The sequence below is a fragment of the Clavelina lepadiformis genome, chromosome 3 (assembly GCF_947623445.1).
Source record: "Clavelina lepadiformis chromosome 3, kaClaLepa1.1, whole genome shotgun sequence".
Taxonomy (NCBI): Eukaryota; Metazoa; Chordata; class Ascidiacea; order Aplousobranchia; family Clavelinidae; genus Clavelina; species Clavelina lepadiformis.
The window spans coordinates 11,328,676-11,400,764 of NC_135242.1; positions in this window are offsets into that span (position 1 = coordinate 11,328,676).

Consider the following 72,089-nt stretch of genomic DNA (forward strand, 5'->3'; position numbering starts at 1 on the left):
GTGCAAATTTTTTAGTTAAGTTCTTTTAACGATAACAGACAAACCTTTCATTGGTTAACTGTTATACTTTTATTATTTACTTATTAGACTCTAATAAACATTTTGAGACCAGTTAGAACTTTTTGCAATGTGAATTGCACATTTGGCACCATATTGTTCACAAGGTACTTTTTAGGACCTATATAACTAATGTATAGTGCAAATTTTTTAGTTAAGTTCTTTTAACGATAACAGACAAAGCTTTTATTGGTTAACTGTTATACTTTTATTATTTACTTATTAGACTCTAATAAACATTTTGAGACCCGTTAAAACTTTTTGCAATGTGAATTGCACATTTGGCACCATATAGCTCACAAGGTACTTTTCAGGACCTATATAACTAATGTATAGTGCAAATTTTTTAGTTAATTCTTTTAACGATAACAGACAAACCTTTCATTGGTTAACTGTTATACTTTTATTATTTACTTATTAGACTCTAATAAACATTTTGAGACCAGTTAGAACTTTTTGCAATGTGAATTGCACATTTGGCACCATATAGTTCACAAGGTACTTTTTAGGACCTATATAACTAATGTATAGTGCAAATTTTTTAGTTAAGTTCTTTTAACGATAACAGACAAACCTTTTATTGGTTAACTGTTATTCTTTTATTATTTACTTATTAGACTCTAATAAACATTTAGAGACCCGTTAGAACTTTTTGCAATGTGAATTGCACATTTGGCACCATATAGTTCACAAAGCCATTTTTAGGACCTATATAACTAATGTATAGTGCAAATTTTTTAGTTAAGTTCTTTTAACGATAACAGACAAACCTTTCATTGGTTAACTATTATACTTTTATTATTTACTTATTAGACTCTAATAAACATTTTGAGACCCGTTAGAACTTTTTGCAATGTGAATTGCACATTTGGCACCATATAGTTTACAAGGCACTTTTTAGGACCTATATAACTAATGTATAGTGCAAATTTTTTAGTTAAGTTCTTTTAACGATAACAGACAAACCTTTCATTGGTTAACTGTTATACTTTTATTATTTACTTATTAGACTCTAATAAACATTTTGAGACCAGTTAGAACTTTTTGCAATGTGAATTGCACATTTGGCACCATATTGTTCACAAGGTACTTTTTAGGACCTATATAACTAATGTATAGTGCAAATTTTTTAGTTAAGTTCTTTTAACGATAACAGACAAAGCTTTTATTGGTTAACTGTTATACTTTTATTATTTACTTATTAGACTCTAATAAACATTTTGAGACCCGTTAAAACTTTTTGCAATGTGAATTGCACATTTGGCACCATATAGCTCACAAGGTACTTTTCAGGACCTATATAACTAATGTATAGTGCAAATTTTTTAGTTAATTCTTTTAACGATAACAGACAAACCTTTCATTGGTTAACTGTTATACTTTTATTATTTACTTATTAGACTCTAATAAACATTTTGAGACCAGTTAGAACTTTTTGCAATGTGAATTGCACATTTGGCACCATATAGTTCACAAGGTACTTTTTAGGACCTATATAACTAATGTATAGTGCAAATTTTTTAGTTAAGTTCTTTTAACGATAACAGACAAACCTTTTATTGGTTAACTGTTATTCTTTTATTATTTACTTATTAGACTCTAATAAACATTTAGAGACCCGTTAGAACTTTTTGCAATGTGAATTGCACATTTGGCACCATATAGTTCACAAAGCCATTTTTAGGACCTATATAACTAATGTATAGTGCAAATTTTTTAGTTAAGTTCTTTTAACGATAACAGACAAACCTTTCATTGGTTAACTATTATACTTTTATTATTTACTTATTAGACTCTAATAAACATTTTGAGACCCGTTAGAACTTTTTGCAATGTGAATTGCACATTTGGCACCATATAGTTTACAAGGCACTTTTTAGGACCTATATAACTAATGTATAGTGCAAATTTTTTAGTTAAGTTCTTTTAACGATAACAGACAAACCTTTCATTGGTTAACTGTTATACTTTTATTATTTACTTATTAGACTCTAATAAACATTTTGAGACCAGTTAGAACTTTTTGCAATGTGAATTGCACATTTGGCACCATATTGTTCACAAGGTACTTTTTAGGACCTATATAACTAATGTATAGTGCAAATTTTTTAGTTAAGTTCTTTTAACGATAACAGACAAACCTTTCATTGGTTAACTGTTATACTTTTATTATTTACTTATTAGACTCTAATAAACATTTTGAGACCAGTTAGAAGTTTTTGCTATGTGAATTGCACATTTGGCACCATATTGTTCACAAGGTACTTTTTAGGACCTATATAACTAATGTATAGTGCAAATTTTTTAGTTAATTCTTTTAACGATAACAGACAAACCTTTCATTGGTTAACTGTTATACTTTTATTATTTACTTATTAGACTCTAATAAACATTTTGAGACCAGTTAGAACTTTTTGCAATGTGAATTGCACATTTGGCACCATATAGTTCACAAGGTACTTTTTAGGACCTATATAACTAATGTATAGTGCAAATTTTTTAGTTAAGTTCTTTTAACGATAACAGACAAAGCTTTTATTGGTTAACTGTTATACTTTTATTATTTACTTATTAGACTCTAATAAACATTTAGAGACCCGTTAGAACTTTTTGCAATGTGAATTGCACATTTGGCACCATATAGTTCACAAAGCCATTTTTAGGACCTATATAACTAATGTATAGTGCAAATTTTTTAGTTAAGTTCTTTTAACGATAACAGACAAACCTTTCATTGGTTAACTGTTATACTTTTATTATTTACTTATTAGACTCTAATAAACATTTTGAGACCCGTTAGAACTTTTTGCAATGTGAATTGCACATTTGGCACCATATAGTTCACAAGGCACTTTTTAGGACCTATATAACTAATGTATAGTGCAAATTTTTTAGTTAAGTTCTTTTAACGATAACAGACAAACCTTTCATTGGTTAACTGTTATACTTTTATTATTTACTTATTAGACTCTAATAAACATTTTGAGACCAGTTAGAACTTTTTGCAATGTGAATTGCACATTTGGCACCATATTGTTCACAAGGTACTTTTTAGGACCTATATAACTAATGTATAGTGCAAATTTTTTAGTTAAGTTCTTTTAACAATAACAGACAAACCTTTCATTGGTTAACTGTTATACTTTTATTATTTACTTATTAGACTCTAATAAACATTTTGAGACCCGTTAGAACTTTTTGCAATGTGAATTGCACATTTGGCACCATATAGTTCACAAAGCACTTTTTAGGACCTATATAACTAATGTATAGTGCAAATTTTTTAGTTAAGTTCTTTTAACGATAACAGACAAACCTTTTATTGGTTAACTGTTATACTTTTATTATTTACTTATTAGACTCTAATAAACATTTTGAGACCCGTTAGAAGTTTTTGCAATGTGAATTGCACATTTGGCACCATATTGTTCACAAGGTACTTTTTAGGACCTATATAACTAATGTAAAGTGCAAATTTTTTAGTTAAGTTCTTTTAACGATAACAGACAAACCTTTTATTGGTTAACTGTTATACTTTTATTATTTACTTATTAGACTCTAATAAACATTTTGAGACCATTTAGAACTTTTTGCAATGTGAATTGCACATTTGGCACCATATAGTTCACAAGGTACTTTTTAGGACCTATATAACTAATGTATAGTGCAAATGTTTTAGTTAAGTTCTTTTAACGATAACAGACAAAGCTTTTATTGGTTAACTGTTATACTTTTATTATTTACTTATTAGACTCTAATAAACATTTTGAGACCCGTTAGAACTTTTTGCAATGTGAATTGCACATTTGGCACCATATAGTTCACAAGGTACTTCTCAGGACCTATATAACTAATGTATAGTGCAAATTTTTTAGTTAAGTTCTTTTAACGATAACAGACAAACCTTTTATTGGTTAACTGTTATACTTTTATTATTTACTTATTAGACTCTAATAAACATTTTGAGACCCGTTAGAACTTTTTGCAATGTGAATTGCACATTTGGCACCATATTGTTCACAAAATACTTTTTAGGACCTATATAACTAATGTATAGTGCAAATTTTTTAGTTAAGTTCTTTTAACGATAACAGACAAACCTTTCATTGGTTAACTGTTATACTTTTATTATTTACTTATTAGACTCTAATAAACATTTTGAGACCAGTTAGAACTTTTTGCAATGTGAATTGCACATTTGGCACCATATTGTTCACAAGGTACTTTTTAGGACCTATATAACTAATGTATAGTGCAAATTTTTTAGTTAAGTTCTTTTAACGATAACAGACAAACCTTTCATTGGTTAACTGTTATACTTTTATTATTTACTTATTAGACTCTAATAAACATTTTGAGACCATTTAGAAGTTTTTGCAGTGTGAATTGCACATTTGGCACCATATTGTTCACAAGGTACTTTTTAGGACCTATATAACTAATGTATAGTGCAAATTTTTTAGTTAAGTTCTTTTAACGATAACAGACAAACCTTTCATTGGTAAACTGTTATACTTTTATTATTTACTTATTAGACTCTAATAAACATTTTGAGACCCGTTAGAACTTTTTGCAATGTGAATTGCACATTTGGCACCATATAGTTCACAAGGTACTTTTCAGGACCTATATAACTAATGTATAGTGCAAATTTTTTAGTTAAGTTCTTTTAACGATAACAGACAAACCTTTCATTGGTTAACTGTTATACTTTTATTATTTACTTATTAGACTCTAATAAACATTTTGAGACCAGTTAGAACTTTTTGCAATGTGAATTGCACATTTGGCACCATATTTTTCACAAAATACTTTTTAGGACCTATATAACTAATGTATAGTGCAAATTTTTTAGTTACGTTCTTTTAACGATAACAGACAAACCTTTCATTGGTTAACTGTTATACTTTTATTATTTACTTATTAGACTCTAATAAACATTTTGAGACCAGTTAGAACTTTTTGCAATGTGAATTGCACATTTGGCACCATGATATTCACAAGGTACATTTTGGGATCTATATAACTAATGTATAGTGCAAATTTTTTAGTTAAGTTCTTTTAACGATAACAAACAAACCTTTTATTGGTTAACTGTTATACTTTTATTATTTACTTATTAGACTCTAATAAACATTTAGAGACCCGTTAGAACTTTTTGCAATGTGAATTGCACATTTGGCACCATATAGTTCACAAAGCACTTTTTAGGACCTATATAACTAATGTATTTTGCAAATTTTTTAGTTAAGTTCTTTTAACGATAACAGACAAACCTTTCATTGGTTAACTGTTATACTTTTATTATTTACTTATTAGACTCTAATAAACATTTTAAGACCCGTTAGAACTTTTTGCAATGTGAATTGCACATTTGGCACCATATAGTTCACAAGGCACTTTTTAGGACATATATAACTAATGTATAGTGCAAATTTTTTAGTTAAGTTCTTTTAACGATAACAGACAAACCTTTCATTGGTTAACTGTTATACTTTTATTATTTACTTATTAGACTCTAATAAACATTTTGAGACCAGTTAAAACTTTTTGCAATGTGAATTGCACATTTGGCACCATATTGTTCACAAGGTACTTTTTAGGACCTATATAACTAATGTATAGTGCAAATTTTTTAGTTAAGTTCTTTTAACGATAACAGACAAACCTTTCATTGGTTAACTGTTATACTTTTATTATTTACTTATTAGACTCTAATAAACATTTTGAGACCAGTTAGAAGTTTTTGCTATGTGAATTGCACATTTGGCACCATATTGTTCACAAGGTACTTTTTAGGACCTATATAACTAATGTATAGTGCAAATTTTTTAGTTAATTCTTTTAACGATAACAGACAAACCTTTCATTGGTTAACTGTTATACTTTTATTATTTACTTATTAGACTCTAATAAACATTTTGAGACCAGTTAGAACTTTTTGCAATGTGAATTGCACATTTGGCACCATATAGTTCACAAGGTACTTTTTAGGACCTATATAACTAATGTATAGTGCAAATTTTTTAGTTAAGTTCTTTTAACGATAACAGACAAAGCTTTTATTGGTTAACTGTTATACTTTTATTATTTACTTATTAGACTCTAATAAACATTTTGAGACCAGTTAGAACTTTTTGCAATGTGAATTGCACATTTGGCACCATATTGTTCACAAGGTACTTTTTAGGACCTATATAACTAATGTATAGTGCAAATTTTTTAGTTAAGTTCTTTTAACAATAACAGACAAACCTTTCATTGGTTAACTGTTATACTTTTATTATTTACTTATTAGACTCTAATAAACATTTTGAGACCCGTTAGAACTTTTTGCAATGTGAATTGCACATTTGGCACCATATAGTTCACAAAGCACTTTTTAGGACCTATATAACTAATGTATAGTGCAAATTTTTTAGTTAAGTTCTTTTAACGATAACAGACAAACCTTTTATTGGTTAACTGTTATACTTTTATTATTTACTTATTAGACTCTAATAAACATTTTGAGACCCGTTAGAAGTTTTTGCAATGTGAATTGCACATTTGGCACCATATTGTTCACAAGGTACTTTTTAGGACCTATATAACTAATGTATAGTGCAAATTTTTTAGTTAAGTTCTTTTAACGATAACAGACAAACCTTTTATTGGTTAACTGTTATACTTATATTATTTACTTATTAGACTCTAATAAACATTTTGAGACCATTTAGAACTTTTTGCAATGTGAATTGCACATTTGGCACCATATAGTTCACAAGGTACTTTTTAGGACCTATATAACTAATGTATAGTGCAAATGTTTTAGTTAAGTTCTTTTAACGATAACAGACAAAGCTTTTATTGGTTAACTGTTATACTTTTATTATTTACTTATTAGACTCTAATAAACATTTTGAGACCCGTTAGAACTTTTTGCAATGTGAATTGCACATTTGGCACCATATAGTTCACAAGGTACTTCTCAGGACCTATATAACTAATGTATAGTGCAAATTTTTTAGTTAAGTTCTTTTAACGATAACAGACAAACCTTTTATTGGTTAACTGTTATACTTTTATTATTTACTTATTAGACTCTAATAAACATTTTGAGACCCGTTAGAACTTTTTGCAATGTGAATTGCACATTTGGCACCATATTGTTCACAAAATACTTTTTAGGACCTATATAACTAATGTATAGTGCAAATTTTTTAGTTAAGTTCTTTTAACGATAACAGACAAACCTTTCATTGGTTAACTGTTATACTTTTATTATTTACTTATTAGACTCTAATAAACATTTTGAGACCAGTTAGAACTTTTTGCAATGTGAATTGCACATTTGGCACCATATTTTTCACAAAATACTTTTTAGGACCTATATAACTAATGTATAGTGCAAATTTTTTAGTTACGTTCTTTTAACGATAACAGACAAACCTTTCATTGGTTAACTGTTATACTTTTATTATTTACTTATTAGACTCTAATAAACATTTTGAGACCAGTTAGAACTTTTTGCAATGTGAATTGCACATTTGGCACCATATTATTTACAAGGTACATTTTGGGATCTATATAACTAATGTATAGTGCAAATTTTTTAGTTAAGTTCTTTTAACGATAACAAACAAACCTTTTATTGGTTAACTGTTATACTTTTATTATTTACTTATTAGACTCTAATAAACATTTAGAGACCCGTTAGAACTTTTTGCAATGTGAATTGCACATTTGGCACCATATAGTTCACAAAGCACTTTTTAGGACCTATATAACTAATGTATTTTGCAAATTTTTTAGTTAAGTTCTTTTAACGATAACAGACAAACCTTTCATTGGTTAACTGTTATACTTTTATTATTTACTTATTAGACTCTAATAAACATTTTAAGACCCGTTAGAACTTTTTGCAATGTGAATTGCACATTTGGCACCATATAGTTCACAAGGCACTTTTTAGGACATATATAACTAATGTATAGTGCAAATTTTTTAGTTAAGTTCTTTTAACGATAACAGACAAACCTTTCATTGGTTAACTGTTATACTTTTATTATTTACTTATTAGACTCTAATAAACATTTTGAGACCAGTTAGAACTTTTTGCAATGTGAATTGCACATTTGGCACCATATTGTTCACAAGGTACTTTTTAGGACCTATATAACTAATGTATAGTGCAAATTTTTTAGTTAAGTTCTTTTAACGATAACAGACAAACCTTTCATTGGTTAACTGTTATACTTTTATTATTTACTTATTAGACTCTAATAAACATTTTGAGACCAGTTAGAAGTTTTTGCTATGTGAATTGCACATTTGGCACCATATTGTTCACAAGGTACTTTTTAGGACCTATATAACTAATGTATAGTGCAAATTTTTTAGTTAATTCTTTTAACGATAACAGACAAACCTTTCATTGGTTAACTGTTATACTTTTATTATTTACTTATTAGACTCTAATAAACATTTTGAGACCAGTTAGAACTTTTTGCAATGTGAATTGCACATTTGGCACCATATAGTTCACAAGGTACTTTTTAGGACCTATATAACTAATGTATAGTGCAAATTTTTTAGTTAAGTTCTTTTAACGATAACAGACAAAGCTTTTATTGGTTAACTGTTATACTTTTATTATTTACTTATTAGACTCTAATAAACATTTAGAGACCCGTTAGAACTTTTTGCAATGTGAATTGCACATTTGGCACCATATAGTTCACAAAGCCATTTTTAGGACCTATATAACTAATGTATAGTGCAAATTTTTTAGTTAAGTTCTTTTAACGATAACAGACAAACCTTTCATTGGTTAACTGTTATACTTTTATTATTTACTTATTAGACTCTAATAAACATTTTGAGACCCGTTAGAACTTTTTGCAATGTGAATTGCACATTTGGCACCATATAGTTCACAAGGCACTTTTTAGGACCTATATAACTAATGTATAGTGCAAATTTTTTAGTTAAGTTCTTTTAACGATAACAGACAAACCTTTCATTGGTTAACTGTTATACTTTTATTATTTACTTATTAGACTCTAATAAACATTTTGAGACCAGTTAGAACTTTTTGCAATGTGAATTGCACATTTGGCACCATATTGTTCACAAGGTACTTTTTAGGACCTATATAACTAATGTATAGTGCAAATTTTTTAGTTAAGTTCTTTTAACAATAACAGACAAACCTTTCATTGGTTAACTGTTATACTTTTATTATTTACTTATTAGACTCTAATAAACATTTTAAGACCCGTTAGAACTTTTTGCAATGTGAATTGCACATTTGGCACCATATAGTTCACAAGGCACTTTTTAGGACATATATAACTAATGTATAGTGCAAATTTTTTAGTTAAGTTCTTTTAACGATAACAGACAAACCTTTCATTGGTTAACTGTTATACTTTTATTATTTACTTATTAGACTCTAATAAACATTTTGAGACCAGTTAGAACTTTTTGCAATGTGAATTGCACATTTGGCACCATATTGTTCACAAGGTACTTTTTAGGACCTATATAACTAATGTATAGTGCAAATTTTTTAGTTAAGTTCTTTTAACGATAACAGACAAACCTTTCATTGGTTAACTGTTATACTTTTATTATTTACTTATTAGACTCTAATAAACATTTTGAGACCAGTTAGAAGTTTTTGCTATGTGAATTGCACATTTGGCACCATATTGTTCACAAGGTACTTTTTAGGACCTATATAACTAATGTATAGTGCAAATTTTTTAGTTAATTCTTTTAACGATAACAGACAAACCTTTCATTGGTTAACTGTTATACTTTTATTATTTACTTATTAGACTCTAATAAACATTTTGAGACCAGTTAGAACTTTTTGCAATGTGAATTGCACATTTGGCACCATATAGTTCACAAGGTACTTTTTAGGACCTATATAACTAATGTATAGTGCAAATTTTTTAGTTAAGTTCTTTTAACGATAACAGACAAAGCTTTTATTGGTTAACTGTTATACTTTTATTATTTACTTATTAGACTCTAATAAACATTTAGAGACCCGTTAGAACTTTTTGCAATGTGAATTGCACATTTGGCACCATATAGTTCACAAAGCCATTTTTAGGACCTATATAACTAATGTATAGTGCAAATTTTTTAGTTAAGTTCTTTTAACGATAACAGACAAACCTTTCATTGGTTAACTGTTATACTTTTATTATTTACTTATTAGACTCTAATAAACATTTTGAGACCCGTTAGAACTTTTTGCAATGTGAATTGCACATTTGGCACCATATAGTTCACAAGGCACTTTTTAGGACCTATATAACTAATGTATAGTGCAAATTTTTTAGTTAAGTTCTTTTAACGATAACAGACAAACCTTTCATTGGTTAACTGTTATACTTTTATTATTTACTTATTAGACTCTAATAAACATTTTGAGACCAGTTAGAACTTTTTGCAATGTGAATTGCACATTTGGCACCATATTGTTCACAAGGTACTTTTTAGGACCTATATAACTAATGTATAGTGCAAATTTTTTAGTTAAGTTCTTTTAACAATAACAGACAAACCTTTCATTGGTTAACTGTTATACTTTTATTATTTACTTATTAGACTCTAATAAACATTTTGAGACCCGTTAGAACTTTTTGCAATGTGAATTGCACATTTGGCACCATATAGTTCACAAAGCACTTTTTAGGACCTATATAACTAATGTATAGTGCAAATTTTTTAGTTAAGTTCTTTTAACGATAACAGACAAACCTTTTATTGGTTAACTGTTATACTTTTATTATTTACTTATTAGACTCTAATAAACATTTTGAGACCCGTTAGAAGTTTTTGCAATGTGAATTGCACATTTGGCACCATATTGTTCACAAGGTACTTTTTAGGACCTATATAACTAATGTATAGTGCAAATTTTTTAGTTAAGTTCTTTTAACGATAACAGACAAACCTTTTATTGGTTAACTGTTATACTTTTATTATTTACTTATTAGACTCTAATAAACATTTTGAGACCATTTAGAACTTTTTGCAATGTGAATTGCACATTTGGCACCATATAGTTCACAAGGTACTTTTTAGGACCTATATAACTAATGTATAGTGCAAATGTTTTAGTTAAGTTCTTTTAACGATAACAGACAAAGCTTTTATTGGTTAACTGTTATACTTTTATTATTTACTTATTAGACTCTAATAAACATTTTGAGACCATTTAGAACTTTTTGCAATGTGAATTGCACATTTGGCACCATATAGTTCACAAGGTACTTTTTAGGACCTATATAACTAATGTATAGTGCAAATGTTTTAGTTAAGTTCTTTTAACGATAACAGACAAAGCTTTTATTGGTTAACTGTTATACTTTTATTATTTACTTATTAGACTCTAATAAACATTTTGAGACCCGTTAGAACTTTTTGCAATGTGAATTGCACATTTGGCACCATATAGTTCACAAGGTACTTCTCAGGACCTATATAACTAATGTATAGTGCAAATTTTTTAGTTAAGTTCTTTTAACGATAACAGACAAACCTTTTATTGGTTAACTGTTATACTTTTATTATTTACTTATTAGACTCTAATAAACATTTTGAGACCCGTTAGAACTTTTTGCAATGTGAATTGCACATTTGGCACCATATTGTTCACAAAATACTTTTTAGGACCTATATAACTAATGTATAGTGCAAATTTTTTAGTTAAGTTCTTTTAACGATAACAGACAAACCTTTCATTGGTTAACTGTTATACTTTTATTATTTACTTATTAGACTCTAATAAACATTTTGAGACCAGTTAGAACTTTTTGCAATGTGAATTGCACATTTGGCACCATATTGTTCACAAGGTACTTTTTAGGACCTATATAACTAATGTATAGTGCAAATTTTTTAGTTAAGTTCTTTTAACGATAACAAACAAACCTTTCATTGGTTAACTGTTATACTTTTATTATTTACTTATTAGACTCTAATAAACATTTTGAGACCATTTAGAAGTTTTTGCAATGTGAATTGCACATTTGGCACCATATTGTTCACAAGGTACTTTTTAGGACCTATATAACTAATGTATAGTGCAAATTTTTTAGTTAAGTTCTTTTAACGATAACAGACAAACCTTTTATTGGTTAACTGTTATACTTTTATTATTTACTTATTAGACTCTAATAAACATTTTGAGACCATTTAGAACTTTTTGCAATGTGAATTGCACATTTGGCACCATATAGTTCACAAGGTACTTTTTAGGACCTATATAACTAATGTATAGTGCAAATGTTTTAGTTAAGTTCTTTTAACGATAACAGACAAAGCTTTTATTGGTTAACTGTTATACTTTTATTATTTACTTATTAGACTCTAATAAACATTTTGAGACCATTTAGAACTTTTTGCAATGTGAATTGCACATTTGGCACCATATAGTTCACAAGGTACTTTTTAGGACCTATATAACTAATGTATAGTGCAAATGTTTTAGTTAAGTTCTTTTAACGATAACAGACAAAGCTTTTATTGGTTAACTGTTATACTTTTATTATTTACTTATTAGACTCTAATAAACATTTTGAGACCATTTAGAACTTTTTGCAATGTGAATTGCACATTTGGCACCATATAGTTCACAAGGTACTTTTTAGGACCTATATAACTAATGTATAGTGCAAATGTTTTAGTTAAGTTCTTTTAACGATAACAGACAAAGCTTTTATTGGTTAACTGTTATACTTTTATTATTTACTTATTAGACTCTAATAAACATTTTGAGACCCGTTAGAACTTTTTGCAATGTGAATTGCACATTTGGCACCATATAGTTCACAAGGTACTTCTCAGGACCTATATAACTAATGTATAGTGCAAATTTTTTAGTTAAGTTCTTTTAACGATAACAGACAAACCTTTTATTGGTTAACTGTTATACTTTTATTATTTACTTATTAGACTCTAATAAACATTTTGAGACCCGTTAGAACTTTTTGCAATGTGAATTGCACATTTGGCACCATATTGTTCACAAAATACTTTTTAGGACCTATATAACTAATGTATAGTGCAAATTTTTTAGTTAAGTTCTTTTAACGATAACAGACAAACCTTTCATTGGTTAACTGTTATACTTTTATTATTTACTTATTAGACTCTAATAAACATTTTGAGACCAGTTAGAACTTTTTGCAATGTGAATTGCACATTTGGCACCATATTGTTCACAAGGTACTTTTTAGGACCTATATAACTAATGTATAGTGCAAATTTTTTAGTTAAGTTCTTTTAACGATAACAAACAAACCTTTCATTGGTTAACTGTTATACTTTTATTATTTACTTATTAGACTCTAATAAACATTTTGAGACCATTTAGAAGTTTTTGCAATGTGAATTGCACATTTGGCACCATATTGTTCACAAGGTACTTTTTAGGACCTATATAACTAATGTATAGTGCAAATTTTTTAGTTAAGTTCTTTTAACGATAACAGACAAACCTTTTATTGGTTAACTGTTATACTTTTATTATTTACTTATTAGACTCTAATAAACATTTTGAGACCATTTAGAACTTTTTGCAATGTGAATTGCACATTTGGCACCATATAGTTCACAAGGTACTTTTTAGGACCTATATAACTAATGTATAGTGCAAATGTTTTAGTTAAGTTCTTTTAACGATAACAGACAAAGCTTTTATTGGTTAACTGTTATACTTTTATTATTTACTTATTAGACTCTAATAAACATTTTGAGACCATTTAGAACTTTTTGCAATGTGAATTGCACATTTGGCACCATATAGTTCACAAGGTACTTTTTAGGACCTATATAACTAATGTATAGTGCAAATGTTTTAGTTAAGTTCTTTTAACGATAACAGACAAAGCTTTTATTGGTTAACTGTTATACTTTTATTATTTACTTATTAGACTCTAATAAACATTTTGAGACCCGTTAGAACTTTTTGCAATGTGAATTGCACATTTGGCACCATATAGTTCACAAGGTACTTCTCAGGACCTATATAACTAATGTATAGTGCAAATTTTTTAGTTAAGTTCTTTTAACGATAACAGACAAACCTTTTATTGGTTAACTGTTATACTTTTATTATTTACTTATTAGACTCTAATAAACATTTTGAGACCCGTTAGAACTTTTTGCAATGTGAATTGCACATTTGGCACCATATTGTTCACAAGGTACTTTTTAGGACCTATATAACTAATGTATAGTGCAAATTTTTTAGTTAAGTTCTTTTAACGATAACAAACAAACCTTTCATTGGTTAACTGTTATACTTTTATTATTTACTTATTAGACTCTAATAAACATTTTGAGACCATTTAGAAGTTTTTGCAATGTGAATTGCACATTTGGCACCATATTGTTCACAAGGTACTTTTTAGGACCTATATAACTAATGTATAGTGCAAATTTTTTAGTTAAGTTCTTTTAACGATAACAGACAAACCTTTTATTGGTTAACTGTTATACTTTTATTATTTACTTATTAGACTCTAATAAACATTTTGAGACCCGTTAGAACTTTTTGCAATGTGAATTGCACATTTGGCACCATATAGTTCACAAGGTACTTTTTAGGACCTATATAACTAATGTATAGTGCAAATGTTTTAGTTAAGTTCTTTTAACGATAACAGACAAAGCTTTTATTGGTTAACTGTTATACTTTTATTATTTACTTATTAGACTCTAATAAACATTTTGAGACCATTTAGAACTTTTTGCAATGTGAATTGCACATTTGGCACCATATAGTTCACAAGGTACTTTTTAGGACCTATATAACTAATGTATAGTGCAAATGTTTTAGTTAAGTTCTTTTAACGATAACAGACAAAGCTTTTATTGGTTAACTGTTATACTTTTATTATTTACTTATTAGACTCTAATAAACATTTTGAGACCCGTTAGAACTTTTTGCAATGTGAATTGCACATTTGGCACCATATAGTTCACAAGGTACTTCTCAGGACCTATATAACTAATGTATAGTGCAAATTTTTTAGTTAAGTTCTTTTAACGATAACAGACAAACCTTTTATTGGTTAACTGTTATACTTTTATTATTTACTTATTAGACTCTAATAAACATTTTGAGACCCGTTAGAACTTTTTGCAATGTGAATTGCACATTTGGCACCATATTGTTCACAAAATACTTTTTAGGACCTATATAACTAATGTATAGTGCAAATTTTTTAGTTAAGTTCTTTTAACGATAACAGACAAACCTTTTATTGGTTAACTGTTATACTTTTATTATTTACTTATTAGACTCTAATAAACATTTTGAGACCATTTAGAACTTTTTGCAATGTGAATTGCACATTTGGCACCATATAGTTCACAAGGTACTTTTTAGGACCTATATAACTAATGTATAGTGCAAATGTTTTAGTTAAGTTCTTTTAACGATAACAGACAAAGCTTTTATTGGTTAACTGTTATACTTTTATTATTTACTTATTAGACTCTAATAAACATTTTGAGACCATTTAGAACTTTTTGCAATGTGAATTGCACATTTGGCACCATATAGTTCACAAGGTACTTTTTAGGACCTATATAACTAATGTATAGTGCAAATGTTTTAGTTAAGTTCTTTTAACGATAACAGACAAAGCTTTTATTGGTTAACTGTTATACTTTTATTATTTACTTATTAGACTCTAATAAACATTTTGAGACCCGTTAGAACTTTTTGCAATGTGAATTGCACATTTGGCACCATATAGTTCACAAGGTACTTCTCAGGACCTATATAACTAATGTATAGTGCAAATTTTTTAGTTAAGTTCTTTTAACGATAACAGACAAACCTTTTATTGGTTAACTGTTATACTTTTATTATTTACTTATTAGACTCTAATAAACATTTTGAGACCCGTTAGAACTTTTTGCAATGTGAATTGCACATTTGGCACCATATTGTTCACAAAATACTTTTTAGGACCTATATAACTAATGTATAGTGCAAATTTTTTAGTTAAGTTCTTTTAACGATAACAGACAAACCTTTCATTGGTTAACTGTTATACTTTTATTATTTACTTATTAGACTCTAATAAACATTTTGAGACCAGTTAGAACTTTTTGCAATGTGAATTGCACATTTGGCACCATATTGTTCACAAGGTACTTTTTAGGACCTATATAACTAATGTATAGTGCAAATTTTTTAGTTAAGTTCTTTTAACGATAACAGACAAACCTTTCATTGGTTAACTGTTATACTTTTATTATTTACTTATTAGACTCTAATAAACATTTTGAGACCATTTAGAAGTTTTTGCAATGTGAATTGCACATTTGGCACCATATTGTTCACAAGGTACTTTTTAGGACCTATATAACTAATGTATAGTGCAAATTTTTTAGTTAAGTTCTTTTAACGATAACAGACAAACCTTTCATTGGTAAACTGTTATACTTTTATTATTTACTTATTAGACTCTAATAAACATTTTGAGACCCGTTAGAACTTTTTGCAATGTGAATTGCACATTTGGCACCATATAGTTCACAAGGTACTTTTCAGGACCTATATAACTAATGTATAGTGCAAATTTTTTAGTTAAGTTCTTTTAACGATAACAGACAAACCTTTCATTGGTTAACTGTTATACTTTTATTATTTACTTATTAGACTCTAATAAACATTTTGAGACCAGTTAGAACTTTTTGCAATGTGAATTGCACATTTGGCACCATATTTTTCACAAAATACTTTTTAGGACCTATATAACTAATGTATAGTGCAAATTTTTTAGTTACGTTCTTTTAACGATAACAGACAAACCTTTCATTGGTTAACTGTTATACTTTTATTATTTACTTATTAGACTCTAATAAACATTTTGAGACCAGTTAGAACTTTTTGCAATGTGAATTGCACATTTGGCACCATATTATTCACAAGGTACATTTTGGGATCTATATAACTAATGTATAGTGCAAATTTTTTAGTTAAGTTCTTTTAACGATAACAGACAAACCTTTCATTGGTTAACTGTTATACTTTTATTATTTACTTATTAGACTCTAATAAACATTTTGAGACCAGTTAGAACTTTTTGCAATGTGAATTGCACATTTGGCACCATATTTTTCACAAAATACTTTTTAGGACCTATATAACTAATGTATAGTGCAAATTTTTTAGTTACGTTCTTTTAACGATAACAGACAAACCTTTCATTGGTTAACTGTTATACTTTTATTATTTACTTATTAGACTCTAATAAACATTTTGAGACCAGTTAGAACTTTTTGCAATGTGAATTGCACATTTGGCACCATATTGTTCACAAGGTACTTTTTAGGACCTATATAACTAATGTATAGTGCAAATTTTTTAGTTAAGTTCTTTTAACGATAACAGACAAACCTTTCATTGGTTAACTGTTATACTTTTATTATTTACTTATTAGACTCTAATAAACATTTTGAGACCAGTTAGAAGTTTTTGCTATGTGAATTGCACATTTGGCACCATATTGTTCACAAGGTACTTTTTAGGACCTATATAACTAATGTATAGTGCAAATTTTTTAGTTAATTCTTTTAACGATAACAGACAAACCTTTCATTGGTTAACTGTTATACTTTTATTATTTACTTATTAGACTCTAATAAACATTTTGAGACCAGTTAGAACTTTTTGCAATGTGAATTGCACATTTGGCACCATATTTTTCACAAAATACTTTTTAGGACCTATATAACTAATGTATAGTGCAAATTTTTTAGTTACGTTCTTTTAACGATAACAGACAAACCTTTCATTGGTTAACTGTTATACTTTTATTATTTACTTATTAGACTCTAATAAACATTTTGAGACCAGTTAGAACTTTTTGCAATGTGAATTGCACATTTGGCACCATATTATTCACAAGGTACATTTTGGGATCTATATAACTAATGTATAGTGCAAATTTTTTAGTTAAGTTCTTTTAACGATAACAGACAAACCTTTCATTGGTTAACTGTTATACTTTTATTATTTACTTATTAGACTCTAATAAACATTTTGAGACCAGTTAGAAGTTTTTGCTATGTGAATTGCACATTTGGCACCATATTGTTCACAAGGTACTTTTTAGGACCTATATAACTAATGTATAGTGCAAATTTTTTAGTTAATTCTTTTAACGATAACAGACAAACCTTTCATTGGTTAACTGTTATACTTTTATTATTTACTTATTAGACTCTAATAAACATTTTGAGACCAGTTAGAACTTTTTGCAATGTGAATTGCACATTTGGCACCATATAGTTCACAAGGTACTTTTTAGGACCTATATAACTAATGTATAGTGCAAATTTTTTAGTTAAGTTCTTTTAACGATAACAGACAAAGCTTTTATTGGTTAACTGTTATACTTTTATTATTTACTTATTAGACTCTAATAAACATTTAGAGACCCGTTAGAACTTTTTGCAATGTGAATTGCACATTTGGCACCATATAGTTCACAAAGCCATTTTTAGGACCTATATAACTAATGTATAGTGCAAATTTTTTAGTTAAGTTCTTTTAACGATAACAGACAAACCTTTCATTGGTTAACTGTTATACTTTTATTATTTACTTATTAGACTCTAATAAACATTTTGAGACCCGTTAGAACTTTTTGCAATGTGAATTGCACATTTGGCACCATATAGTTCACAAGGCACTTTTTAGGACCTATATAACTAATGTATAGTGCAAATTTTTTAGTTAAGTTCTTTTAACGATAACAGACAAACCTTTCATTGGTTAACTGTTATACTTTTATTATTTACTTATTAGACTCTAATAAACATTTTGAGACCAGTTAGAACTTTTTGCAATGTGAATTGCACATTTGGCACCATATTGTTCACAAGGTACTTTTTAGGACCTATATAACTAATGTATAGTGCAAATTTTTTAGTTAAGTTCTTTTAACAATAACAGACAAACCTTTCATTGGTTAACTGTTATACTTTTATTATTTACTTATTAGACTCTAATAAACATTTTGAGACCCGTTAGAACTTTTTGCAATGTGAATTGCACATTTGGCACCATATAGTTCACAAAGCACTTTTTAGGACCTATATAACTAATGTATAGTGCAAATTTTTTAGTTAAGTTCTTTTAACGATAACAGACAAACCTTTTATTGGTTAACTGTTATACTTTTATTATTTACTTATTAGACTCTAATAAACATTTTGAGACCCGTTAGAAGTTTTTGCAATGTGAATTGCACATTTGGCACCATATTGTTCACAAGGTACTTTTTAGGACCTATATAACTAATGTATAGTGCAAATTTTTTAGTTAAGTTCTTTTAACGATAACAGACAAACCTTTTATTGGTTAACTGTTATACTTTTATTATTTACTTATTAGACTCTAATAAACATTTTGAGACCATTTAGAACTTTTTGCAATGTGAATTGCACATTTGGCACCATATAGTTCACAAGGTACTTTTTAGGACCTATATAACTAATGTATAGTGCAAATGTTTTAGTTAAGTTCTTTTAACGATAACAGACAAAGCTTTTATTGGTTAACTGTTATACTTTTATTATTTACTTATTAGACTCTAATAAACATTTTGAGACCATTTAGAACTTTTTGCAATGTGAATTGCACATTTGGCACCATATAGTTCACAAGGTACTTTTTAGGACCTATATAACTAATGTATAGTGCAAATGTTTTAGTTAAGTTCTTTTAACGATAACAGACAAAGCTTTTATTGGTTAACTGTTATACTTTTATTATTTACTTATTAGACTCTAATAAACATTTTGAGACCCGTTAGAACTTTTTGCAATGTGAATTGCACATTTGGCACCATATAGTTCACAAGGTACTTCTCAGGACCTATATAACTAATGTATAGTGCAAATTTTTTAGTTAAGTTCTTTTAACGATAACAGACAAACCTTTTATTGGTTAACTGTTATACTTTTATTATTTACTTATTAGACTCTAATAAACATTTTGAGACCCGTTAGAACTTTTTGCAATGTGAATTGCACATTTGGCACCATATTGTTCACAAAATACTTTTTAGGACCTATATAACTAATGTATAGTGCAAATTTTTTAGTTAAGTTCTTTTAACGATAACAGACAAACCTTTCATTGGTTAACTGTTATACTTTTATTATTTACTTATTAGACTCTAATAAACATTTTGAGACCAGTTAGAACTTTTTGCAATGTGAATTGCACATTTGGCACCATATTGTTCACAAGGTACTTTTTAGGACCTATATAACTAATGTATAGTGCAAATTTTTTAGTTAAGTTCTTTTAACGATAACAAACAAACCTTTCATTGGTTAACTGTTATACTTTTATTATTTACTTATTAGACTCTAATAAACATTTTGAGACCATTTAGAAGTTTTTGCAATGTGAATTGCACATTTGGCACCATATTGTTCACAAGGTACTTTTTAGGACCTATATAACTAATGTATAGTGCAAATTTTTTAGTTAAGTTCTTTTAACGATAACAGACAAACCTTTTATTGGTTAACTGTTATACTTTTATTATTTACTTATTAGACTCTAATAAACATTTTGAGACCATTTAGAACTTTTTGCAATGTGAATTGCACATTTGGCACCATATAGTTCACAAGGTACTTTTTAGGACCTATATAACTAATGTATAGTGCAAATGTTTTAGTTAAGTTCTTTTAACGATAACAGACAAAGCTTTTATTGGTTAACTGTTATACTTTTATTATTTACTTATTAGACTCTAATAAACATTTTGAGACCATTTAGAACTTTTTGCAATGTGAATTGCACATTTGGCACCATATAGTTCACAAGGTACTTTTTAGGACCTATATAACTAATGTATAGTGCAAATGTTTTAGTTAAGTTCTTTTAACGATAACAGACAAAGCTTTTATTGGTTAACTGTTATACTTTTATTATTTACTTATTAGACTCTAATAAACATTTTGAGACCCGTTAGAACTTTTTGCAATGTGAATTGCACATTTGGCACCATATAGTTCACAAGGTACTTCTCAGGACCTATATAACTAATGTATAGTGCAAATTTTTTAGTTAAGTTCTTTTAACGATAACAGACAAACCTTTTATTGGTTAACTGTTATACTTTTATTATTTACTTATTAGACTCTAATAAACATTTTGAGACCCGTTAGAACTTTTTGCAATGTGAATTGCACATTTGGCACCATATTGTTCACAAAATACTTTTTAGGACCTATATAACTAATGTATAGTGCAAATTTTTTAGTTAAGTTCTTTTAACGATAACAGACAAACCTTTCATTGGTTAACTGTTATACTTTTATTATTTACTTATTAGACTCTAATAAACATTTTGAGACCAGTTAGAACTTTTTGCAATGTGAATTGCACATTTGGCACCATATTGTTCACAAGGTACTTTTTAGGACCTATATAACTAATGTATAGTGCAAATTTTTTAGTTAAGTTCTTTTAACAATAACAGACAAACCTTTCATTGGTTAACTGTTATACTTTTATTATTTACTTATTAGACTCTAATAAACATTTTGAGACCCGTTAGAACTTTTTGCAATGTGAATTGCACATTTGGCACCATATTGTTCACAAAATACTTTTTAGGACCTATATAACTAATGTATAGTGCAAATTTTTTAGTTAAGTTCTTTTAACGATAACAGACAAACCTTTCATTGGTTAACTGTTATACTTTTATTATTTACTTATTAGACTCTAATAAACATTTTGAGACCAGTTAGAACTTTTTGCAATGTGAATTGCACATTTGGCACCATATTGTTCACAAGGTACTTTTTAGGACCTATATAACTAATGTATAGTGCAAATTTTTTAGTTAAGTTCTTTTAACAATAACAGACAAACCTTTCATTGGTTAACTGTTATACTTTTATTATTTACTTATTAGACTCTAATAAACATTTTGAGACCCGTTAGAACTTTTTGCAATGTGAATTGCACATTTGGCACCATATAGTTCACAAAGCACTTTTTAGGACCTATATAACTAATGTATAGTGCAAATTTTTTAGTTAAGTTCTTTTAACGATAACAGACAAACCTTTTATTGGTTAACTGTTATACTTTTATTATTTACTTATTAGACTCTAATAAACATTTTGAGACCCGTTAGAAGTTTTTGCAATGTGAATTGCACATTTGGCACCATATTGTTCACAAGGTACTTTTTAGGACCTATATAACTAATGTATAGTGCAAATTTTTTAGTTAAGTTCTTTTAACGATAACAGACAAACCTTTTATTGGTTAACTGTTATACTTTTATTATTTACTTATTAGACTCTAATAAACATTTTGAGACCATTTAGAACTTTTTGCAATGTGAATTGCACATTTGGCACCATATAGTTCACAAGGTACTTTTTAGGACCTATATAACTAATGTATAGTGCAAATGTTTTAGTTAAGTTCTTTTAACGATAACAGACAAAGCTTTTATTGGTTAACTGTTATACTTTTATTATTTACTTATTAGACTCTAATAAACATTTTGAGACCATTTAGAACTTTTTGCAATGTGAATTGCACATTTGGCACCATATAGTTCACAAGGTACTTTTTAGGACCTATATAACTAATGTATAGTGCAAATGTTTTAGTTAAGTTCTTTTAACGATAACAGACAAAGCTTTTATTGGTTAACTGTTATACTTTTATTATTTACTTATTAGACTCTAATAAACATTTTGAGACCCGTTAGAACTTTTTGCAATGTGAATTGCACATTTGGCACCATATAGTTCACAAGGTACTTCTCAGGACCTATATAACTAATGTATAGTGCAAATTTTTTAGTTAAGTTCTTTTAACGATAACAGACAAACCTTTTATTGGTTAACTGTTATACTTTTATTATTTACTTATTAGACTCTAATAAACATTTTGAGACCCGTTAGAACTTTTTGCAATGTGAATTGCACATTTGGCACCATATTGTTCACAAAATACTTTTTAGGACCTATATAACTAATGTATAGTGCAAATTTTTTAGTTAAGTTCTTTTAACGATAACAGACAAACCTTTCATTGGTTAACTGTTATACTTTTATTATTTACTTATTAGACTCTAATAAACATTTTGAGACCAGTTAGAACTTTTTGCAATGTGAATTGCACATTTGGCACCATATTGTTCACAAGGTACTTTTTAGGACCTATATAACTAATGTATAGTGCAAATTTTTTAGTTAAGTTCTTTTAACGATAACAAACAAACCTTTCATTGGTTAACTGTTATACTTTTATTATTTACTTATTAGACTCTAATAAACATTTTGAGACCATTTAGAAGTTTTTGCAATGTGAATTGCACATTTGGCACCATATTGTTCACAAGGTACTTTTTAGGACCTATATAACTAATGTATAGTGCAAATTTTTTAGTTAAGTTCTTTTAACGATAACAGACAAACCTTTTATTGGTTAACTGTTATACTTTTATTATTTACTTATTAGACTCTAATAAACATTTTGAGACCATTTAGAACTTTTTGCAATGTGAATTGCACATTTGGCACCATATAGTTCACAAGGTACTTTTTAGGACCTATATAACTAATGTATAGTGCAAATGTTTTAGTTAAGTTCTTTTAACGATAACAGACAAAGCTTTTATTGGTTAACTGTTATACTTTTATTATTTACTTATTAGACTCTAATAAACATTTTGAGACCATTTAGAACTTTTTGCAATGTGAATTGCACATTTGGCACCATATAGTTCACAAGGTACTTTTTAGGACCTATATAACTAATGTATAGTGCAAATGTTTTAGTTAAGTTCTTTTAACGATAACAGACAAAGCTTTTATTGGTTAACTGTTATACTTTTATTATTTACTTATTAGACTCTAATAAACATTTTGAGACCCGTTAGAACTTTTTGCAATGTGAATTGCACATTTGGCACCATATAGTTCACAAGGTACTTCTCAGGACCTATATAACTAATGTATAGTGCAAATTTTTTAGTTAAGTTCTTTTAACGATAACAGACAAACCTTTTATTGGTTAACTGTTATACTTTTATTATTTACTTATTAGACTCTAATAAACATTTTGAGACCCGTTAGAACTTTTTGCAATGTGAATTGCACATTTGGCACCATATTGTTCACAAAATACTTTTTAGGACCTATATAACTAATGTATAGTGCAAATTTTTTAGTTAAGTTCTTTTAACGATAACAGACAAACCTTTCATTGGTTAACTGTTATACTTTTATTATTTACTTATTAGACTCTAATAAACATTTTGAGACCAGTTAGAACTTTTTGCAATGTGAATTGCACATTTGGCACCATATTGTTCACAAGGTACTTTTTAGGACCTATATAACTAATGTATAGTGCAAATTTTTTAGTTAAGTTCTTTTAACGATAACAGACAAACCTTTCATTGGTTAACTGTTATACTTTTATTATTTACTTATTAGACTCTAATAAACATTTTGAGACCATTTAGAAGTTTTTGCAATGTGAATTGCACATTTGGCACCATATTGTTCACAAGGTACTTTTTAGGACCTATATAACTAATGTATAGTGCAAATTTTTTAGTTAAGTTCTTTTAACGATAACAGACAAACCTTTCATTGGTAAACTGTTATACTTTTATTATTTACTTATTAGACTCTAATAAACATTTTGAGACCCGTTAGAACTTTTTGCAATGTGAATTGCACATTTGGCACCATATAGTTCACAAGGTACTTTTCAGGACCTATATAACTAATGTATAGTGCAAATTTTTTAGTTAAGTTCTTTTAACGATAACAGACAAACCTTTCATTGGTTAACTGTTATACTTTTATTATTTACTTATTAGACTCTAATAAACATTTTGAGACCAGTTAGAACTTTTTGCAATGTGAATTGCACATTTGGCACCATATTTTTCACAAAATACTTTTTAGGACCTATATAACTAATGTATAGTGCAAATTTTTTAGTTACGTTCTTTTAACGATAACAGACAAACCTTTCATTGGTTAACTGTTATACTTTTATTATTTACTTATTAGACTCTAATAAACATTTTGAGACCAGTTAGAACTTTTTGCAATGTGAATTGCACATTTGGCACCATATTATTCACAAGGTACATTTTGGGATCTATATAACTAATGTATAGTGCAAATTTTTTAGTTAAGTTCTTTTAACGATAACAGACAAACCTTTCATTGGTTAACTGTTATACTTTTATTATTTACTTATTAGACTCTAATAAACATTTTGAGACCAGTTAGAAATTTTTGCTATGTGAATTGCACATTTGGCACCATATTGTTCACAAGGTACTTTTTAGGACCTATATAACTAATGTATAGTGCAAATTTTTTAGTTAATTCTTTTAACGATAACAGACAAACCTTTCATTGGTTAACTGTTATACTTTTATTATTTACTTATTAGACTCTAATAAACATTTTGAGACCAGTTAGAACTTTTTGCAATGTGAATTGCACATTTGGCACCATATTTTTCACAAAATACTTTTTAGGACCTATATAACTAATGTATAGTGCAAATTTTTTAGTTACGTTCTTTTAACGATAACAGACAAACCTTTCATTGGTTAACTGTTATACTTTTATTATTTACTTATTAGACTCTAATAAACATTTTGAGACCAGTTAGAACTTTTTGCAATGTGAATTGCACATTTGGCACCATATTATTCACAAGGTACATTTTGGGATCTATATAACTAATGTATAGTGCAAATTTTTTAGTTAAGTTCTTTTAACGATAACAAACAAACCTTTTATTGGTTAACTGTTATACTTTTATTATTTACTTATTAGACTCTAATAAACATTTAGAGACCCGTTAGAACTTTTTGCAATGTGAATTGCACATTTGGCACCATATAGTTCACAAAGCACTTTTTAGGACCTATATAACTAATGTATTTTGCAAATTTTTTAGTTAAGTTCTTTTAACGATAACAGACAAACCTTTCATTGGTTAACTGTTATACTTTTATTATTTACTTATTAGACTCTAATAAACATTTTAAGACCCGTTAGAACTTTTTGCAATGTGAATTGCACATTTGGCACCATATAGTTCACAAGGCACTTTTTAGGACATATATAACTAATGTATAGTGCAAATTTTTTAGTTAAGTTCTTTTAACGATAACAGACAAAGCTTTTATTGGTTAACTGTTATACTTTTATTATTTACTTATTAGACTCTAATAAACATTTAGAGACCCGTTAGAACTTTTTGCAATGTGAATTGCACATTTGGCACCATATAGTTCACAAGGTACTTTTTAGGACGTATATAACTAATGTATAGTGCACATTTTTTAGTTAAGTTCTTTTAACGATAACAGACAAACCTTTCATTGGTTAACTGTTATACTTTTATTATTTACTTATTAGACTCTAATAAACATTTTGAGACCAGTTAGAACTTTTTGCAATGTGAATTGCACATTTGGCACCATATTGTTCACAAGGTACTTTTCAGGACCTATACAACTAATGTATAGTCCAAATTTTTTAGTTAAGTTCTTTTAACGATAACAGACAAAGCTTTTATTGGTTAACTGTTATACTTTTATTATTTACTTATTAGACTCTAATAAACATTTTGAGACCAGTTAGAACTTTTTGCAATGTGAATTGCACATTTGGCACCATATAGTTCACAAGGTACTTTTTAGGACCTATATAACTAATGTATAGTGCCAATTTTTTAGTTAAGTTCTTTTAACGATAACAGACAAAGCTTTTATTGGTTAACTGTTATACTTTTATTATTTACTTATTAGACTCTAATAAACATTTAGAGACCCGTTAGAACTTTTTGCAATGTGAATTGCACATTTGGCACCATATAGTTCACAAAGCCATTTTTAGGACCTATATAACTAATGTATAGTGCAAATTTTTTAGTTAAGTTCTTTTAACGATAACAGACAAACCTTTCATTGGTTAACTGTTATACTTTTATTATTTACTTATTAGACTCTAATAAACATTTTGAGACCCGTTAGAACTTTTTGCAATGTGAATTGCACATTTGGCACCATATAGTTCACAAGGCACTTTTTAGGACCTATATAACTAATGTATAGTGCAAATTTTTTAGTTAAGTTCTTTTAACGATAACAGACAAACCTTTCATTGGTTAACTGTTATACTTTTATTATTTACTTATTAGACTCTAATAAACATTTTGAGACCAGTTAGAACTTTTTGCAATGTGAATTGCACATTTGGCACCATATTGTTCACAAGGTACTTTTTAGGACCTATATAACTAATGTATAGTGCAAATTTTTTAGTTAAGTTCTTTTAACAATAACAGACAAACCTTTCATTGGTTAACTGTTATACTTTTATTATTTACTTATTAGACTCTAATAAACATTTTGAGACCCGTTAGAACTTTTTGCAATGTGAATTGCACATTTGGCACCATATAGTTCACAAAGCACTTTTTAGGACCTATATAACTAATGTATAGTGCAAATTTTTTAGTTAAGTTCTTTTAACGATAACAGACAAACCTTTTATTGGTTAACTGTTATACTTTTAATATTTACTTATTAGACTCTAATAAACATTTTGAGACCCGTTAGAAGTTTTTGCAATGTGAATTGCACATTTGGCACCATATTGTTCACAAGGTACTTTTTAGGACCTATATAACTAATGTATAGTGCAAATTTTTTAGTTAAGTTCTTTTAACGATAACAGACAAACCTTTTATTGGTTAACTGTTATACTTTTATTATTTACTTATTAGACTCTAATAAACATTTTGAGACCATTTAGAACTTTTTGCAATGTGAATTGCACATTTGGCACCATATAGTTCACAAGGTACTTTTTAGGACCTATATAACTAATGTATAGTGCAAATGTTTTAGTTAAGTTCTTTTAACGATAACAGACAAAGCTTTTATTGGTTAACTGTTATACTTTTATTATTTACTTATTAGACTCTAATAAACATTTTGAGACCCGTTAGAACTTTTTGCAATGTGAATTGCACATTTGGCACCATATAGTTCACAAGGTACTTCTCAGGACCTATATAACTAATGTATAGTGCAAATTTTTTAGTTAAGTTCTTTTAACGATAACAGACAAACCTTTTATTGGTTAACTGTTATACTTTTATTATTTACTTATTAGACTCTAATAAACATTTTGAGACCCGTTAGAACTTTTTGCAATGTGAATTGCACATTTGGCACCATATTGTTCACAAAATACTTTTTAGGACCTATATAACTAATGTATAGTGCAAATTTTTTAGTTAAGTTCTTTTAACGATAACAGACAAACCTTTCATTGGTTAACTGTTATACTTTTATTATTTACTTATTAGACTCTAATAAACATTTTGAGACCAGTTAGAACTTTTTGCAATGTGAATTGCACATTTGGCACCATATTGTTCACAAGGTACTTTTTAGGACCTATATAACTAATGTATAGTGCAAATTTTTTAGTTAAGTTCTTTTAACGATAACAGACAAACCTTTCATTGGTTAACTGTTATACTTTTATTATTTACTTATTAGACTCTAATAAACATTTTGAGACCATTTAGAAGTTTTTGCAATGTGAATTGCACATTTGGCACCATATTGTTCACAAGGTACTTTTTAGGACCTATATAACTAATGTATAGTGCAAATTTTTTAGTTAAGTTCTTTTAACGATAACAGACAAACCTTTCATTGGTAAACTGTTATACTTTTATTATTTACTTATTAGACTCTAATAAACATTTTGAGACCCGTTAGAACTTTTTGCAATGTGAATTGCACATTTGGCACCATATAGTTCACAAGGTACTTTTCAGGACCTATATAACTAATGTATAGTGCAAATTTTTTAGTTAAGTTCTTTTAACGATAACAGACAAACCTTTCATTGGTTAACTGTTATACTTTTATTATTTACTTATTAGACTCTAATAAACATTTTGAGACCAGTTAGAACTTTTTGCAATGTGAATTGCACATTTGGCACCATATTTTTCACAAAATACTTTTTAGGACCTATATAACTAATGTATAGTGCAAATTTTTTAGTTACGTTCTTTTAACGATAACAGACAAACCTTTCATTGGTTAACTGTTATACTTTTATTATTTACTTATTAGACTCTAATAAACATTTTGAGACCAGTTAGAACTTTTTGCAATGTGAATTGCACATTTGGCACCATATTATTCACAAGGTACATTTTGGGATCTATATAACTAATGTATAGTGCAAATTTTTTAGTTAAGTTCTTTTAACGATAACAAACAAACCTTTTATTGGTTAACTGTTATACTTTTATTATTTACTTATTAGACTCTAATAAACATTTAGAGACCCGTTAGAACTTTTTGCAATGTGAATTGCACATTTGGCACCATATAGTTCACAAAGCACTTTTTAGGACCTATATAACTAATGTATTTTGCAAATTTTTTAGTTAAGTTCTTTTAACGATAACAGACAAACCTTTCATTGGTTAACTGTTATACTTTTATTATTTACTTATTAGACTCTAATAAACATTTTAAGACCCGTTAGAACTTTTTGCAATGTGAATTGCACATTTGGCACCATATAGTTCACAAGGCACTTTTTAGGACATATATAACTAATGTATAGTGCAAATTTTTTAGTTAAGTTCTTTTAACGATAACAGACAAACCTTTCATTGGTTAACTGTTATACTTTTATTATTTACTTATTAGACTCTAATAAACATTTTGAGACCAGTTAGAACTTTTTGCAATGTGAATTGCACATTTGGCACCATATTGTTCACAAGGTACTTTTTAGGACCTATATAACTAATGTATAGTGCAAATTTTTTAGTTAAGTTCTTTTAACGATAACAGACAAACCTTTCATTGGTTAACTGTTATACTTTTATTATTTACTTATTAGACTCTAATAAACATTTTGAGACCAGTTAGAAGTTTTTGCTATGTGAATTGCACATTTGGCACCATATTGTTCACAAGGTACTTTTTAGGACCTATATAACTAATGTATAGTGCAAATTTTTTAGTTAATTCTTTTAACGATAACAGACAAACCTTTCATTGGTTAACTGTTATACTTTTATTATTTACTTATTAGACTCTAATAAACATTTTGAGACCAGTTAGAACTTTTTGCAATGTGAATTGCACATTTGGCACCATATAGTTCACAAGGTACTTTTTAGGACCTATATAACTAATGTATAGTGCAAATTTTTTAGTTAAGTTCTTTTAACGATAACAGACAAAGCTTTTATTGGTTAACTGTTATACTTTTATTATTTACTTATTAGACTCTAATAAACATTTAGAGACCCGTTAGAACTTTTTGCAATGTGAATTGCACATTTGGCACCATATAGTTCACAAAGCCATTTTTAGGACCTATATAACTAATGTATAGTGCAAATTTTTTAGTTAAGTTCTTTTAACGATAACAGACAAACCTTTTATTGGTTAACTGTTATACTTTTATTATTTACTTATTAGACTCTAATAAACATTTTGAGACCCGTTAGAACTTTTTGCAATGTGAATTGCACATTTGGCACCATATAGTTCACAAGGCACTTTTTAGGACCTATATAACTAATGTATAGTGCAAATTTTTTAGTTAAGTTCTTTTAACGATAACAGACAAACCTTTCATTGGTTAACTGTTATACTTTTATTATTTACTTATTAGACTCTAATAAACATTTTGAGACCAGTTAGAACTTTTTGCAATGTGAATTGCACATTTGGCACCATATTGTTCACAAGGTACTTTTTAGGTCCTGTATAACTAATGTATAGTGCAAATTTTTTAGTTAAGTTCTTTTAACAATAACAGACAAACCTTTCATTGGTTAACTGTTATACTTTTATTATTTACTTATTAGACTCTAATAAACATTTTGAGACCCGTTAGAACTTTTTGCAATGTGAATTGCACATTTGGCACCATATAGTTCACAAAGCACTTTTTAGGACCTATATAACTAATGTATAGTGCAAATTTTTTAGTTAAGTTCTTTTAACGATAACAGACAAACCTTTTATTGGTTAACTGTTATACTTTTATTATTTACTTATTAGACTCTAATAAACATTTTGAGACCCGTTAGAAGTTTTTGCAATGTGAATTGCACATTTGGCACCATATTGTTCACAAGGTACTTTTTAGGACCTATATAACTAATGTATAGTGCAAATTTTTTAGTTAAGTTCTTTTAACGATAACAGACAAACCTTTTATTGGTTAACTGTTATACTTTTATTATTTACTTATTAGACTCTAATAAACATTTTGAGACCATTTAGAACTTTTTGCAATGTGAATTGCACATTTGGCACCATATAGTTCACAAGGTACTTTTTAGGACCTATATAACTAATGTATAGTGCAAATGTTTTAGTTAAGTTCTTTTAACGATAACAGACAAAGCTTTTATTGGTTAACTGTTATACTTTTATTATTTACTTATTAGACTCTAATAAACATTTTGAGACCAGTTAGAACTTTTTGCAATGTGAATTGCACATTTGGCACCATATAGTTCACAAGGCACTTTTTAGGACCTATATAACTAATGTATAGTGCAAATTTTTTAGTTAAGTTCTTTTAACGATAACAGACAAACCTTTCATTGGTTAACTGTTATACTTTTATTATTTACTTATTAGACTCTAATAAACATTTTGAGACCAGTTAGAACTTTTTGCAATGTGAATTGCACATTTGGCACCATATTGTTCACAAGGTACTTTTTAGGACCTATATAACTAATGTATAGTGCAAATTTTTTAGTTAAGTTCTTTTAACGATAACAGACAAACCTTTTATTGGTTAACTGTTATACTTTTATTATTTACTTATTAGACTCTAATAAACATTTTGAGACCAGTTAGAACTTTTTGCAATGTGAATTGCACATTTGGCACCATATAGTTCACAAGGCACTTTTTAGGACCTATATAACTAATGTATAGTGCAAATTTTTTAGTTAAGTTCTTTTAACGATAACAGACAAACCTTTCATTGGTTAACTGTTATACTTTTATTATTTACTTATTAGACTCTAATAAACATTTTGAGACCAGTTAGAACTTTTTGCAATGTGAATTGCACATTTGGCACCATATTGTTCACAAGGTACTTTTTAGGACCTATATAACTAATGTATAGTGCAAATTTTTTAGTTAAGTTCTTTTAACAATAACAGACAAACCTTTCATTGGTTAACTGTTATACTTTTATTATTTACTTATTAGACTCTAATAAACATTTTGAGACCCGTTAGAACTTTTTGCAATGTGAATTGCACATTTGGCACCATATAGTTCACAAAGCACTTTTTAGGACCTATATAACTAATGTATAGTGCAAATTTTTTAGTTAAGTTCTTTTAACGATAACAGACAAACCTTTTATTGGTTAACTGTTATACTTTTATTATTTACTTATTAGACTCTAATAAACATTTTGAGACCCGTTAGAAGTTTTTGCAATGTGAATTGCACATTTGGCACCATATTGTTCACAAGGTACTTTTTAGGACCTATATAACTAATGTATAGTGCAAATTTTTTAGTTAAGTTCTTTTAACGATAACAGACAAACCTTTTATTGGTTAACTGTTATACTTTTATTATTTACTTATTAGACTCTAATAAACATTTTGAGACCATTTAGAACTTTTTGCAATGTGAATTGCACATTTGGCACCATATAGTTCACAAGGTACTTTTTAGGACCTATATAACTAATGTATAGTGCAAATGTTTTAGTTAAGTTCTTTTAACGATAACAGACAAAGCTTTTATTGGTTAACTGTTATACTTTTATTATTTACTTATTAGACTCTAATAAACATTTTGAGACCCGTTAGAACTTTTTGCAATGTGAATTGCACATTTGGCACCATATAGTTCACAAGGTACTTCTCAGGACCTATATAACTAATGTATAGTGCAAATTTTTTAGTTAAGTTCTTTTAACGATAACAGACAAACCTTTTATTGGTTAACTGTTATACTTTTATTATTTACTTATTAGACTCTAATAAACATTTTGAGACCCGTTAGAACTTTTTGCAATGTGAATTGCACATTTGGCACCATATTGTTCACAAAATACTTTTTAGGACCTATATAACTAATGTATAGTGCAAATTTTTTAGTTAAGTTCTTTTAACGATAACAGACAAACCTTTCATTGGTTAACTGTTATACTTTTATTATTTACTTATTAGACTCTAATAAACATTTTGAGACCAGTTAGAACTTTTTGCAATGTGAATTGCACATTTGGCACCATATAGTTCACAAGGTACTTCTCAGGACCTATATAACTAATGTATAGTGCAAATTTTTTAGTTAAGTTCTTTTAACGATAACAGACAAACCTTTTATTGGTTAACTGTTATACTTTTATTATTTACTTATTAGACTCTAATAAACATTTTGAGACCCGTTAGAACTTTTTGCAATGTGAATTGCACATTTGGCACCATATTGTTCACAAAATACTTTTTAGGACCTATATAACTAATGTATAGTGCAAATTTTTTAGTTAAGTTCTTTTAACGATAACAGACAAACCTTTCATTGGTTAACTGTTATACTTTTATTATTTACTTATTAGACTCTAATAAACATTTTGAGACCAGTTAGAACTTTTTGCAATGTGAATTGCACATTTGGCACCATATTGTTCACAAGGTACTTTTTAGGACCTATATAACTAATGTATAGTGCAAATTTTTTAGTTAAGTTCTTTTAACGATAACAGACAAACCTTTTATTGGTTAACTGTTATACTTTTATTATTTACTTATTAGACTCTAATAAACATTTTGAGACCAGTTAGAACTTTTTGCAATGTGAATTGCACATTTGGCACCATATAGTTCACAAGGCACTTTTTAGGACCTATATAACTAATGTATAGTGCAAATTTTTTAGTTAAGTTCTTTTAACGATAACAGACAAACCTTTTATTGGTTAACTGTTATACTTTTATTATTTACTTATTAGACTCTAATAAACATTTTGAGACCAGTTAGAACTTTTTGCAATGTGAATTGCACATTTGGCACCATATAGTTCACAAGGCACTTTTTAGGACCTATATAACTAATGTATAGTGCAAATTTTTTAGTTAAGTTCTTTTAACGATAACAGACAAACCTTTCATTGGTTAACTGTTATACTTTTATTATTTACTTATTAGACTCTAATAAACATTTTGAGACCAGTTAGAACTTTTTGCAATGTGAATTGCACATTTGGCACCATATTGTTCACAAGGTACTTTTTAGGACCTATATAACTAATGTATAGTGCAAATTTTTTAGTTAAGTTCTTTTAACAATAACAGACAAACCTTTCATTGGTTAACTGTTATACTTTTATTATTTACTTATTAGACTCTAATAAACATTTTGAGACCCGTTAGAACTTTTTGCAATGTGAATTGCACATTTGGCACCATATAGTTCACAAAGCACTTTTTAGGACCTATATAACTAATGTATAGTGCAAATTTTTTAGTTAAGTTCTTTTAACGATAACAGACAAACCTTTTATTGGTTAACTGTTATACTTTTATTATTTACTTATTAGACTCTAATAAACATTTTGAGACCCGTTAGAAGTTTTTGCAATGTGAATTGCACATTTGGCACCATATTGTTCACAAGGTACTTTTTAGGACCTATATAACTAATGTATAGTGCAAATTTTTTAGTTAAGTTCTTTTAACGATAACAGACAAACCTTTTATTGGTTAACTGTTATACTTTTATTATTTACTTATTAGACTCTAATAAACATTTTGAGACCATTTAGAACTTTTTGCAATGTGAATTGCACATTTGGCACCATATAGTTCACAAGGTACTTTTTAGGACCTATATAACTAATGTATAGTGCAAATGTTTTAGTTAAGTTCTTTTAACGATAACAGACAAAGCTTTTATTGGTTAACTGTTATACTTTTATTATTTACTTATTAGACTCTAATAAACATTTTGAGACCCGTTAGAACTTTTTGCAATGTGAATTGCACATTTGGCACCATATAGTTCACAAGGTACTTCTCAGGACCTATATAACTAATGTATAGTGCAAATTTTTTAGTTAAGTTCTTTTAACGATAACAGACAAACCTTTTATTGGTTAACTGTTATACTTTTATTATTTACTTATTAGACTCTAATAAACATTTTGAGACCCGTTAGAACTTTTTGCAATGTGAATTGCACATTTGGCACCATATTGTTCACAAAATACTTTTTAGGACCTATATAACTAATGTATAGTGCAAATTTTTTAGTTAAGTTCTTTTAACGATAACAGACAAACCTTTCATTGGTTAACTGTTATACTTTTATTATTTACTTATTAGACTCTAATAAACATTTTGAGACCAGTTAGAACTTTTTGCAATGTGAATTGCACATTTGGCACCATATTGTTCACAAGGTACTTTTTAGGACCTATATAACTAATGTATAGTGCAAATTTTTTAGTTAAGTTCTTTTAACGATAACAGACAAACCTTTCATTGGTTAACTGTTATACTTTTATTATTTACTTATTAGACTCTAATAAACATTTTGAGACCATTTAGAAGTTTTTGCAATGTGAATTGCACATTTGGCACCATATTGTTCACAAGGTACTTTTTAGGACCTATATAACTAATGTATAGTGCAAATTTTTTAGTTAAGTTCTTTTAACGATAACAGACAAACCTTTCATTGGTAAACTGTTATACTTTTATTATTTACTTATTAGACTCTAATAAACATTTTGAGACCCGTTAGAACTTTTTGCAATGTGAATTGCACATTTGGCACCATATAGTTCACAAGGTACTTTTCAGGACCTATATAACTAATGTATAGTGCAAATTTTTTAGTTAAGTTCTTTTAACGATAACAGACAAACCTTTCATTGGTTAACTGTTATACTTTTATTATTTACTTATTAGACTCTAATAAACATTTTGAGACCAGTTAGAACTTTTTGCAATGTGAATTGCACATTTGGCACCATATTTTTCACAAAATACTTTTTAGGACCTATATAACTAATGTATAGTGCAAATTTTTTAGTTACGTTCTTTTAACGATAACAGACAAACCTTTCATTGGTTAACTGTTATACTTTTATTATTTACTTATTAGACTCTAATAAACATTTAGAGACCCGTTAGAACTTTTTGCAATGTGAATTGCACATTTGGCACCATATAGTTCACAAAGCACTTTTTAGGACCTATATAACTAATGTATTTTGCAAATTTTTTAGTTAAGTTCTTTTAACGATAACAGACAAACCTTTCATTGGTTAACTGTTATACTTTTATTATTTACTTATTAGACTCTAATAAACATTTTAAGACCCGTTAGAACTTTTTGCAATGTGAATTGCACATTTGGCACCATATAGTTCACAAGGCACTTTTTAGGACATATATAACTAATGTATAGTGCAAATTTTTTAGTTAAGTTCTTTTAACGATAACAGACAAACCTTTCATTGGTTAACTGTTATACTTTTATTATTTACTTATTAGACTCTAATAAACATTTTGAGACCAGTTAGAAGTTTTTGCTATGTGAATTGCACATTTGGCACCATATTGTTCACAAGGTACTTTTTAGGACCTATATAACTAATGTATAGTGCAAATTTTTTAGTTAATTCTTTTAACGATAACAGACAAACCTTTCATTGGTTAACTGTTATACTTTTATTATTTACTTATTAGACTCTAATAAACATTTTGAGACCAGTTAGAACTTTTTGCAATGTGAATTGCACATTTGGCACCATATAGTTCACAAGGTACTTTTTAGGACCTATATAACTAATGTATAGTGCAAATTTTTTAGTTAAGTTCTTTTAACGATAACAGACAAAGCTTTTATTGGTTAACTGTTATACTTTTATTATTTACTTATTAGACTCTAATAAACATTTAGAGACCCGTTAGAACTTTTTGCAATGTGAATTGCACATTTGGCACCATATAGTTCACAAAGCCATTTTTAGGACCTATATAACTAATGTATAGTGCAAATTTTTTAGTTAAGTTCTTTTAACGATAACAGACAAACCTTTTATTGGTTAACTGTTATACTTTTATTATTTACTTATTAGACTCTAATAAACATTTTGAGACCCGTTAGAACTTTTTGCAATGTGAATTGCACATTTGGCACCATATAGTTCACAAGGCACTTTTTAGGACCTATATAACTAATGTATAGTGCAAATTTTTTAGTTAAGTTCTTTTAACGATAACAGACAAACCTTTCATTGGTTAACTGTTATACTTTTATTATTTACTTATTAGACTCTAATAAACATTTTGAGACCAGTTAGAACTTTTTGCAATGTGAATTGCACATTTGGCACCATATTGTTCACAAGGTACTTTTTAGGTCCTGTATAACTAATGTATAGTGCAAATTTTTTAGTTAAGTTCTTTTAACAATAACAGACAAACCTTTCATTGGTTAACTGTTATACTTTTATTATTTACTTATTAGACTCTAATAAACATTTTGAGACCCGTTAGAACTTTTTGCAATGTGAATTGCACATTTGGCACCATATAGTTCACAAAGCACTTTTTAGGACCTATATAACTAATGTATAGTGCAAATTTTTTAGTTAAGTTCTTTTAACGATAACAGACAAACCTTTTATTGGTTAACTGTTATACTTTTATTATTTACTTATTAGACTCTAATAAACATTTTGAGACCCGTTAGAAGTTTTTGCAATGTGAATTGCACATTTGGCACCATATTGTTCACAAGGTACTTTTTAGGACCTATATAACTAATGTATAGTGCAAATTTTTTAGTTAAGTTCTTTTAACGATAACAGACAAACCTTTTATTGGTTAACTGTTATACTTTTATTATTTACTTATTAGACTCTAATAAACATTTTGAGACCATTTAGAACTTTTTGCAATGTGAATTGCACATTTGGCACCATATAGTTCACAAGGTACTTTTTAGGACCTATATAACTAATGTATAGTGCAAATGTTTTAGTTAAGTTCTTTTAACGATAACAGACAAAGCTTTTATTGGTTAACTGTTATACTTTTATTATTTACTTATTAGACTCTAATAAACATTTTGAGACCCGTTAGAACTTTTTGCAATGTGAATTGCACATTTGGCACCATATAGTTCACAAGGTACTTCTCAGGACCTATATAACTAATGTATAGTGCAAATTTTTTAGTTAAGTTCTTTTAACGATAACAGACAAACCTTTTATTGGTTAACTGTTATACTTTTATTATTTACTTATTAGACTCTAATAAACATTTTGAGACCCGTTAGAACTTTTTGCAATGTGAATTGCACATTTGGCACCATATTGTTCACAAAATACTTTTTAGGACCTATATAACTAATGTATAGTGCAAATTTTTTAGTTAAGTTCTTTTAACGATAACAGACAAACCTTTCATTGGTTAACTGTTATACTTTTATTATTTACTTATTAGACTCTAATAAACATTTTGAGACCAGTTAGAACTTTTTGCAATGTGAATTGCACATTTGGCACCATATTGTTCACAAGGTACTTTTTAGGACCTATATAACTAATGTATAGTGCAAATTTTTTAGTTAAGTTCTTTTAACGATAACAGACAAACCTTTTATTGGTTAACTGTTATACTTTTATTATTTACTTATTAGACTCTAATAAACATTTTGAGACCATTTAGAAGTTTTTGCAATGTGAATTGCACATTTGGCACCATATTGTTCACAAGGTACTTTTTAGGACCTATATAACTAATGTATAGTGCAAATTTTTTAGTTAAGTTCTTTTAACGATAACAGACAAACCTTTCATTGGTAAACTGTTATACTTTTATTATTTACTTATTAGACTCTAATAAACATTTTGAGACCCGTTAGAACTTTTTGCAATGTGAATTGCACATTTGGCACCATATAGTTCACAAGGTACTTTTCAGGACCTATATAACTAATGTATAGTGCAAATTTTTTAGTTAAGTTCTTTTAACGATAACAGACAAACCTTTCATTGGTTAACTGTTATACTTTTATTATTTACTTATTAGACTCTAATAAACATTTTGAGACCAGTTAGAACTTTTTGCAATGTGAATTGCACATTTGGCACCATATTTTTCACAAAATACTTTTTAGGACCTATATAACTAATGTATAGTGCAAATTTTTTAGTTACGTTCTTTTAACGATAACAGACAAACCTTTCATTGGTTAACTGTTATACTTTTATTATTTACTTATTAGACTCTAATAAACATTTTGAGACCAGTTAGAACTTTTTGCAATGTGAATTGCACATTTGGCACCATATTATTCACAAGGTACATTTTGGGATCTATATAACTAATGTATAGTGCAAATTTTTTAGTTAAGTTCTTTTAACGATAACAAACAAACCTTTTATTGGTTAACTGTTATACTTTTATTATTTACTTATTAGACTCTAATAAACATTTAGAGACCCGTTAGAACTTTTTGCAATGTGAATTGCACATTTGGCACCATATAGTTCACAAAGCACTTTTTAGGACCTATATAACTAATGTATTTTGCAAATTTTTTAGTTAAGTTCTTTTAACGATAACAGACAAACCTTTTATTGGTTAACTGTTATACTTTTATTATTTACTTATTAGACTCTAATAAACATTTTGAGACCAGTTAGAACTTTTTGCAATGTGAATTGCACATTTGGCACCATATTGTTCACAAGGTACTTTTCAGGACCTATACAACTAATGTATAGTCCAAATTTTTTAGTTAAGTTCTTTTAACGATAACAGACAAAGCTTTTATTGGTTAACTGTTATACTTTTATTATTTACTTATTAGACTCTAATAAACATTTTGAGACCAGTTAGAACTTTTTGCAATGTGAATTGCACATTTGGCACCATATTGTTCACAAGGTACTTTTTAGGACCTATATAACTAATGTATAGTGCAAATTTTTTAGTTAAGTTCTTTTAACAATAACAGACAAACCTTTCATTGGTTAACTGTTATACTTTTATTATTTACTTATTAGACTCTAATAAACATTTTGAGACCCGTTAGAACTTTTTGCAATGTGAATTGCACATTTGGCACCATATAGTTCACAAAGCACTTTTTAGGACCTATATAACTAATGTATAGTGCAAATTTTTTAGTTAAGTTCTTTTAACGATAACAGACAAACCTTTTATTGGTTAACTGTTATACTTTTATTATTTACTTATTAGACTCTAATAAACATTTTGAGACCCGTTAGAAGTTTTTGCAATGTGAATTGCACATTTGGCACCATATTGTTCACAAGGTACTTTTTAGGACCTATATAACTAATGTATAGTGCAAATTTTTTAGTTAAGTTCTTTTAACGATAACAGACAAACCTTTTATTGGTTAACTGTTATACTTTTATTATTTACTTATTAGACTCTAATAAACATTTTGAGACCATTTAGAACTTTTTGCAATGTGAATTGCACATTTGGCACCATATAGTTCACAAGGTACTTTTTAGGACCTATATAACTAATGTATAGTGCAAATGTTTTAGTTAAGTTCTTTTAACGATAACAGACAAAGCTTTTATTGGTTAACTGTTATACTTTTATTATTTACTTATTAGACTCTAATAAACATTTTGAGACCCGTTAGAACTTTTTGCAATGTGAATTGCACATTTGGCACCATATAGTTCACAAGGTACTTCTCAGGACCTATATAACTAATGTATAGTGCAAATTTTTTAGTTAAGTTCTTTTAACGATAACAGACAAACCTTTTATTGGTTAACTGTTATACTTTTATTATTTACTTATTAGACTCTAATAAACATTTTGAGACCCGTTAGAACTTTTTGCAATGTGAATTGCACATTTGGCACCATATTGTTCACAAAATACTTTTTAGGACCTATATAACTAATGTATAGTGCAAATTTTTTAGTTAAGTTCTTTTAACGATAACAGACAAACCTTTCATTGGTTAACTGTTATACTTTTATTATTTACTTATTAGACTCTAATAAACATTTTGAGACCAGTTAGAACTTTTTGCAATGTGAATTGCACATTTGGCACCATATTGTTCACAAGGTACTTTTTAGGACCTATATAACTAATGTATAGTGCAAATTTTTTAGTTAAGTTCTTTTAACGATAACAGACAAACCTTTCATTGGTTAACTGTTATACTTTTATTATTTACTTATTAGACTCTAATAAACATTTTGAGACCATTTAGAAGTTTTTGCAATGTGAATTGCACATTTGGCACCATATTGTTCACAAGGTACTTTTTAGGACCTATATAACTAATGTATAGTGCAAATTTTTTAGTTAAGTTCTTTTAACGATAACAGACAAACCTTTCATTGGTAAACTGTTATACTTTTATTATTTACTTATTAGACTCTAATAAACATTTTGAGACCCGTTAGAACTTTTTGCAATGTGAATTGCACATTTGGCACCATATAGTTCACAAAATACTTTTTAGGACCTATATAACTAATGTATAGTGCAAATTTTTTAGTTACGTTCTTTTAACGATAACAGACAAACCTTTCATTGGTTAACTGTTATACTTTTATTATTTACTTATTAGACTCTAATAAACATTTTGAGACCAGTTAGAACTTTTTGCAATGTGAATTGCACATTTGGCACCATATTATTCACAAGGTACATTTTGGGATCTATATAACTAATGTATAGTGCAAATTTTTTAGTTAAGTTCTTTTAACGATAACAGACAAACCTTTCATTGGTTAACTGTTATACTTTTATTATTTACTTATTAGACTCTAATAAACATTTTAAGACCCGTTAGAACTTTTTGCAATGTGAATTGCACATTTGGCACCATATAGTTCACAAGGCACTTTTTAGGACATATATAACTAATGTATAGTGCAAATTTTTTAGTTAAGTTCTTTTAACGATAACAGACAAAGCTTTTATTGGTTAACTGTTATACTTTTATTATTTACTTATTAGACTCTAATAAACATTTAGAGACCCGTTAGAACTTTTTGCAATGTGAATTGCACATTTGGCACCATATAGTTCACAAGGTACTTTTTAGGACCTATATAACTAATGTATAGTGCAAATTTTTTAGTTAAGTTCTTTTAACGATAACAGACAAACCTTTCATTGGTTAACTGTTATACTTTTATTATTTACTTATTAGACTCTAATAAACATTTTGAGACCAGTTAGAACTTTTTGCAATGTGAATTGCACATTTGGCACCATATTGTTCACAAGGTACTTTTCAGGACCTATACAACTAATGTATAGTCCAAATTTTTTAGTTAAGTTCTTTTAACGATAACAGACAAAGCTTTTATTGGTTAACTGTTATACTTTTATTATTTACTTATTAGACTCTAATAAACATTTTGAGACCCGTTAGAACTTTTTGCAATGTGAATTGCACATTTGGCACCATATAGTTCACAAGGTACTTTTCAGGACCTATATAACTAATGTATAGTGCAAATTTTTTAGTTAAGTTCTTTTAACGATAACAGACAAACCTTTCATTGGTTAACTGTTATACTTTTATTATTTACTTATTAGATTCTAATAAACATTTTGAGACCCGTTAAAACTTTTTGCAATGTGAATTGCACATTTGGCACCATATAGTTCACAAGGTACTTTTCAGGACCTATATAACTAATGTATAGTGCAAATTTTTTAGTTAATTCTTTTAACGATAACAGACAAACCTTTCATTGGTTAACTGTTATACTTTTATTATTTACTTATTAGACTCTAATAAACATTTTGAGACCAGTTAGAACTTTTTGCAATGTGAATTGCACATTTGGCACCATATAGTTCACAAGGTACTTTTTAGGACCTATATAACTAATGTATAGTGCAAATTTTTTAGTTAAGTTCTTTTAACGATAACAGACAAAGCTTTTATTGGTTAACTGTTATACTTTTATTATTTACTTATTAGACTCTAATAAACATTTAGAGACCCGTTAGAACTTTTTGCAATGTGAATTGCACATTTGGCACCATATTGTTCACAAGGTACTTTTTAGGACCTATATAACTAATGTATAGTGCAAATTTTTTAGTTAAGTTCTTTTAACAATAACAGACAAACCTTTCATTGGTTAACTGTTATACTTTTATTATTTACTTATTAGACTCTAATAAACATTTTGAGACCCGTTAGAACTTTTTGCAATGTGAATTGCACATTTGGCACCATATAGTTCACAAAGCACTTTTGAGGACCTATATAACTAATGTATAGTGCAAATTTTTTAGTTAAGTTCTTTTAACGATAACAGACAAACCTTTTATTGGTTAACTGTTATACTTTTATTATTTACTTATTAGACTCTAATAAACATTTTGAGACCAGTTAGAAGTTTTTGCAATGTGAATTGCACATTTGGCACCATATTGTTCACAAGGTACTTTTTAGGACCTATATAACTAATGTATAGTGCAAATTTTTTAGTTAAGTTCTTTTAACGATAACAGACAAACCTTTTATTGGTTAACTGTTATACTTTTATTATTTACTTATTAGACTCTAATAAACATTTTGAGACCATTTAGAACTTTTTGCAATGTGAATTGCACATTTGGCACCATATAGTTCACAAGGTACTTCTCAGGACCTATATAACTAATGTATAATGCAAATTTTTTAGTTAAGTTCTTTTAACGATAACAGACAAACCTTTTATTGGTTAACTGTTATACTTTTATTATTTACTTATTAGACTCTAATAAACATTTTGAGACCATTTAGAACTTTTTGCAATGTGAATTGCACATTTGGCACCATATAGTTCACAAGGTACTTTTTAGGACCTATATAACTAATGTATAGTGCAAATGTTTTAGTTAAGTTCTTTTAACGATAACAGACAAAGCTTTTATTGGTTAACTGTTATACTTTTATTATTTACTTATTAGACTCTAATAAACATTTTGAGACCCGTTAGAACTTTTTGCAATGTGAATTGCACATTTGGCACCATATAGTTCACAAGGTACTTCTCAGGACCTATATAACTAATGTATAGTGCAAATTTTTTAGTTAAGTTCTTTTAACGATAACAGACAAACCTTTTATTGGTTAACTGTTATACTTTTATTATTTACTTATTAGACTCTAATAAACATTTTGAGACCCGTTAGAACTTTTTGCAATGTGAATTGCACATTTGGCACCATATTGTTCACAAAATACTTTTTAGGACCTATATAACTAATGTATAGTGCAAATTTTTTAGTTAAGTTCTTTTAACGATAACAGACAAACCTTTCATTGGTTAACTGTTATACTTTTATTATTTACTTATTAGACTCTAATAAACATTTTGAGACCAGTTAGAACTTTTTGCAATGTGAATTGCACATTTGGCACCATATTGTTCACAAGGTACTTTTTAGGACCTATATAACTAATGTATAGTGCAAATTTTTTAGTTAAGTTCTTTTAACGATAACAGACAAACCTTTCATTGGTTAACTGTTATACTTTTATTATTTACTTATTAGACTCTAATAAACATTTTGAGACCATTTAGAAGTTTTTGCAATGTGAATTGCACATTTGGCACCATATAGTTCACAAGGCACTTTTTAGGACATATATAACTAATGTATAGTGCAAATTTTTTAGTTAAGTTCTTTTAACGATAACAGACAAAGCTTTTATTGGTTAACTGTTATACTTTTATTATTTACTTATTAGACTCTAATAAACATTTAGAGACCCGTTAGAACTTTTTGCAATGTGAATTGCACATTTGGCACCATATAGTTCACAAGGTACTTTTTAGGACCTATATAACTAATGTATAGTGCAAATTTTTTAGTTAAGTTCTTTTAACGATAACAGACAAACCTTTCATTGGTTAACTGTTATACTTTTATTATTTACTTATTAGACTCTAATAAACATTTTGAGACCAGTTAGAACTTTTTGCAATGTGAATTGCACATTTGGCACCATATTGTTCACAAGGTACTTTTCAGGACCTATACAACTAATGTATAGTCCAAATTTTTTAGTTAAGTTCTTTTAACGATAACAGACAAAGCTTTTATTGGTTAACTGTTATACTTTTATTATTTACTTATTAGACTCTAATAAACATTTTGAGACCCGTTAGAACTTTTTGCAATGTGAATTGCACATTTGGCACCATATAGTTCACAAGGTACTTTTCAGGACCTATATAACTAATGTATAGTGCAAATTTTTTAGTTAAGTTCTTTTAACGATAACAGACAAACCTTTCATTGGTTAACTGTTATACTTTTATTATTTACTTATTAGATTCTAATAAACATTTTGAGACCCGTTAAAACTTTTTGCAATGTGAATTGCACATTTGGCACCATATAGTTCACAAGGTACTTTTCAGGACCTATATAACTAATGTATAGTGCAAATTTTTTAGTTAATTCTTTTAACGATAACAGACAAACCTTTCATTGGTTAACTGTTATACTTTTATTATTTACTTATTAGACTCTAATAAACATTTTGAGACCAGTTAGAACTTTTTGCAATGTGAATTGCACATTTGGCACCATATAGTTCACAAGGTACTTTTTAGGACCTATATAACTAATGTATAGTGCAAATTTTTTAGTTAAGTTCTTTTAACGATAACAGACAAAGCTTTTATTGGTTAACTGTTATACTTTTATTATTTACTTATTAGACTCTAATAAACATTTAGAGACCCGTTAGAACTTTTTGCAATGTGAATTGCACATTTGGCACCATATTGTTCACAAGGTACTTTTTAGGACCTATATAACTAATGTATAGTGCAAATTTTTTAGTTAAGTTCTTTTAACAATAACAGACAAACCTTTCATTGGTTAACTGTTATACTTTTATTATTTACTTATTAGACTCTAATAAACATTTTGAGACCCGTTAGAACTTTTTGCAATGTGAATTGCACATTTGGCACCATATAGTTCACAAAGCACTTTTGAGGACCTATATAACTAATGTATAGTGCAAATTTTTTAGTTAAGTTCTTTTAACGATAACAGACAAACCTTTTATTGGTTAACTGTTATACTTTTATTATTTACTTATTAGACTCTAATAAACATTTTGAGACCAGTTAGAAGTTTTTGCAATGTGAATTGCACATTTGGCACCATATTGTTCACAAGGTACTTTTTAGGACCTATATAACTAATGTATAGTGCAAATTTTTTAGTTAAGTTCTTTTAACGATAACAGACAAACCTTTTATTGGTTAACTGTTATACTTTTATTATTTACTTATTAGACTCTAATAAACATTTTGAGACCATTTAGAACTTTTTGCAATGTGAATTGCACATTTGGCACCATATAGTTCACAAGGTACTTCTCAGGACCTATATAACTAATGTATAATGCAAATTTTTTAGTTAAGTTCTTTTAACGATAACAGACAAACCTTTTATTGGTTAACTGTTATACTTTTATTATTTACTTATTAGACTCTAATAAACATTTTGAGACCCGTTAGAACTTTTTGCAATGTGAATTGCACATTTGGCACCATATTGTTCACAAAATACTTTTTAGGACCTATATAACTAATGTATAGTGCAAATTTTTTAGTTAAGTTCTTTTAACGATAACAGACAAACCTTTCATTGGTTAACTGTTATACTTTTATTATTTACTTATTAGACTCTAATAAACATTTTGAGACCAGTTAGAACTTTTTGCAATGTGAATTGCACATTTGGCACCATATTATTCACACGGTACATTTTGGGACCTATATAACTAATGTATAGTGCAAATTTTTTAGTTAAGTTCTTTTAACGATAACAAACAAACCTTTTATTGGTTAACTGTTATACTTTTATTATTTACTTATTAGACTCTAATAAACATTTAGAGACCCGTTAGAACTTTTTGCAATGTGAATTGCACATTTGGCACCATATAGTTCACAAAGCCATTTTTAGGACCTATATAACTAATGTATTTTGCAAATTTTTTAGTTAAGTTCTTTTAACGATAACAGACAAACCTTTTATTGGTTAACTGTTATACTTTTATTATTTACTTATTAGACTCTAATAAACATTTTAAGACCCGTTAGAACTTTTTGCAATGTGAATTGCACATTTGGCACCATATAGTTCACAAGGCACTTTTTAGGACCTATATAACTAATGTATAGTGCAAATTTTTTAGTTAAGTTCTTTTAACGATAACAGACAAAGCTTTTATTGGTTAACTGTTATACTTTTATTATTTACTTATTAGACTCTAATAAACATTTAGAGACCCGTTAGAACTTTTTGCAATGTGAATTGCACATTTGGCACCATATAGTTCACAAGGTACTTTTTAGGACCTATATAACTAATGTATAGTGCAAATTTTTTAGTTAAGTTCTTTTAACGATAACAGACAAACCTTTCATTGGTTAACTGTTATACTTTTATTATTTACTTATTAGACTCTAATAAACATTTTGAGACCAGTTAGAACTTTTTGCAATGTGAATTGCACATTTGGCACCATATTGTTCACAAGGTACTTTTCAGGAACTATACAACTAATGTATAGTGCAAATTTTTTAGTTAAGTTCTTTTAACGATAACAGACAAAGCTTTTATTGGTTAACTGTTATACTTTTATTATTTACTTATTAGACTCTAATAAACATTTTGAGACCCGTTAGAACTTTTTGCAATGTGAATTGCACATTTGGCACCATATAGTTCACAAGGTACTTTTCAGGACCTATATAACTAATGTATAGTGCAAATGTTTTAGTTAAGTTCTTTTAACGATAACAGACAAACCTTTCATTGGTTAACTGTTATACTTTTATTATTTACTTATTAGACTCTAATAAACATTTTGAGACCAGTTAGAACTTTTTGCAATGTGAATTGCACATTTGGCACCATATTGTTCACAAGGTACTTTTTAGGACCTATATAACTAATGTATAGTGCAAATTTTTTAGTTAAGTTCTTTTAACGATAACAGACAAACCTTTCATTGGTTAACTGTTATACTTTCATTATTTACTTATTAGACTCTAATAAACATTTTGAGACCATTTAGAAGTTTTTGCAATGTGAATTGCACATTTGGCACCATATTGTTCACAAGGTACTTTTTAGGACCTATATAACTAATGTATAGTGCAAATTTTTTAGTTAAGTTCTTTTAACGATAACAGACAAAGCTTTTATTGGTTAACTGTTATACTTTTATTATTTACTTATTAGACTCTAATAAACATTTTGAGACCCGTTAGAACTTTTTGCAATGTGAATTGCACATTTGGCACCATATAGTTCACAAGGTACTTCTCAGGACCTATATAACTAATGTATAGTGCAAATTTTTTAGTTAAGTTCTTTTAACGATAACAGACAAACCTTTTATTGGTTAACTGTTATACTTTTATTATTTACTTATTAGACTCTAATAAACATTTTAAGACCCGTTAGAACTTTTTGCAATGTGAATTGCACATTTGGCACCATATTGTTCACAAAATACTTTTTAGGACCTATATAACTAATGTATAGTGCAAATTTTTTAGTTAAGTTCTTTTAACGATAACAGACAAACCTTTCATTGGTTAACTGTTATACTTTTATTATTTACTTATTAGACTCTAATAAACATTTTGAGACCAGTTAGAACTTTTTGCAATGTGAATTGCACATTTGGCACCATATTGTTCACAAGGTACTTTTTAGGACCTATATAACTAATGTATAGTGCAAATTTTTTAGTTAAGTTCTTTTAACGATAACAGACAAACCTTTCATTGGTTAACTGTTATACTTTTATTATTTACTTATTAGACTCTAATAAACATTTTGAGACCATTTAGAAGTTTTTGCAATGTGAATTGCACATTTGGCACCATATTGTTCACAAGGTACTTTTTAGGACCTATATAACTAATGTATAGTGCAAATTTTTTAGTTAAGTTCTTTTAACGATAACAGACAAACCTTTCATTGGTAAACTGTTATACTTTTATTATTTACTTATTAGACTCTAATAAACATTTTGAGACCCGTTAGAACTTTTTGCAATGTGAATTGCACATTTGGCACCATATAGTTCACAAAATACTTTTTAGGACCTATATAACTAATGTATAGTGCAAATTTTTTAGTTACGTTCTTTTAACGATAACAGACAAACCTTTCATTGGTTAACTGTTATACTTTTATTATTTACTTATTAGACTCTAATAAACATTTTGAGACCAGTTAGAACTTTTTGCAATGTGAATTGCACATTTGGCACCATATTATTCACAAGGTACATTTTGGGATCTATATAACTAATGTATAGTGCAAATTTTTTAGTTAAGTTCTTTTAACGATAACAAACAAACCTTTTATTGGTTAACTGTTATACTTTTATTATTTACTTATTAGACTCTAATAAACATTTAGAGACCCGTTAGAACTTTTTGCAATGTGAATTGCACATTTGGCACCATATAGTTCACAAAGCACTTTTTAGGACCTATATAACTAATGTATTTTGCAAATTTTTTAGTTAAGTTCTTTTAACGATAACAGACAAACCTTTCATTGGTTAACTGTTATACTTTTATTATTTACTTATTAGACTCTAATAAACATTTTAAGACCCGTTAGAACTTTTTGCAATGTGAATTGCACATTTGGCACCATATAGTTCACAAGGCACTTTTTAGGACATATATAACTAATGTATAGTGCAAATTTTTTAGTTAAGTTCTTTTAACGATAACAGACAAAGATTTTATTGGTTAACTGTTATACTTTTATTATTTACTTATTAGACTCTAATAAACATTTAGAGACCCGTTAGAACTTTTTGCAATGTGAATTGCACATTTGGCACCATATAGTTCACAAGGTACTTTTTAGGACCTATATAACTAATGTATAGTGCAAATTTTTTAGTTAAGTTCTTTTAACGATAACAGACAAACCTTTCATTGGTTAACTGTTATACTTTTATTATTTACTTATTAGACTCTAATAAACATTTAGAGACCCGTTAGAACTTTTTGCAATGTGAATTGCACATTTGGCACCATATAGTTCACAAGGTACTTTTTAGGACCTATATAACTAATGTATAGTGCAAATTTTTTAGTTAAGTTCTTTTAACGATAACAGACAAACCTTTTATTGGTTAACTGTTATACTTTTATTATTTACTTATTAGACTCTAATAAACATTTTGAGACCATTTAGAACTTTTTGCAATGTGAATTGCACATTTGGCACCATATAGTTCACAAGGTACTTTTCAGGACCTATATAACTAATGTATAGTGCAAATTTTTTAGTTAAGTTCTTTTAACGATAACAGACAAACCTTTCATTGGTTAACTGTTATACTTTTATTATTTACTTATTAGACTCTAATAAACATTTTGAGACCAGTTAGAACTTTTTGCAATGTGAATTGCACATTTGGCACCATATTGTTCACAAAATACTTTTTAGGACCTATATAACTAATGTATAGTGCAAATTTTTTAGTTAAGTTCTTTTAACGATAACAGACAAACCTTTCATTGGTTAACTGTTATACTTTTATTATTTACTTATTAGACTCTAATAAACATTTTGAGACCAGTTAGAACTTTTTGCAATGTGAATTGCACATTTGGCACCATATTATTCACAAGGTACATTTTGGGATCTATATAACTAATGTATAGTGCAAATTTTTTAGTTAAGTTCTTTTAACGATAACAAACAAACCTTTTATTGGTTAACTGTTATACTTTTATTATTTACTTATTAGACTCTAATAAACATTTAGAGACCCGTTAGAACTTTTTGCAATGTGAATTGCACATTTGGCACCATATAGTTCACAAAGCACTTTTTAGGACCTATATAACTAATGTATTTTGCAAATTTTTTAGTTAAGTTCTTTTAACGATAACAGACAAACCTTTCATTGGTTAACTGTTATACTTTTATTATTTACTTATTAGACTCTAATAAACATTTTAAGACCCGTTAGAACTTTTTGCAATGTGAATTGCACATTTGGCACCATATAGTTCACAAGGCACTTTTTAGGACATATATAACTAATGTATAGTGCAAATTTTTTAGTTAAGTTCTTTTAACGATAACAGACAAAGCTTTTATTGGTTAACTGTTATACTTTTATTATTTACTTATTAGACTCTAATAAACATTTAGAGACCCGTTAGAACTTTTTGCAATGTGAATTGCACATTTGGCACCATATAGTTCACAAGGTACTTTTTAGGACCTATATAACTAATGTATAGTGCAAATTTTTTAGTTAAGTTCTTTTAACGATAACAGACAAACCTTTTATTGGTTAACTGTTATACTTTTATTATTTACTTATTAGACTCTAATAAACATTTTGAGACCATTTAGAACTTTTTGCAATGTGAATTGCACATTTGGCACCATATAGTTCACAAGGTACTTCTCAGGACCTATATAACTAATGTATAATGCAAATTTTTTAGTTAAGTTCTTTTAACGATAACAGACAAACCTTTTATTGGTTAACTGTTATACTTTTATTATTTACTTATTAGACTCTAATAAACATTTTGAGACCCGTTAGAACTTTTTGCAATGTGAATTGCACATTTGGCACCATATTGTTCACAAAATACTTTTTAGGACCTATATAACTAATGTATAGTGCAAATTTTTTAGTTAAGTTCTTTTAACGATAACAGACAAACCTTTCATTGGTTAACTGTTATACTTTTATTATTTACTTATTAGACTCTAATAAACATTTTGAGACCAGTTAGAACTTTTTGCAATGTGAATTGCACATTTGGCACCATATTGTTCACAAGGTACTTTTTAGGACCTATATAACTAATGTATAGTGCAAATTTTTTAGTTAAGTTCTTTTAACGATAACAGACAAAACTTTCATTGGTTAACTGTTATACTTTTATTATTTACTTATTAGACTCTAATAAACATTTTGAGACCAGTTAGAACTTTTTGCAATGTGAATTGCACATTTGGCACCATATTGTTCACAAAATACTTTTTAGGACCTATATAACTAATGTATAGTGCAAATTTTTTAGTTAAGTTCTTTTAACGATAACAGACAAACCTTTCATTGGTTAACTGTTATACTTTTATTATTTACTTATTAGACTCTAATAAACATTTTGAGACCCGTTAGAACTTTTTGCAATGTGAATTGCACATTTGGCACCATATAGTTCACAAAGCACTTTTTAGGACCTATATAACTAATGTATAGTGCAAATTTTTTAGTTAAGTTCTTTTAACGATAACAGACAAAGCTTTTATTGGTTAACTATTATACTTTTATTATTTACTTATTAGACTCTAATAAACATTTAGAGACCCGTTAGAACTTTTTGCAATGTGAATTGCACATTTGGCACCATATTGTTCACAAGGTACTTTTTAGGACCTATATAACTAATGTATAGTGCAAATTTTTTAGTTAAGTTCTTTTAACGATAACAGACAAACCTTTCATTGGTTAACTGATATACTTTTATTATTTACTTATTAGACTCTAATAAACATTTTGAGACCAGTTAGAACTTTTTGAAATGTGAATTGCACATTTGGCACCATATTGTTCACAAAGTACTTTTTAGGACCTATGTAACTAATGTATAGTGCAAATTTTTTAGTTAAGTTCTTTTAACAATAACAGACAAACCTTTCATTGGTTAACTGTTATACTTTTATTATTTACTTATTAGACTCTAATAAACATTTTAAGACTCGTTAGAACTTTTTGCAATGTGAATTGCACATTTGGCACCATATAGTTCACAAGGCACTTTTTAGGACCTATATAACTAATGTATAGTGCAAATTTTTTAGTTAAGTTCTTTTAACGATAACAGACAAAGCTTTTATTGGTTAACTGTTATACTTTTATTATTTACTTATTAGACTCTAATAAACATTTTGAGACCAGTTAGAACTTTTTGCAATGTGAATTGCACATTTGGCACCATATTGTTCACAAGGTACTTTTTAGGACCTATATAACTAATGTATAGTGCAAATTTTTTAGTTAAGTTCTTTTAACGATAACAGACAAACCTTTCATTGGTTAACTGTTATACTTTCATTATTTACTTATTAGACTCTAATAAACATTTTGAGACCATTTAGAAGTTTTTGCAATGTGAATTGCACATTTGGCACCATATTGTTCACAAGGTACTTTTTAGGACCTATATAACTAATGTATAGTGCAAATTTTTTAGTTAAGTTCTTTTAACGATAACAGACAAAGCTTTTATTGGTTAACTGTTATACTTTTATTATTTACTTATTAGACTCTAATAAACATTTTGAGACCCGTTAGAACTTTTTGCAATGTGAATTGCACATTTGGCACCATATAGTTCACAAGGTACTTTTCAGGACCTATATAACTAATGTATAGTGCAAATTTTTTAGTTAAGTTCTTTTAACGATAACAGACAAACCTTTCATTGGTTAACTGTTATACTTTTATTATTTACTTATTAGACTCTAATAAACATTTTGAGACCAGTTAGAACTTTTTGCAATGTGAATTGCACATTTGGCACCATATTGTTCACAAAATACTTTTTAGGACCTATATAACTAATGTATAGTGCAAATTTTTTAGTTAAGTTCTTTTAACGATAACAGACAAACCTTTTATTGGTTAACTGTTATACTTTTATTATTTACTTATTAGACTCTAATAAACATTTAGAGACCCGTTAGAACTTTTTGCAATGTGAATTGCACATTTGGCACCATATAGTTCACAAAGCACTTTTTAGGAGCTATATAACTAATGTATAGTGCAAATTTTTTAGTTAAGTTTTTTTAACGATAACAGACAAACCTTTAATTGGTTAACTATTATACTTTTATTATTTACTTATTAGACTCTAATAAACATTTAGAGACCCGTTAGAACTTTTTGCAATGTGAATTGCACATTTGGCACCATATTGTTCACAAGGTACTTTTCAGGACCTATATAACTAATGTATAGTGCAAATTTTTTAGTTAAGTTCTTTTAACGATAACAGACAAAGCTTTTATTGGTTAACTGTTATACTTTTATTATTTACTTATTAGACTCTAATAAACATTTTGAGACGCGTTAGAACTTTTTGCAATGTGAATTGCACATTTGGCACCATATAGTTCACAAGGTACTTTTTAGGACCTATATAACTAATGTATAGTACAAATTTTTAGTTAAGTTCTTTTAACGATAACAGACAAAGCTTTCATTGGTTAACTGTTATACTTTTATTATTTACTTATTAGACTCTAATAAACATTTTGAGACCAGTTAGAACTTTTTGCAATGTGAATTGCACATTTGGCACCATATTGTTCACAAGGTACTTTTTAGGACCTATATAACTAATGTATAGTGCAAATTTTTTAGTTAAGTTCTTTTAACGATAACAGACAAACCTTTCATTGGTTAACTGTTATACTTTCATTATTTACTTATTAGACTCTAATAAACATTTTGAGACCATTTAGAAGTTTTTGCAATGTGAATTGCACATTTGGCACCATATTGTTCACAAGGTACTTTTTAGGACCTATATAACTAATGTATAGTGCAAATTTTTTAGTTAAGTTCTTTTAACGATAACAGACAAAGCTTTTATTGGTTAACTGTTATACTTTTATTATTTACTTATTAGACTCTAATAAACATTTTGAGACCCGTTAGAACTTTTTGCAATGTGAATTGCACATTTGGCACCATATAGTTCACAAGGTACTTTTCAGGACCTATATAACTAATGTATAGTGCAAATTTTTTAGTTAAGTTCTTTTAACGATAACAGACAAACCTTTCATTGGTTAACTGTTATACTTTTATTATTTACTTATTAGACTCTAATAAACATTTTGAGACCAGTTAGAACTTTTTGCAATGTGAATTGCACATTTGGCACCATATTGTTCACAAAATACTTTTTAGGACCTATATAACTAATGTATAGTGCAAATTTTTTAGTTAAGTTCTTTTAACGATAACAGACAAACCTTTTATTGGTTAACTGTTATACTTTTATTATTTACTTATTAGACTCTAATAAACATTTTAAGACCCGTTAGAACTTTTTGCAATGTGAATTGCACATTTGGCACCATATAGTTCACAAAGCACTTTTTAGGACCTATATAACTAATGTATAGTGCAAATTTTTTAGTTAAGTTTTTTTAACGATAACAGACAAACCTTTTATTGGTTAACTATTATACTTTTATTATTTACTTATTAGACTCTAATAAACATTTAGAGACCCGTTAGAACTTTTTGCAATGTGAATTGCACATTTGGCACCATATTGTTCACAAGGTACTTTTTAGGACCTATATAACTAATGTATAGTGCAAATTTTTTAGTTAAGTTCTTTTAACGATAACAGACAAAGCTTTTATTGGTTAACTGTTATACTTTTATTATTTACTTATTAGACTCTAATAAACATTTTGAGACCCGTTAGAACTTTTTGCAATGTGAATTGCACATTTGGCACCATATTGTTCACAAGGTACTTTTTAGGACCTATATAACTAATGTATAGTGCAAATTTTTTAGTTAAGTTCTTTTAACGATAACAGACAAACCTTTCATTGGTTAACTGTTATACTTTCATTATTTACTTATTAGACTCTAATAAACATTTTGAGACCATTTAGAAGTTTTTGCAATGTGAATTGCACATTTGGCACCATATTGTTCACAAGGTACTTTTTAGGACCTATATAACTAATGAATAGTGCAAATTTTTTAGTTAAGTTCTTTTAACGATAACAGACAAAGCTTTTATTGGTTAACTGTTATACTTTTATTATTTACTTATTAGACTCTAATAAACATTTTGAGACCCGTTAGAACTTTTTGCAATGTGAATTGCACATTTGGCACCATATAGTTCACAAGGTACTTTTCAGGACCTATATAACTAATGTATAGTGCAAATTTTTTAGTTAAGTTCTTTTAACGATAACAGACAAACCTTTCATTGGTTAACTGTTATACTTTTATTATTTACTTATTAGACTCTAATAAACATTTTGAGACCAGTTAGAACTTTTTGCAATGTGAATTGCACATTTGGCACCATATTGTTCACAAAATACTTTTTAGGACCTATATAACTAATGTATAGTGCAAATTTTTTAGTTAAGTTCTTTTAACGATAACAGACAAACCTTTTATTGGTTAACTGTTATACTTTTATTATTTACTTATTAGACTCTAATAAACATTTTGAGACCCGTTAGAACTTTTTGCAATGTGAATTGCACATTTGGCACCATATAGTTCACAAAGCACTTTTTAGGACCTATATAACTAATGTATAGTGCAAATTTTTTAGTTAAGTTTTTTTAACGATAACAGACAAACCTTTTATTGGTTAACTATTATACTTTTATTAATTACTTATTAGACTCTAATAAACATTTTGAGACCCGTTAGAACTTTTTGCAATGTGAATTGCACATTTGGCACCATATTGTTCACAAGGTACTTTTTAGGACCTATATAACTAATGTATAGTGCAAATTTTTTAGTTAAGTTCTTTTAACGATAACAGACAAAGCTTTTATTGGTTAACTGTTATACTTTTATTATTTACTTATTAGACTCTAATAAACATTTTGAGACCCGTTAGAACTTTTTGCAATGTGAATTGCACATTTGGCACCATATAGTTCACAAGGTACTTTTTATGACCTATATAACTAATGTATAGTACAAATTTTTAGTTAAGTTCTTTTAACGATAACAGACACACCTTTCATTGGTTAACTGTTATACTTTTATTATTTACTTATTAGACTCTAATAAACATTTTGAGACCAGTTAGAATTTTTTGCAATGTGAATTGCACATTTGGCACCATATTGTTCACAAGGTACTTTTTAGGACCTATATAACTAATGTATAGTGCAAATTTTTTAGTTAAGTTCTTTTAACGATAACAGACAAACCTTTTATTGGTTAACTGTTATACTTTTATTATTTACTTATTAGACTCTAATAAACATTTAGAGACCCGTTAGAACTTTTTGCAATGTGAATTGCACATTTGGCACCATATAGTTCACAAGGTACTTTTCAGGACCTATATAACTAATGTATAGTGCAAATTTTTTAGTTAAGTTCTTTTAACGATAACAGACAAACCTTTCATTGGTTAACTGTTATACTTTTATTATTTACTTATTAGACTCTAATAAACATTTTGAGACCAGTTAGAACTTTTTGCAATGTGAATTGCACATTTGGCACCATATAGTTCACAAGGCACTTTTTAGGACCTATATAACTAATGTATAGTGCAAATTTTTTAGTTAAGTTCTTTTAACGATAACAGACAAACCTTTCATTGGTTAACTGTTATACTTTTATTATTTACTTATTAGACTCTAATAAACATTTTGAGACCATTTAGAACTTTTTGCAATGTGAATTGCACATTTGGCACCATATTGTTCACAAGGTACTTTTTAGGACCTATATAACTAATGTATAGTGCAAATTTTTTAGTTAAGTTCTTTTAACGATAACAGACAAACCTTTCATTGGTTAACTGTTATACTTTTATTATTTACTTATTAGACTCTAATAAACATTTTGAGACCCGTTAGAACTTTTTGCAATGTGAATTGCACATTTGGCACCATATAGTTCACAAGGCACTTTTTAGGACCTATATAACTAATGTATAGTGCAAATTTTTAGTTAAGTTCTTTTAACGATAACAGACAAACCTTTTATTGGTTAACTGTTATACTTTTATTATTTACTTATTAGACTCTAATAAACATTTTGAGACCAGTTAGAACTTTTTGCAATGTGAATTGCACATTTGGCACCATATTGTTCACAAAGTACTTTTTAGGACCTATGTAACTAATGTATAGTGCAAATTTTTAAGTTAAGTTCTTTTAACGATAACAGACAAAGCTTTTATTGGTTAACTGTTATACTTTTATTATTTACTTATTAGACTCTAATAAACATTTTGAGACCCGTTAGAACTTTTTGCAATGTGAATTGCACATTTGGCACCATATAGTTCACAAGGTACTTTTTAGGACCTATATAACTAATGTATAGTGCAAATTTTTTAGTTAAGTTCTTTTAACGATAACAGACAAACCTTTTATTGGTTAACTGTTATACTTTTATTATTTACTTATTAGACTCTAATAAACATTTTGAGACCAGTTAGAAGTTTTTGCAATGTGAATTGCACATTTGGCACCATATTGTTCACAAGGTACTTTTTAGGACCTATATAACTAATGTATAGTGCAAATTTTTTAGTTAAGTTCTTTTAACGATAACAGACAAAGCTTTTATTGGTTAACTGTTATACTTTTATTATTTACTTATTAGACTCTAATAAACATTTTGAGACCCGTTAAAACTTTTTGCAATGTGAATTGCACATTTGGCACCATATAGTTCACAAGGTACTTTTCAGGACCTATATAACTAATGTATAGAGCAAATTTTTTAGTTAATTCTTTTAACGATAACAGACAAACCTTTCATTGGTTAACTGTTATACTTTTATTATTTACTTATTAGACTCTAATAAACATTTTGAGACCAGTTAGAACTTTTTGCAATGTGAATTGCACATTTGGCACCATATAGTTCACAAGGTACTTTTTAGGACCTATATAACTAATGTATAGTGCAAATTTTTTAGTTAAGTACTTTTAACGATAACAGACAAACCTTTTATTGGTTAACTGTTATACTTTTATTATTTACTTATTAGACTCTAATAAACATTTAGAGACCCGTTAGAACTTTTTGCAATGTGAATTGCACATTTGGCACCATATAGTTCACAAAGCCATTTTTAGGACCTATATAACTAATGTATAGTGCAAATTTTTTAGTTAAGTTCTTTTAACGATAACAGACAAACCTTTCATTGGTTAACTGTTATACTTTTATTATTTACTTATTAGACTCTAATAAACATTTTGAGACCAGTTAGAACTTTTTGCAATGTGAATTGCACATTTGGCACCATATTGTTCACAAGGTACTTTTTAGGACCTATATAACTAATGTATAGTGCAAATTTTTTAGTTAAGTTCTTTTAACAATAACAGACAAACCTTTCATTGGTTAACTGTTATACTTTTATTATTTACTTATTAGACTCTAATAAACATTTTGAGACCCGTTAGAACTTTTTGCAATGTGAATTGCACACTTGGCACCATATAGTTCACAAAGCACTTTTTAGGACCTATATAACTAGTGTATAGTGCAAATTTTTTAGTTAAGTTCTCCTAACGATAACAGACAAACCTTTCATTGGTTAACTGTTATACTTTTATTATTTACTTATTAGACTCTAATAAACATTTTGAGACCATTTAGAAGTTTTTGCAATGTGAATTGCACATTTTGCACCATATTGTTCACAAGGTACTTTTTAGGACCTATATAACTAATATATAGTGCAAATTTTTTAGTTAAGTTCTTTTAACGATAACAGACAAACCTTTCATTGGTTAACTGTTATACTTTTATTATTTACTTATTAGACTCTAATAAACATTTTGAGACCAGTTAGAACTTTTTGCAATGTGAATTGCACATTTGGCACCATATTGTTCACAAGGTACTTTTTAGGACCTATATAACTAATGTATAGTGCAAATTTTTTAGTTAAGTTCTTTTAACGATAACAGACAAACCTTTCATTGGTTAACTGTTATACTTTTATTATTTACTTATTAGACTCTAATAAACATTTTGAGACCAGTTAGAATTTTTTGCAATGTGAATTGCACATTTGGCACCATATTGTTCACAAGGTACTTTTTAGGACCTATATAACTAATGTATAGTGCAAATTTTTTAGTTAAGTTCTTTTAACGATAACAGACAAAGCTTTTATTGGTTAACTGTTATACTTTTATTATTTACTTATTAGACTCTAATAAACATTTTAAGACCCGTTAGAACTTTTTGCAATGTGAATTGCACATTTGGCACCATATAGTTCACAAGGTACTTTTCAGGACCTATATAACTAATGTATAGTGCAAATTTTTTAGTTAAGTTCTTTTAACGATAACAGACAAACCTTTTATTGGTTAACTGTTATACTTTTATTATTTACTTATTAGACTCTAATAAACATTTTGAGACCAGTTAGAACTTTTTGCAATGTGAATTGCACATTTGGCACCATATTGTTCACAAAGTACTTTTTAGGACCTATGTAACTAATGTATAGTGCAAATTTTTTAGTTAAGTTCTTTTAACGATAACAGACAAAGCTTTTATTGGTTAACTGTTATACTTTTATTATTTACTTATTAGACTCTAATAAACATTTTGAGACCCGTTAGAACTTTTTGCAATGTGAATTGCACATTTGGCACCATATAGTTCACAAGGTACTTTTTAGGACCTATATAACTAATGTATAGTGCAAATTTTTTAGTTAAGTTCTTTTAACGATAACAGACAAACCTTTTATTGGTTAACTGTTATACTTTTATTATTTACTTATTAGACTCTAATAAACATTTTGAGACCCGTTAGAACTTTTTGCAATGTGAATTGCACATTTGGCACCATATTGTTCACAAGGTACTTTTTAGGACCTATATAACTAATGTATAGTGCAAATTTTTTAGTTAAGTTCTTTTAACGATAACAGACAAAGCTTTTATTGGTTAACTGTTATACTTTTATTATTTACTTATTAGACTCTAATAAACATTTTGAGACCCGTTAAAACTTTTTGCAATGTGAATTGCACATTTGGCACCATATAGTTCACAAGGTACTTTTCAGGACCTATATAACTAATGTATAGAGCAAATTTTTTAGTTAATTCTTTTAACGATAACAGACAAACCTTTCATTGGTTAACTGTTATACTTTTATTATTTACTTATTAGACTCTAATAAACATTTTGAGACCAGTTAGAACTTTTTGCAATGTGAATTGCAAATTTGGCACCATATAGTTCACAAGGTACTTTTTAGGACCTATATAACTAATGTATAGTGCAAATTTTTTAGTTAAGTTCTTTTAACGATAACAGACAAACCTTTTATTGGTTAACTGTTATACTTTTATTATTTACTTATTAGACTCTAATAAACATTTAGAGACCCGTTAGAACTTTTTGCAATGTGAATTGCACATTTGGCACCATATAGTTCACAAAGCCATTTTTAGGACCTATATAACTAATGTATAGTGCAAATTTTTTAGTTAAGTTCTTTTAACGATAACAGACAAACCTTTCATTGGTTAACTGTTATACTTTTATTATTTACTTATTAGACTCTAATAAACATTTTGAGACCAGTTAGAACTTTTTGCAATGTGAATTGCACATTTGGCACCATATAGTTCACAAGGCACTTTTTAGGACCTATATAACTAATGTATAGTGCAAATTTTTTAGTTAAGTTCTTTTAACGATAACAGACAAACCTTTCATTGGTTAACTGTTATACTTTTATTATTTACTTATTAGACTCTAATAAACATTTTGAGACCATTTAGAACTTTTTGCAATGTGAATTGCACATTTGGCACCATATTGTTCACAAGGTACTTTTTAGGACCTATATAACTAATGTATAGTGCAAATTTTTTAGTTAAGTTCTTTTAACGATAACAGACAAACCTTTCATTGGTTAACTGTTATACTTTTATTATTTACTTATTAGACTCTAATAAACATTTTGAGACCCGTTAGAACTTTTTGCAATGTGAATTGCACATTTGGCACCATATAGTTCACAAGGCACTTTTTAGGACCTATATAACTAATGTATAGTGCAAATTTTTAGTTAAGTACTTTTAACGATAACAGACAAACCTTTTATTGGTTAACTGTTATACTTTTATTATTTACTTATTAGACTCTAATAAACATTTTGAGACCAGTTAGAACTTTTTGCAATGTGAATTGCACATTTGGCACCATATTGTTCACAAAGTACTTTTTAGGACCTATGTAACTAATGTATAGTGCAAATTTTTTAGTTAAGTTCTTTTAACAATAACAGACAAACCTTTCATTGGTTAACTGTTATACTTTTATTATTTACTTATTAGACTCTAATAAACATTTTAAGACTCGTTAGAACTTTTTGCAATGTGAATTGCACATTTGGCACCATATAGTTCACAAGGCACTTTTTAGGACCTATATAACTAATGTATAGTGCAAATTTTTTAGTTAAGTTCTTTTAACGATAACAGACAAAGCTTTTATTGGTTAACTGTTATACTTTTATTATTTACTTATTAGACTCTAATAAACATTTTGAGACCCGTTAGAACTTTTTGCAATGTGAATTGCACATTTGGCACCATATAGTTCACAAGGTACTTTTTAGGACCTATATAACTAATGTATAGTGCAAATTTTTTAGTTAAGTTCTTTTAACGATAACAGACAAAGCTTTTATTGGTTAACTGTTATACTTTTATTATTTACTTATTAGACTCTAATAAACATTTTGAGACCAGTTAGAAGTTTTTGCAATGTGAATTGCACATTTGGCACCATATTGTTCACAAGGTACTTTTTAGGACCTATATAACTAATGTATAGTGCAAATTTTTTAGTTAAGTTCTTTTAACGATAACAGACAAAGCTTTTATTTGTTAACTGTTATACTTTTATTATTTACTTATTAGACTCTAATAAACATTTTGAGACCCGTTAAAACTTTTTGCAATGTGAATTGCACATTTGGCACCATATAGTTCACAAGGTACTTTTCAGGACCTATATAACTAATGTATAGTGCAAATTTTTTAGTTAATTCTTTTAACGATAACAGACAAACCTTTCATTGGTTAACTGTTATACTTTTATTATTTACTTATTAGACTCTAATAAACATTTTGAGACCAGTTAGAAGTTTTTGCAATGTGAATTGCACATTTGGCACCATATAGTTCACAAGGTACTTTTTAGGACCTATATAACTAATGTATAGTGCAAATTTTTTAGTTAAGTTCTTTTAACGATAACAGACAAACCTTTTATTGGTTAACTGTTATACTTTTATTATTTACTTATTAGACTCTAATAAACATTTAGAGACCCGTTAGAACTTTTTGCAATGTGAATTGCACATTTGGCACCATATAGTTCTCAAAGCAATTTTTAGGACCTATATAACTAATGTACAGTGCAAATTTTTTAGTTAAGTTCTTTTAACGATAACAGACAAACCTTTCATTGGTTAACTGTTATACTTTTATTATTTACTTATTAGACTCTAATAAACATTTTGAGACCCGTTAGAACTTTTTGCAATGTGAATTGCACATTTGGCACCATATAGTTCACAAAGCACTTTTTAGGACCTATATAACTAATGTATAGTGCAAATTTTTTAGTTAAGTTCTTTTAACGATAACAGACAAACCTTTCATTGGTTAACTGTTATACTTTTATTATTTACTTATTAGACTCTAATAAACATTTTGAGACCAGTTAGAAATTTTTGCAATGTGAATTGCACATTTGGCACCATATTGTTCACAAGGTACTTTTTAGGACCTATATAACTAATGTATAGTGCAAATTTTTTAATTAAGTTCTTTTAACAATAACAGACAAACCTTTCATTGGTTAACTGTTATACTTTTATTATTTACTTATTAGACTCTAATAAACATTTTGAGACCCGTTAGAACTTTTTGCAATGTGAATTGCACATTTGGCACCATATAGTTCACAAAGCACTTTTTAGGACCTATATAACTAGTGTATAGTGCAAATTTTTTAGTTAAGTTCTCCTAACGATAACAGACAAACCTTTCATTGGTTAACTGTTATACTTTTATTATTTACTTATTAGACTCTAATAAACATTTTGAGACCCGTTAGAACTTTTTGCAATGTGAATTGCACATTTGGCACCATATAGTTCACAAGGCACTTTTTAGGACCTATATAACTAATGTATAGTGCAAATTTTTAGTTAAGTTCTTTTAACGATAACAGACAAACCTTTTATTGGTTAACTGTTATACTTTTAGTATTTACTTATTAGACTCTAATAAACATTTTGAGACCAGTTAGAACTTTTTGCAATGTGAATTGCACATTTGGCACCATATTGTTCACAAGGTACTTTTTAGGACCTTTATAACTAATGTATAGTGCAAATTTTTTAGTTAAGTTCTTTTAACGATAACAGACAAACCTTTTATTTGTTAACTATTATACTTTTATTATTTACTTATTAGACTCTAATAAACATTTAGAGACCCGTTAGAACTTTTTGCAATGTGAATTGCACATTTGGCACCATATAGTTCACAAAGCACTTTTTAGGACCTATATAACTAATGTATAGTGCAAATTTTTTAGTTAAGTTTTTTTAACGATAACAGACAAACCTTTTATTTGTTAACTATTATACTTTTATTATTTACTTATTAGACTCTAATAAACATTTTGAGACCCGTTAGAACTTTTTGCAATGTGAATTGCACATTTGGCACCATATTGTTCACAAGGTACTTTTTAGGACCTATATAACTAATGTATAGTGCATATTTTTTAGTTAAGTTCTTTTAACGATAACAGACAAAGCTTTTTTTGGTTAACTGTTATACTTTTATTATTTACTTATTAGACTCTAATAAACATTTTGAGACCCGTTAGAACTTTTTGCAATGTGAATTGCACATTTGGCACCATATAGTTCACAAGGTACTTTTTAGGACCTACATAACTAATGTATAGTGCAAATTTTTAGTTAAGTTCTTTTAACGATAACAGACACACCTTTCATTGGTTAACTGTTATACTTTTATTATTTACTTATTAGACTCTAATAAACATTTTGAGACCAGTTAGAACTTTTTGCAATGTGAATTGCACATTTGGCACCATATTGTTCACAAGGTACTTTTTAGGACCTATATAACTAATGTATAGTGCAAATTTTTTAGTTAAGTTCTTTTAACAATAACAGACAAACCTTTCATTGGTTAACTGTTATACTTTTATTATTTACTTATTAGACTCTAATAAACATTTTGAGACCCGTTACAACTTTTTGCAATGTGAATTGCACATTTGGCACCATATAGTTCACAAGGTACTTTTTAGGACCTATATAACTAATGTATAGTGCAAATTTTTTAGTTAAGTTCTTTTAACGATAACAGACAAACCTTTTATTGGTTAACTGTTATACTTTTATTATTTACTTATTAGACTCTAATAAACATTTAGAGACCCGTTAGAACTTTTTGCAATGTGAATTGCACATTTAGCACCATATAGTTCACAAAGCACTTTTTAGGACCTATATAACTAATGTATAGTGCAAATTTTTTAGTTAAGTTCTTTTAACGATAACAGACAAACCTTTCATTGGTTAACTGTTATACTTTTATTATTTACTTATTAGACTCTAATAAACATTTTGAGACCAGTTAGAACATTTTGCAATGTGAATTGCACATTTGGCACCATATTGTTCACAACGTATTTTTAGGACCTATGTAACTAATGTATAGTGCAAATTTTTTAGTTAAGTTCTTTTAACAATAACAGACAAACCTTTGATTGGTTAACTATTATACTTTTATTATTTACTTATTAGACTCTAATAAACATTTTGAGACCAGTTAGAACTTTTTGCAATGTGAATTGCACATTTGGCACCATATAGTTCACAAAGCACTTTTTAGGACCTATATAACTAATGTATAGTGCAAATTTTTTAGTTAAGTTCTTTTAACGATAACAGACAAAGCTTTCATTGGTTAACTGTTATACTTTTATTATTTACTTATTAGACTCTAATAAACATTTTGAGACCCGTTAGAACTTTTTGCAATGTGAATTGCACATTTGGCACCATATTGTTCACAAGGTACTTTTTAGGACCTATATAACTAATGTATAGTGCAAATTTTTTAGTTAAGTTCTTTTAACGATAACAGACAAACCTTTCATTGGTTAACTGTTATACTTTTATTATTTACTTATTAGACTCTAATAAACATTTTGAGACCAGTTAGAACTTTTTGCAATGTGAATTGCACATTTGGCACCATATTGTTCACAAGGTACTTTTTAGGACCTATATAACTAATGTATAGTGCAAATTTTTTAGTTAAGTTCTTTTAACGATAACAGACAAACCTTTCATTGGTTAACTGTTATACTTTTATTATTTACTTATTAGACTCTAATAAACATTTTGAGACCCGTTAGAACTTTTTGCAATGTGAATTGCACATTTGGCACCATATAGTTCACAAGGCACTTTTTAGGACCTATATAACTAATGTATAGTGCAAATTTTTAGTTAAGTTCTTTTAACGATAACAGACAAACCTTTTATTGGTTAACTGTTATACTTTTAGTATTTACTTATTAGACTCTAATAAACATTTTGAGACCAGTTAGAACTTTTTGCAATGTGAATTGCACATTTGGCACCATATTGTTCACAAGGTACTTTTTAGGACCTATATAACTAATGTATAGTGCAAATTTTTTAGTTAAGTTCTTTTAACGATAACAGACAAACCTTTTATTGGTTAACTGTTATACTTTTATTATTTACTTATTAGACTCTAATAAACATTTAGAGACCCGTTAGAACTTTTTGCAATGTGAATTGCACATTTAGCACCATATAGTTCACAAAGCACTTTTTAGGACCTATATAACTAATGTATAGTGCAAATTTTTTAGTTAAGTTCTTTTAACGATAACAGACAAACCTTTCATTGGTTAACTGTTATACTTTTATTATTTACTTATTAGACTCTAATAAACATTTTGAGACCAGTTAGAACATTTTGCAATGTGAATTGCACATTTGGCACCATATTGTTCACAACGTATTTTTAGGACCTATGTAACTAATGTATAGTGCAAATTTTTTAGTTAAGTTCTTTTAACAATAACAGACAAACCTTTGATTGGTTAACTATTATACTTTTATTATTTACTTATTAGACTCTAATAAACATTTTGAGACCAGTTAGAACTTTTTGCAATGTGAATTGCACATTTGGCACCATATAGTTCACAAAGCACTTTTTAGGACCTATATAACTAATGTATAGTGCAAATTTTTTAGTTAAGTTCTTTTAACGATAACAGACAAAGCTTTCATTGGTTAACTGTTATACTTTTATTATTTACTTATTAGACTCTAATAAACATTTTGAGACCCGTTAGAACTTTTTGCAATGTGAATTGCACATTTGGCACCATATTGTTCACAAGGTACTTTTTAGGACCTTTATAACTAATGTATAGTGCAAATTTTTTAGTTAAGTTCTTTTAACGATAACAGACAAACCTTTCATTGGTTAACTGTTATACTTTTATTATTTACTTATTAGACTCTAATAAACATTTAGAGACCCGTTAGAACTTTTTGCAATGTGAATTGCACATTTGGCACCATATAGTTCACAAAGCACTTTTTAGGACCTATATAACTAATGTATAGTGCAAATTTTTTAGTTAAGTTTTTTTAACGATAACAGACAAACCTTTCATTTGTTAACTGTTATACTTTTATTATTTACTTATTAGACTCTAATAAACATTTTGAGACCCGTTAGAACTTTTTGCAATGTGAATTGCACATTTGGCACCATATTGTTCACAAGGTACTTTTTAGGACCTATATAACTAATGTATAGTGCATATTTTTTAGTTAAGTTCTTTTAACGATAACAGACAAAGCTTTTTTTGGTTAACTGTTATACTTTTATTATTTACTTATTAGACTCTAATAAACATTTTGAGACCCGTTAGAACTTTTTGCAATGTGAATTGCACACTTGGCACCATATAGTTCACAAAGCACTTTTTAGGACCTATATAACTAGTGTATAGTGCAAATTTTTTAGTTAAGTTCTCCTAACGATAACAGACAAACCTTTCATTGGTTAACTGTTATACTTTTATTATTTACTTATTAGACTCTAATAAACATTTTGAGACCATTTAGAAGTTTTTGCAATGTGAATTGCACATTTGGCACCATATTGTTCACAAGGTACTTTTTAGGACCTATATAACTAATATATAGTGCAAATTTTTTAGTTAAGTTCTTTTAACGATAACAGACAAACCTTTCATTGGTTAACTGTTATACTTTTATTATTTACTTATTAGACTCTAATAAACATTTTGAGACCAGTTAGAACTTTTTGCAATGTGAATTGCACATTTGGCACCATATTGTTCACAAGGTACTTTTTATGACCTATATAACTAATGTATAGTGCAAATTTTTTAGTTAAGTTCTTTTAACGATAACAGACAAACCTTTCATTGGTTAACTGTTATACTTTTATTATTTACTTATTAGACTCTAATAAACATTTTGAGACCAGTTAGAATTTTTTGCAATGTGAATTGCACATTTGGCACCATATTGTTCACAAGGTACTTTTTAGGACCTATATAACTAATGTATAGTGCAAATTTTTTAGTTAAGTTCTTTTAACGATAACAGACAAAGCTTTTATTGGTTAACTGTTATACTTTTATTATTTACTTATTAGACTCTAATAAACATTTTAAGACCCGTTAGAACTTTTTGCAATGTGAATTGCACATTTGGCACCATATAGTTCACAAGGTACTTTTCAGGACCTATATAACTAATGTATAGTGCAAATTTTTTAGTTAAGTTCTTTTAACGATAACAGACAAACCTTTTATTGGTTAACTGTTATACTTTTATTATTTACTTATTAGACTCTAATAAACATTTTGAGACCAGTTAGAACTTTTTGCAATGTGAATTGCACATTTGGCACCATATTGTTCACAAAGTACTTTTTAGGACCTATGTAACTAATGTATAGTGCAAATTTTTTAGTTAAGTTCTTTTAACGATAACAGACAAAGCTTTTATTGGTTAACTGTTATACTTTTATTATTTACTTATTAGACTCTAATAAACATTTTGAGACCCGTTAGAACTTTTTGCAATGTGAATTGCACATTTGGCACCATATAGTTCACAAGGTACTTTTTAGGACCTATATAACTAATGTATAGTGCAAATTTTTTAGTTAAGTTCTTTTAACGATAACAGACAAACCTTTTATTGGTTAACTGTTATACTTTTATTATTTACTTATTAGACTCTAATAAACATTTTGAGACCCGTTAGAACTTTTTGCAATGTGAATTGCACATTTGGCACCATATTGTTCACAAGGTACTTTTTAGGACCTATATAACTAATGTATAGTGCAAATTTTTTAGTTAAGTTCTTTTAACGATAACAGACAAAGCTTTTATTGGTTAACTGTTATACTTTTATTATTTACTTATTAGACTCTAATAAACATTTTGAGACCCGTTAAAACTTTTTGCAATGTGAATTGCACATTTGGCACCATATAGTTCACAAGGTACTTTTCAGGACCTATATAACTAATGTATAGAGCAAATTTTTTAGTTAATTCTTTTAACGATAACAGACAAACCTTTCATTGGTTAACTGTTATACTTTTATTATTTACTTATTAGACTCTAATAAACATTTTGAGACCAGTTAGAACTTTTTGCAATGTGAATTGCAAATTTGGCACCATATAGTTCACAAGGTACTTTTTAGGACCTATATAACTAATGTATAGTGCAAATTTTTTAGTTAAGTTCTTTTAACGATAACAGACAAACCTTTTATTGGTTAACTGTTATACTTTTATTATTTACTTATTAGACTCTAATAAACATTTAGAGACCCGTTAGAACTTTTTGCAATGTGAATTGCACATTTGGCACCATATAGTTCACAAAGCCATTTTTAGGACCTATATAACTAATGTATAGTGCAAATTTTTTAGTTAAGTTCTTTTAACGATAACAGACAAACCTTTCATTGGTTAACTGTTATACTTTTATTATTTACTTATTAGACTCTAATAAACATTTTGAGACCAGTTAGAACTTTTTGCAATGTGAATTGCACATTTGGCACCATATAGTTCACAAGGCACTTTTTAGGACCTATATAACTAATGTATAGTGCAAATTTTTTAGTTAAGTTCTTTTAACGATAACAGACAAACCTTTCATTGGTTAACTGTTATACTTTTATTATTTACTTATTAGACTCTAATAAACATTTTGAGACCATTTAGAACTTTTTGCAATGTGAATTGCACATTTGGCACCATATTGTTCACAAGGTACTTTTTAGGACCTATATAACTAATGTATAGTGCAAATTTTTTAGTTAAGTTCTTTTAACGATAACAGACAAACCTTTCATTGGTTAACTGTTATACTTTTATTATTTACTTATTAGACTCTAATAAACATTTTGAGACCCGTTAGAACTTTTTGCAATGTGAATTGCACATTTGGCACCATATAGTTCACAAGGCACTTTTTAGGACCTATATAACTAATGTATAGTGCAAATTTTTAGTTAAGTACTTTTAACGATAACAGACAAACCTTTTATTGGTTAACTGTTATACTTTTATTATTTACTTATTAGACTCTAATAAACATTTTGAGACCAGTTAGAACTTTTTGCAATGTGAATTGCACATTTGGCACCATATTGTTCACAAAGTACTTTTTAGGACCTATGTAACTAATGTATAGTGCAAATTTTTTAGTTAAGTTCTTTTAACAATAACAGACAAACCTTTCATTGGTTAACTGTTATACTTTTATTATTTACTTATTAGACTCTAATAAACATTTTAAGACTCGTTAGAACTTTTTGCAATGTGAATTGCACATTTGGCACCATATAGTTCACAAGGCACTTTTTAGGACCTATATAACTAATGTATAGTGCAAATTTTTTAGTTAAGTTCTTTTAACGATAACAGACAAAGCTTTTATTGGTTAACTGTTATACTTTTATTATTTACTTATTAGACTCTAATAAACATTTTGAGACCCGTTAGAACTTTTTGCAATGTGAATTGCACATTTGGCACCATATAGTTCACAAGGTACTTTTTAGGACCTATATAACTAATGTATAGTGCAAATTTTTTAGTTAAGTTCTTTTAACGATAACAGACAAAGCTTTTATTGGTTAACTGTTATACTTTTATTATTTACTTATTAGACTCTAATAAACATTTTGAGACCAGTTAGAAGTTTTTGCAATGTGAATTGCACATTTGGCACCATATTGTTCACAAGGTACTTTTTAGGACCTATATAACTAATGTATAGTGCAAATTTTTTAGTTAAGTTCTTTTAACGATAACAGACAAAGCTTTTATTGGTTAACTGTTATACTTTTATTATTTACTTATTAGACTCTAATAAACATTTTGAGACCCGTTAAAACTTTTTGCAATGTGAATTGCACATTTGGCACCATATAGTTCACAAGGTACTTTTCAGGACCTATATAACTAATGTATAGAGCAAATTTTTTAGTTAATTCTTTTAACGATAACAGACAAACCGTTCATTGGTTAACTGTTATACTTTTATTATTTACTTATTAGACTCTAATAAACATTTTGAGACCAGTTAGAACTTTTTGCAATGTGAATTGCACATTTGGCACCATATAGTTCACAAGGTACTTTTTAGGACCTATATAACTAATGTATAGTGCAAATTTTTTAGTTAAGTTCTTTTAACGATAACAGACAAACCTTTTATTGGTTAACTGTTATACTTTTATTATTTACTTATTAGACTCTAATAAACATTTAGAGACCCGTTAGAACTTTTTGCAATGTGAATTGCACATTTGGCACCATATAGTTCTCAAAGCAATTTTTAGGACCTATATA